The sequence below is a fragment of the Eptesicus fuscus genome, chromosome 5 (assembly GCF_027574615.1).
Source record: "Eptesicus fuscus isolate TK198812 chromosome 5, DD_ASM_mEF_20220401, whole genome shotgun sequence".
Lineage (NCBI taxonomy): Eukaryota > Metazoa > Chordata > Mammalia > Chiroptera > Vespertilionidae > Eptesicus > Eptesicus fuscus.
The window spans coordinates 45,620,060-45,690,573 of record NC_072477.1 but is presented as its reverse complement, the minus strand read 5'-3'; the positions used below and the strand labels follow the sequence as shown (position 1 = coordinate 45,690,573).

Genomic DNA, 70,514 nt, shown 5'->3' with positions numbered 1-70,514 from the left:
GAAAATTGTATTGTGGGAAAAGTCGACGAACATTTGGTGAAGCCGGAAAGCTTACAGGAAAGTTGGAGAGACATTGTTTACATGTATGAAACAAGTAGGAAGCAATTAGTGCAAAGTGTGTTGCTCGGCCTGCGAGTGGAGGAATCTAGAAGAATTGGGGTCAGCTTCTTTGCTAATAACAGACACAACTTAAATTCCCTCTTTTCAAGGTGGAAATGGAGCCCGAGGCACTAAAAAAAGATAAAACTGAAGGTTCTAAACGGCCCCAGCAAGAGGTTTAGGACATCTCTGTTCCCTCCCAGGGCGACGCCAAAGCTGCCTTCGGAACTGGGGGAGGTCTCAGAAGACATCCTCCCCCTTCGCTGGGCATCGACCTTGGACGCGGCTCAGGTGCTCCTTGTGCTTCAGTTTCTCACCTAAATGGTGAAGTTCTTCAGGACTCTTTCCTGCTCTCAAGGCTGTTTCGGTTTCCATGTGGCCGCTTTTACGCGGTCGAGCTACACAGGGGCAGGAGTCACTGAAGGGATGAAACCAAACGTCAGGGGAGAGAGACTGGTTTTCAGGACCCGGCAGCTGAGTCCTGGGACCGCGTTGGGTGCGGCCGGAGGAGGGAATGAGGATGGGCCTGTGGTTACCTCACAGGGTCTGGCCTCCATCCCCCGGGCCACCCCCTCCGTCAGGATCCCAGGATCCGGGGAGGAGAGGGCAGACTGGCTCTTGGAGGTGGCAAAGATTCGCGAGGCGCCCTGCCCCTTGGCTCCCTGGGCAGGAAATGCCTGGCGGAAGGCAAGGCCGTTAGAAGCACTAGAACCAAGAGGGGGCCAGGGGCAGAACATTCTTTCACCAACAGGAAAAACAAAGTAGTGGCTGTCACCAACTTCCCAGCCCCAGAGACTGGAAATGACTAGTAACCCCTTTCTGCTCCTCTGAGAATGCCCCACAGGCCTGTGAGCCCTTCGTCCTGCCCGTCCGGGCTGAGCGGGCTCCGTCCAGAGAGAGAACGAGCCCTCAGGTCTGCGTGCTCTGGCCCAGCACTACCTTCTCAGCACCTGCTTTCACCTCTGGAGAAAAACAACCCTTCCTTCCCACCCACTTTCACGGGCCAAAATCCCCATCAAAGCCTGGCTTCAGCCCCTTCTACCAGGAACTACACCCAAGTGGGAGTGTGGTCACCACTGGCTACCACACAGAGGGGAAGGGGCAAACCTAGGAAATGGGAAAGAGCACGGCCAGTGTGACTCAGAGCGTCGACCTATGAGCCCAGGAGGTCACGGTTCAGTTCCAGGTCACGGCACAGGCCCGGGTTGTGGGCTCGATCCCCAGTCTGGGGCGTGCAGGAGGCAGCTGAGCAATGATTCTCTCTCTTCATTGATGTTTCCATCTCTGTCTCCTTCTCCCTTTCTCTCTGAAATCAATAAAAATATATATCAAGAAAAGAAATGGGAAAGGGTTGTCAGGCATCTGAAGTTCCACAGGGATGGCGAGGAGGGAGGGAGAAAGGTCTGAGGAAGGCCGGCTGCAGGGAACCGAACTGAGAGGGGTGTGCGGTGGGAGCAGGGCAGCTGGGGAGCCCACAGCTTGCCAACGGCCCTGGGCTTTGTGCCCGGTCTCTGATCTGCCGCATTGTTCAGCTATTTCCTTCCCTGGAAGTCGTAAGCAGTAAGCGGGTGGAAAGGGGGGGGCGGAGGGGGGGCACGGCCAGGAGTAAATGGAACAGGGTGGAGCTTCCACGGGGAAGAGGGGGGGGACCGTGCATCCATTCCCATGACCAGCTGCCCTTCCGGCCACCCTGCGACCGCGTGGGAAAAGGCCTTGGGAGCGCTGGGACAGCGTGTGTGTGTTTTCATTGGTGTCTGACTGCCCGGCTTGGCCTCAGTCACAGGACAAAGCCCCTTGAGAAACAGTCACCAGGCTATGTTCCCACTGGGCTCTGCCCTGGGAGAGGCAGAGGAACCCGCCCAGCGCCCGAGAGAAGGGCTCTGGGGGCCGTAGGTCCAACTCCCTGGAGGAGTCTTGGCTTCCAGTGAATCTAGATTGGCTGACTTCCTGGACTCGTGAGGATGCTAAGCTCCCAGCTTCCTGGCAGCCCTCTGTTACTAGCTGGGTGTTGGGAAGCGGGTGAGAACCGGACACGAGGAGTGAAGTCAACCATTCCCACAGCGTCTCTTGAAGAAGCCCAGAATCCTCATAACCACACAGACCTTAGAGCCACGCGGCGTGCCAGAGATCATATCATGACCCAGTGTTCTGCCTTCAGGCAGAAGCCGTAAAGCAGAGATCACAAACTAGCAGCCCACAGGCCAAATGCATTCTGCAGATTTTAGAGAGAGAGGAAGGAGGAGGGAGAGAGAAAATCCACTGGTTGTCTCCTGCACGCCCCCTACTGGGGATCAAGCCTGCAACCCAGGCATGTGCCCTGACAGGGAATTGAACAGGGCCTCCTGGTGCATGGGTCGATGCTCAACCACTGAGCCACACCAGCAGGACCAGTTGCTGTTACTTATCACCCTTGCATGATTATTACATAGTTTTTCAGTGTCCTTATCACTATAAAGAATGATGGCATAAAAGAAAGAGGGCCACCTGCTTCTAGAGAGAATATTTCCACTCAGCCCGGCATATCTGTGAGCAAATGAAGATGGGGTTTAGTGTCCTCCACCACCTTTTCCACAGTTTCCTCCACCTTCCAGTGACATGGTGCTTAATGCCACCTTCTGACAACACTATGCCACAGACTCTGTGCCAAAATTACTTCCTATGCCTCCCGTCACCCCAAAATAACAATTGTCATTTTCTCAGTGAGCAAATCCCAGTTGCAAGGCATAAAGGAGTAATGTCTTGGAGCAATCCCCAGCCCCACGTTGCTAATGACCTTATAATAAAGCTGCAACTCCTTAGCTGGAGGAGTTCCCTCATGCAGAGGCCTGTGACCTGTGCATGTGGATACATGGAAACACATCTGATGGAGCTAACACTGAAAACCAAGGTCACATCTGGGGAGATAGGAGGGGACCAGAAATGGAAATGATGGTCCAAGCCTATCCATAAAGTTTTAAATTTTTATAAGGAGACTGTATCATGCATAACTTGCATAATTAAAATGAATACAAAGCAGAAATGCCTTAGCCTAGTAAATGTTAGTCTCACCCTAATTTACCTTTCCAGCTTATCTCAGATTACTCCCCGTCATAAACTAGTCCACTCACAGCTCCCTGAACATGCCCTATTTCTGCTTCCATACCTTTTCTCTCTTTCTCCTACCCAGAATGCCTTTCTCCTCCTCCTCTACCAAGCCAAACACAGTCCATCCCAAGACAGAAATCTTTCAGTAATTTAGCTCATGCACACCCTAAACAAAATTGTAAAATGATGTACCCCTCAATAAAGCTGGCTTTTAAAAACTATATTCTCTTGAAATGTTTAAATTAAAAAAATTTCCAACCATATTTAAACAGTTGCAATGGATGTGATTTCTAGTGTATAGGACTTAAAAAAAAAAACCATATTAAATGTATCCAATGGAATCACAGAGACTTGATAGCCATCATCAACCATTTATAAAATATATAAGCAAACTCATTTCCAACAGAGGAAAATTTACATTATTGCATTTTCTCCTTGAACTCATATATTCTTTCTACTTCCCCACATAATGTTATCCTACTGTAATATAAAGTTCATGCTTTGAAATGTCATCAAACCATATGTTTGGTCATCAAACCATATGTCTCTGTCATAAAAAATATATATAAATTAAAATATTTTAAATTATTTTTTGTATCCATAAGGATCTAGAGTTTAAGATTTTCTTCTGGATTGACTTATCATTACATTATTATAAGTTCACTGTGAAAACAACATAAACATATTATAAATGTTGATAGAGAATTAATAAACATTAGAAGTAAAATTATATAAGAAATACAACTCATATTTGGGTATGTACATGCTGGAATGAGACTGATCAGCATTAATTTTATTTCCATATTTAATTTCTATAGATGTTAATGCTGAGAAATCTGGCTCATATAAATAAGAAAAAGGGAATGGAAGAAGTCTGGAGAGTCACTCAGTACCACCTGCAGGTGACAACTGAATTTGTTTCACCTCCTTCAATTGCTAAAAGCAAAATATTGGGAAATCTTTCATTTGCAAAAGGAAGTATTAAATAGTCCTTTCATTCACTTTCTCAATATTGAAATCAGTATTTTATTTTAAATATATTTTTATTTATTTTATTAAGTATATATTTTTTTATTGATTTCAGAGAGGAAGGAAGAGGGAGAGAGAGATAGGAACATCCATGATGAGAGAGAATCGTGGATCGGCTGCCTCCTGCAAGTCCCCCACTGGGGATTGAGCCCACAATCCGGGCATGTGCCCTTGACCGGAATAAAACCTGGAACCTTTCAGTTCGCAGGCTGACGCTCCATCCACTGAGCCAAACTGGCTAGGGCTAAATACATTTTTATTGATTTCAGAGAGAAAGGAAGGGGGAGAGACAGAAACATCAATGATGAGAGAGAATCATTGATCAGCTGCCTCCTGCAACACCCCCCACTAGGGATGGAGCCTGAAACCCAGGCATGTGCCCAGACCGGGAATCGAACCATGACCTCCAAGTTCAACACTCAACCACTGCACCACACTGGCTAGGCTGAAATCACTATTTTATTTTTATATTTATTTTTTATTTATTTATTTATTTATTTTTAAATTTCTGGTGGATTTTTAAAAAAATATTTTATTGATTTTTTACAGAATGGAAGGGAGAGGGATATAGAGTTAGAAACATTGATGGGAGAGAAACATCAACCAGCTGCCTCTTGCACACCTCCCACTGGGGATGTGCCCGCAACTGAGGTACATGCCCTTGACCGGAATCGAACCTGGGACCTTTCAGTCCACAGGCCGATGCTCTATCCACTGAGCCAAACCAGTTAGGGCTGAAATCACTATTTTAAATTACTTATTCGGAGCCTCAGAGATTTTTACACACCAACACAGCAAAGTTAGATTTAGGATGGACAAGAGGTAAGTCCTTTGTATAGTATAGGCTAAATTATGCTGAACTAACAAGCAAACTCAGAATTTTAGTTGCTTAAACCAACCAAGGTTTTTTTGTGGGTTTTTTTTTCCCTCTCGCCCAACTCTTACCCCCAACTGAGTTGGAGGTTTGTTTTGTTTTTCTGATCCATGCCATCGTCACTCAGGGACCCAGATTTCACCATCTGAAATGTCATGTCGCCATGGCAGAGAGAAGGTAAGGAGAAACATACACTGGCTCTGAAATGCTTCCTTCGAGAAGGACACACTTTTGCTCATATTTCATTGGCCAGAGCAAGTCACATGGCCACACCTAACTTCTAAAAGGTGGGAAAGTACCTGAAAGGAAAATGGGTGGACAGCACCCATGAATACCACACCTTTCTTTTGTAGAACGGGAGACAGGAAATTTGAAAATGAAGAGAAGAGAGGCATCCGCAGGCACAGAAGAGCGCGGACTGCACATGTGTTCTGGAAGTGGGCTCCCTTCAGCATAACCCTGCCTGTTGTTTCTCTAGGGGTATCCATGCCCGTGTGAAGACCACCGCTGCCTGGGAGCCTTCACCGACCCTGTAGATTCAGGAACCGCGCCTGGGTCCTGCTGTCATGGTTACTTACTGGCCAATATCCATTTTGAAGCTACTGGGAGTTAGTTACCTATTTGTTTATTTATTAAATATATTTTTATTGACTTTAGAGAGAGGGAGAGGGAGAGAGAGATAGAAACATGAATGATGAGAGAGAATCATTGATCAGCTGCTTCCTGCATGTCCCCTACTGGGGATCAAGCCCACAACCAGGCCATGTGCCCTTGACCGGAATCGAACCCGGGACCCTTCAGTCTGCAGGCTGACGCTCTATCCACTGAGCCAAACCAGCCAGGGCGAGTTAGTTACCTTCTTATATATATGTATACTATTTTGTTAACAATCTGTGGTCTCTTTAAAGATGGGAACCATATCTGCACGTTTTTATACCCCTCACACTACAGTAGGTCCTCGGGTTACGTCGGAGATCCGTTCCCTCCGGCACGTAATGTGATTTTCGCCGTAAGTCGGAACCCACCTACATAAGCACCTACGTCACTCACATGCAGCACATGCACAGCAGTAATGAAGTGAAACAGTAAAAAGAATGTAAAAGGAAGATAACAATTCCTGACCTCTACTTGTGGTAAGTAAATAATAAAAAACATAAAGCACATATGTACATATGTTGAAGTGACGGAACTTTTTTTTAATATAAATAAATGGGAGATGGCGACGTAACCCGAGGACTGCCTGTATTTAGCACAGACGGTCAGAAAACACATGAGCTCTGCTTGATGGCTGAAATGCTTGCTTTTCTCTGTGTGTTTCAGCCTCCTCATCTATGGAGTTGGAATAACAAGGCTAGTCTGCCCATTGCAACTGAGACGACAGAGAGCTCTCCAGTCCCACTCTACTTTGTCTGCCAAGAATCAGTGTCTTGACACTGAACTTCTGAAAGCCTGTACGTGAGCCAAAACCGGTTTGGCTCAGTGGATAGAGCGTCGGCCTGAGGACTGAAGGGTCCCAGGTTCGATTCCGGTCAAGGGCATGTACATTGGTTGCGGGCGCATCCCCGGTAGGGGGTGTGCAGGAGGCAGCTGGTCGACGTTTCTCTCTCATCGATGTTTCTAGCTCTCTATCCCTCTCCCTTCCTCTCTGTAAAAAACCAATAAAAGAAAATAAAATTTAAAAAAATAAATAAATGAAAGCCTGTATGTGATGATGAGCCACTGAAGGCTCTTGAAAAAGACTGTGGACAGTGGGTTTAGGCAGAATCAGTGACTGCTGGGTGGCTGGGGGATATGGGAGATGTGTGTGTGTGTGTGTGTGTGTGTGTGAGGGCATGTGGGGGAGCTAAGGGCAGGAAGTCAAGGTAGAAAGTTGATCCTCTGATCCAGAGGTGAGGCAATAGCGCCCTCTGGGAGGCGAGGCAGGGAATAGCGAGCCTCACTGCACCCTCAGGGAATGACCCAGATGCCTCCCTGAACCCGCAAATCTGGATTCAAGATAGATCTGTAACCTTGGTAGAGAGAGGGAGATCACAAACAATCCTCACTCCTGCCAGCCAAAACCAATCGTTTCCTGCATCCAACTCTGCCCCCTGGTGGCTTCTGGAGGCATTGCCAGTACATTCTGGTTCCTCATGGGGAGATCATGGATTGATACGGGTGAAGAAAATATGGCTAAAGCTGTAGAAAAAGAAGGGAACAAAGGAGGGAGAGGACAGGGGCATATACATGGATTGGGGGTAGCTGAGAACTTGGGGTCAGTCTCTGTCCCCAGACTCACTGCAAAAAGTGAGAAACTAGGAGAAATCTTTAAGTTGCAAACCAACAGCACATGAGTGTGGTTTAGCCCATGCAATGGTATTTACATTTTTCTGGTTAGTAGTTAACATCCAATATCAGGAATTTTCATATTAAAATGTGAATGTCCAGTTTCTCTTGAAAAATCAAAACATCAAGCCCCACGGGCCCCCATCCTGTGAGCAGCAGCTGGCTGGGGCTGAGGACAAGCTGTTGCCCCTCTCAGTGGGGCATGAGGTCTCCTGCCATCCAGTCACCCAAGCTGCCCCCCGCACTCCCTGCCCCTGCACTAAGGCTGGCATTGAGCAAGGGCAAAAAGTATCAGGACGGGCCAACCAGTCACCCATGCTTGACCTGCCTCCAGATCATCCCCACTAACATCTGGAACATGCCAGAACTTCCAGCATCTACTTAAAGACCTTGGGGGACAAGAAAGTCATCGCCTACTAAGTAAGGCAGCACCTCTGGGTAGCTCTGACTGCTTCCACAAGGTGGGAACCTCCGTCGAGGTTGCATTCCCATGAGGACACCTGTCCAAAGAGGAGAAGAGACTTGTCTGCATTGTCTCGCAAACGTGAAGTAGGCAGTTAGCAGCCCCGGGTTAGGTACCACCAGGTCCCCTAGACATGCTGGTAAGTGATGATGGTGGGACCTGCACCCTACAGGAACCGCCAGTCTCGGCGGGCCCAGCAAGGTTTACACAGATGACATCAATGCCTGATATCGTGACACCTGGGACTAGTGCACTGAAAAGGAACAGCCCAGATTTGAGCTCCCAGGGAGCTGTATCCATGACATTCCGGTGGGTAGAGTCCTCGCCATGGAGGAAATTAGACCTGTAAACTCGGAAAATATCAACTGTGTTATTAAGCTCTGTGCCATGAGGAGTTTAATTTGCGAGACGGAAGGGCTTGCAGGTAATTGACTTGATCCTCTATGAAGCCACGAGTCAGGACACCTGAGTTTTATGTCAATTCTGCATATGAACTTGGGCACATGTCTTTGCCTCATAGGGCCAAGACTTCTTCATCTGTGAACAGGGGTTGAGTCAAACTTCTCGGGGCCTCATATTCACTTTTGTATCCCCAGTGCTGGCACAGGGACTGGCTTTCTAGAATATAAACTCCGTACAAATCCAGTAGGTGCTCCATAAATGTTTTTGATTGGCTGCCAACTCTGCCTCTGAGAGCATTTGCCAAAAACCAAATGGACCCTGGAGTAGCCCCAGCCAAGAGTTCGTCTTGGAAGAGGAAAAAAGAAAAAAAAATCCCTGCATAAGGCTTGTGACCATTTTTTTTGCCACAAGAGGGCGCCCCAGCCTCACTCCTCCCACCCGGACCTTGGGAAGAGAGTGCTCCATCAGAGGCCTCCGGTGTGGTGCTTGCTGTCTTAGGTGAGCAGAAACCTCACCATTAGCACCACTGGGCCAAGACAAGACACCTGAGATGTAAACACAGGTGAGCATAGGACCACGGAGCAATGGAGGATGAGGAGAGGCAGGACAGGGATGGGGCCAGAGAGAGGAAGTGTCTTGCTGGGGTCACAGAGCAGCCTAAGGAGCCGGTAGGAAGTGAGACCTGGGATGAGGTCACAGAGTCCCCGTTACCTTGAGGATGGAAGCGATGCTCAATTTCATAGAGAAAAACTCCCCCTGTGAGTATCTCGGAGCCTGCATAGTGGTCAGCAAACGCTTTGACGTGAATGCACAGGGAACAAGAGGCCAGAAAGCAGACTGGGGTGGGTCCTGAACGCCTGCCTGGATTGGCCATCAACCCACAGGCTCTAGAGGACCCTGAAAGAAAGTTCTTTGAAACTGAAGTTGTATTTTGTCACAACTCATCCGGCAGACATAGGAGAACTATGAATATATACACCCATGGAAAGTATATGCAAAGAAATATTTGGGAGTAGGGTCTCTGGGGAAAAGCCTAGTGGAGATGATTGCTCTGGAGGGAACCCAGTAGCTCACTCCTCCTTCCCCTTTTATGGAGCGTCTCCTTCCCTCTCTTCCCTGAGACCCGAGCTTGTTCCAGGAGGCACACTCCGTTGGCTCCAGGAATAAGAACCTGGGTCTGGCGAGAGAAGCAGGTGCAGCTGTTGTGGGAGATCCCACCAGCGGCTGGAGTCTGAGTGTCCTGCTTTGGAAGCTGAGGAGAGGCCTTGGGGTCAGAAACGGTGCATCTTCCTCTGCACCCACCTCCTCAGCCACCCACGTGGTGTCCTAAGAAGCCAAGCACAGACCCACAACACGGGCCCAGCTGGGTCTGGACTCTTGGGGTGGTGGAGGGCAGTAGGAAGGCATCCTGGGGGAGTGAGCCATTTGGAACCATTAACATCTAAAACTTCCCCTTCCCGGTTACTACCCACTTAAGTCGCTCCACAGCTCGGACCCCAGACCCAGGCTATGCCCTGGGAAGAGCAACTATATCTTAGTCTCCGCCTCGCACCCAACACAGGCTCCCGTAGAGAGCACTCAACAAGCGTTTGCCGACAGGAAGAATGACCGAAGAGAGAATGGCTGGGTAAGCGGGTGTGGTCCCTCCCCAGGGATGACGTGAACCCAGAGCTCAGGGCCTTGGCTTGGCTCCTCAAGGCCAAACAGGACTTGGGCCCCTCTCCAAACTTGAACTTCTTGTCCACGAAATGGAGATGGCCGTTCCCCAGACCACATCCGGGCAAAGGTAAAGATCAGAGACAGGAGTGCTTCGTGGTGGCGATCTGGGGCTCGGCTCGCTCCTTCTCCCCTAGCCCCACGATAAGTGATTGAAAACAACAAACTCAAGTAGTTCATCTTGATAAAAATGACTCATTCCGGCATGGTAAAGATGCAGCTGCTCGAAAACTCTGAGATAATCCAGCCCAGATAAAGGCAGTTAATACTGGCACCTGCAGAATCCTGCTCTGGCCAAAGTAGGAAACAAATCTATTTCAGAGACTTCTGGCCCTGGCCGGGTAGTTGGTTGGAGCATCATCCTGATGCTCTAAGGTTGCAGATTCAATCACCAGTCAGGGCATATACAAGAATCAACCAATAAAGGCATAAATAAGTGGAACAACATGTTTCTCTCTCTCTCAAATCAATAAAAATAGATCGATATTGAAAAAAGGCGAGATTTCTGAACTCAGATCACCCTGGTCCAGGTTTCCCCTCCCTCCCACACACTGCAATGGCTGTGGACCTGGATTTTTGTTGGTAGCCGGTTTTGTAACCAGAGAGGTTCCGTCACCATGGGCTCCTTTCTGACCAAGCTTCTACGGTCCCAGTGAGATTCTTCCCAGGAGCCCTGGCCTTTGTGGGACCCTGTGACCCAGAGTTCCAGAGGATCATTTCACTCTGGATGGGGACACCAGAAAACCTGGGTCTGGAGCCTTCTGCTTTCTGTAGCACTTTTTAAAAATATATATTTTTATTGATTCCATAGAGGAAGGGAGAGAGAGAGAAACATCAATGAGGAGAGAGAATCACTGATCAGCTGCCTCCCTGGGGGTCGAGACTGCAACCCCGGGCATGTGCCCTGACTGGGAATCGAACCGTGAGATCCTGGTTCATAGGTCAACGCTCAACCACTGAGTTACAGCGGCCTGGACCTTGGCACCTTTTTTTTTTTTTTTAAATAAATCTTTATTGTTCAGATTATTACAGGTGTTCCTTTTTGTTTTCCCCTTGGCACCTTTTTAACTTTGGTTTCCATCGCTACAAAAAGTGGATACTTTTCTTGCTTATCTCATAGGGCTTTGATGAGGATCACCAGATATGGCGCATGTGGACTTGTGAGTGTAAAGCAGTCTGTGAATGTGTTACTGCCGCTACTGTCAGAACTCTGAAATCCTAAATGATGCGATCAAAAGACGCCCAAGTGCCAAAAGCTAGCTCTGGGGCTTCTGCCTGCTCGCTCCTCCAACTCCCTTCCAGGTACGGCGAGGCGTTAAAACCCTTTGAGGACTATTGGTCCATTGGGAAAACGACCAAGGAGTGCATAGAACCAACTCAGTGACATCTGTTAAGGATAAACTATGAAAACGTGGGTTTTTTAAAGATAACAATAGCAAACATTTATTGCGCACCTGTTATGTATTCGGCACATTCCTATATTATCATGACCCTCACAATAAACAACCCTGTGAGAGAAGGGCACAGATTCATAAAGAAATATATACACATTTAGCCCTAGCCGATTTGGCACAGTGGATAGAGTGTCAGCCTGCAGACTGAAGGGTCCTGGGTTTGATTCCGGTCAAGGGCACATGCCCTGGTTGCGGGCTCGGTTCCCAGTAACCGAGGTGTGCAGAAAGCAGCCAATCAATGATTCTCATCATTGATGTTTATCTCTCTCTCCCTCTCCCTCCCTCTCTGAAATCAATAAAAATATGTTTAAATACACACACACACACACACACACACACACACGCACACACACACGCAGAGGAGAAAAGCTAGGTTTTCACAAAATGATATAACCATTCCTTAGTTCCTAGACGCCTCCTACCAAATAGTGTACAGGCAGAAATGGAGACACACTGTCTTGCATAAATGGAGGGGCCCTATAGGTCCTGCAGGTCCCGTGACCCTACCCCCTAGCAGAAAAGGCCAGAGACACTGCACAGGGCTGGGCTGGAGCGAGCAAGGTCCTGAGGGCCTGCCTTTGTCCCTTAGCCAGGGAGCAGCTCCGGCAGCTCTGGGAGACATCAGGCCAGAGTGTGGCCCGGCAGGAAACCTGAGCTGCAGCCCAGGCGTCTGAGCCCGTGGCAGTCCTGCGCCTGCTCTCGTCCGCGTCCCCTCTGCACGTGTGCTGACGGGTGTGCGGAGGTCCTGGAATGGCCAGGGGGTGCGGTGGAAGGAGCTACACTGGGGTCAGCAGAGGGGAGCACGCCTTGGCCACTGCCTTTCTGACTTAGAGCAAACCACGTTCCTTCTCTGTGCTTCCCTCCCTCCCCTGTGACGTGGGAGAGGGGACTGACTACGTATGCTCCCTGCTGACGTGGGGCCCTGCAGAGAACCAGGCAGGGACTTGCTCCAAGGCCATGAAGGCAATGGCCGAGGGGCACCTGGCCTGGCTCACTGACCTCCTTCCCAACGCCCCAGGGGCTCTCACTCACCCAACCCAACAGCAGCAGAGGGTGAGGGAGCCCTCGGGTGCTGTCCACACTGACCAGCGGGTGTGGGTGGGCTGAGTGATGGTCAAGGAGGCCCAGGGAACCAGCCCAGGCGTCCACGTCCCTTTCCTGTCAGCCCTGGAATATTCCCAGGGTAGGGGCCCACCCAGCCCCTGCCCTCACAGGCCTGGGCCTTCAGCTCTGCAGCTGCTCCTCTGCTCCTGAGGGAACACGTTGAGGAGTTCGGGGCGCAGGGCCTGCCGTCCTGGAGGTGCCCAGTGAGCAGGCCTTGCACGGGTGCAGAGGCGGGTGGGCTGCGGCTGCGGGGCTCCCTCCTCCTCCCCCATGGTTACCTTTCCCACCCAGGGTCCCTTCTGGCACATTCTCTGATCCTACTCTGAGGGATACTTAAATTCTGACAGAGGGCTGGAGTCACGACAGGCAGGGCGGGGACAAGGCGGGGGGACAAGTGAGCCTGGTCCCTCCTGAGACCTCCAGGCCCCCATGGAGCCAAGCCCTCACCTTGCACTGTTCCCAGGAGAGCTCGGGAGGCCGGGAAACCTGCTCGAGGTGAAGGCTCCAAGATGCAAGTCACGCCCCCAAAAGACTGGCCAGGCAGCAGCACTCACACTAACAGCCCAGTGTCCTCTCTGTCCCAGCAGGTGGGCCAGCTTCAGGCCAGCGCCTCAACAAGCAGCCACTCGGCCCCAGCCTCGTGCGTGCGTGTGTGTGCATGCACGTGTGTGTGTGTGTGTGTGTGTGTGTGTGTGTGTGTGTGTGTGAGTGAGGTGGGGGCTGTGCACCTGTGGAGAAGGTCTTCTGTGCTGCTGGGAAGAGACCTCTGAGCAAGAGCCTGGTCTTCCCTGGTGCCTGAAACCCTTCCAGGAAGAGAAGGGTCAGGACTCAACACGCCTGGAAAGTAACAAGGAGCTTTCTGGAAAGAGCAGGGACAGGGTGGGGAGCCGGGCCTGGCTGCTCCTGACCTGAGCCTCCCCGCGCCCGCGCTGGGAAGCCCTTGAACCATCTGAGGCTCGTCAACCCCACAGTTCAGTCCAAACATGACTGTCCACCAAGGCGCTTCTGTGGAGGCCTCATCCGGAAAAGGCCCCTTCAGCTGGAAAAACCCCTCTGGGGTGGCCTGGGGGCCTCCCTCCCCTTCCCGCTCCTCCTCTCAGCCCCAGGCCTGAGGCCTGCTCGGCAAAGCGTGAAGGTGGCCCCCCAGGGAAGCCGGGGGGGGGGGGAGCTTTAAATTATAGAGCAGCTCTCCCAGCCCCTCACAGCCCAGGCACCCAGCTAAATAATTCACCGCCTGGGAAGACCCAGTGGTTCCTGACAGCTAAAGTAGGTCAGTTACCGCCCTGCCCTGGGTGGGGGCTGTGGGCTCAGAGCAGCTTCCCCACCAGCACGAGGAGGGGCTGCGGGCTGGCAAGGCCTCGCCTGCTCGGCAAGTGCCCAGCTGATCCAGATGCAGCATCGAGTGAGGGTACAGACAGGAGAGCACCAACACTCCGCGTGCTGGCTGAACAAGGCCACCAGCTCTGCCCGCCCAGAGCCTCCCTCAGGGGCCAGGTAACCCACCACTTGACACCCAGTTACCAACGGGCCAGGCTCCTCCTCCCTCACGGCAGCCGAGTGCTGTGCCCTCTCCACGTGCAGGCACCAGCGGGGGCTGCAAACGTCTCCCTGGGCCTTTCACAGCAGAACACAGACCCACGTCGCCGTCAGGCCTGGGATTCAGAGGGTGATGTGGGGAGTGGGAGGGGCACCCAGGTCACACAAGGTGCAGGTGGGGAAGTGACAGGGCCTGCCCCAGGCGGGGCGGGGTGCTCGGGACCTCTCCTGCTCTCCCCCCGTCTCTAGGCACAGCGTCCGAGTTGAGCAGGGGAAGGCGTGGGAGGGCACACAGAGAGAAAAGGGAACCAAGGAAGCCACCAGGTCAGTGCCCGGACCCTCCAGGAGCTGGAAAGGGTTTCAGGCCACATCAGGGGAGGAAACTGAGGCACCAGTCACCAAGGGGAAGGCGCAGGGCCAGCTGGGGGCATCCTGACTGGGTCCGGGGCAGCCCAGGGTCGACCCCACACGGGTTCCCTGACCTTCACACGCATGTGCTCCGGCTCCAGCTGCACCTCTCAGCTCAGGAATCGGGAGCTGCAGCCGGCCCCAGCAGTGGGGGGGAGCTTAACCATTTCTGCGCCACACGCCCGGGTCCTCTCCCCTCGAACAGCCTCACAGACCTGCGCCAGGGCCGCTGCACCGCGGAGCCCAGCCTCCTCACCAGTCCTTCTCTCCAGGGGCCTGAGAGTTACCGGCCCCGAAGGGCCCGGCCGCCGGGCCCCCTGGGGAAAAGGAAGGCTCCCACTGCGGCCTCCTGTGGCGCGGACTCTCGGTTCTGTCCTCAGAACTCGGAACCTGAAGTGAATGAATCTAACACAGGTGGTGCCCGGCTGGCGTGGCTCCGCTGGCTGGGTGTCCTCCCACGCAACAAGAGGCCGCCGGTTCAATTCCCGGGCAGGGCACGTGCCGGGTTGCAGGCTCCATCCCCAGCAGGGGGTGTGCAGGAAGCAGCCAATGGATGATGTTTCTCTCTCATGATGTTTCTCTCTCTCTTCTTCTCCCTTCCTCTCTCTCTAAAATCACTAAAAACATATTTAAAAAAATATTTTTAACACAGGTGAGCTGACAGCCCCACCCCCAATCCGATGTATGGCCCGTGGCAAGCCACTTCCCCTCAGACTGCAGTCACACCAAAGAGGGAAGGGGGAGGGGCTCCAGAGCTCTCAGGCCGGGCCACTTCCCTTCCTCCCGCGGAACTCTCAACCTCTGCCCTGGAACTCTCAACCTCTGCCCTCGTGCTGCGCCCTCCCAACAGCCGGCTGCATCCCGCGGAAGCAAAGGTCAGAGAGCAGTGACTGTGGATGATTTTTTTATTTTGCATTTCATGTATCATCCAGTTTCACATTCTCACAGGATCAGCAATTACAACAGCCACCTCGTCTCCCAAGTCTGAAAATGGCAAGACAGCCACAGCTGCGGCCAAAGGCAAAGCACCGATGTGCTCACGAAACAAAAAAATTGCACAACTTTCCCTTCATTTTTCTTAAACTAACGCCCGACACAAAGGTTCACGGCTGGAGAATGGAAACCCTTTCTTCTTCATGCCTCAAACTAAACATTAAACTTATCTGACAGGGCGAACAAGGCCTCTTCAATAATTAATTGCACACACACATGAGAAATCCTTTATGATGCATAAATATTTTGTTGCACAGGGTACAAAAATACTTTCACTTTTTGGTTGGTTTCGTAGTTTGGAAAGAATGAGGAGCAGTGGCAGGGGTGGGGTGCGCTGCGGAGAGGTGAGCAGAGTGGGCGGAGGAGGGATGCTCTGAACAGCCGCTGGCCCGTCTGAGGGGGAAGCGGAGGACCCCGATGTGAAATGAAAAAGGAAACCCTCTGTCGGGGAGTCGCTGCTGTTCGGCCGGGAAGTGTGTGGGGCGGCGGAACGGGCGGCAGGGCGCGGCCCTCACCGAGGCAGGGTGGGTGTAGGGGAGGGGTGTGGAGAGAGGGACCAGGAATGATGAGCCATTAAAGGCCAGGACCTGTTGCTATGGTGACACAGTGTGAGAACAAACTGTACACTCACATATACACAAGTGTAAGTGTCTTAATTCATGCCAGAAAACATGCAAAACCAAACGCCTTGTTTCTCTGAGGTGAAGCTACAAAAGCAAGTTTGGACGGGAGGTCGGGCCTCGCTCGGCCCCAGGGAGGCCTCGGACCTGGGTCTGGGCGTCCCGGAACCCTCCCCTGAGGCCTTGGAGAAGGGCTCTGGGCAGGACAGGGCCGAGGGAGAGGAGAGAGGGGAACAGGAAGCAGTCCACTGAGTCAGGCTCAAAATTCACAGTCTTTGGAGGAAAGCAGCAGCTCTCCACAGGCCGCCTGGGGACAGTGGAAGCTGCGGGCAAGTGGGCAGCTTCCTCCCCAGCGGGGGGCGGGAGCGTCAAGCTGTGGTAACAAGACCTGGAGGGAGGGGAGAGAGGGGGCCATGAGCAGAGGTGTGGGACGGAGCGGAACCCAGGCCTTCCCATTGTGCCAAGCCTGCCAGACAGACGGGGCGGGGTGGGTGACAGGGCGGGAGGGGAAGGGGGAGAGCCAGCCAGAGTGCCCAGTGCACACGCTCAGGTGAAGGCCTCGCATCACCTGGCTCTCGGATGCAGCGAGGGGGGACCAGGGCCCTGCAGGAAGCCTGGGTCTGGGACATTCACCCCGGATCTCTGGGCCAGCACTTACTGAGAAACTAACAGAACTGACGGTATTTCCATCCTTGCTGGGTGGTATCAGAGGAAGGGTACCAGCGCACCTGCAAGAGAAGCCAACATCAGGAGTAGCCGTGCAGTCCCGTCCCCCGATGGGGAGCCCCGTAAGCACAGCCTTCTGTGCCCTCCGAGTCCTGGTCCTGTCACCACTGGCAGGTGTCGGGCCAGGCACTCACCTCTAGGCACCAGTGTCTTCATCCCGAAAATGGGAGAGTGCCCCTGACCTGCCTCCTCTGCCGGGTGAAGGTCAAATGAGAGAACGGTTATGGCGACTGACACTCCACTAGACCGGACTGCAATGTGCCAGGTTGACCAGGTGGAGTCTGCAGCAGGGGCCCAGGTGCTAACAACCTGCCCTTCGCCGGGAGGGCGCGGAATTCCCAACAGGAGACTGAACCCCAATACATTTTTGCTCGACATCTTTGAATCTGTGTCCTCATCCAGCCGTAGGCTAGAGATGCCTGTCACAGGCAGCCATGAGCATCAGGAGGACAGAACGGGAGGACTCCACACGAGAAAGCAAAGCTGGTGTGGCCTCCAGTCCTTGTGTGATCTGTGAGAAGCCAAGGACGAGACCCCACTGCTACAGCCTCCCCATTTCCACCTCTCCGTCCCTCCGTTATTACCCTCCTGAGTCTAGAGGTTTGTAACCTGCCAGCTGAGCCCTCGCGTGGGGCCTGGCAGCTACGGAAACCCTGGCACTTTCCAGGAGGCCCCACAGCACAGTAGCCCCGAAGCAGGATCCCCAGAGACCGGTCAGGAAATGATAGGCACCCCCTTCCCCATGGGCTGGTCGTCTGGATGGTAAGTTGTCTTAGGGGCCAAGCCAACACCGCAGGGAGGCCACCTGCCCCCGTTACAGGCAGCACGTCCGCCCCAGCCTGGCCCGTGGCTGCTGGGTGAGGATGGGGCGGGCATCCCGCCTGAGTGAGGGGGGAGGTTACCCAGACGGAGCCCAGGGTCCCCTAGGAAAGGAAGGGACGGCACAAGAGCCGATGCAGAGACAGGAGCAGCTGGGCTCATGGACAAGTCCCCGCAGCTGCAGCAGTCAGACCCAGTTACCCACTGGGCCCCTGGGATCCCCCAGGCCATTTGGGGCTGAAGAAGCTTCCCGAGAACGCGCTCCTGTGCCCCCTCCAATGCCAGGTGCTGCTTTGTACAGCGCAGGACTCTCCTCACCAGCACACAGCAGGAGGCCAGGGGCTGGTCACCCGACGATGCCAGGATGCTTGGCATACAGCACACAGCAGGGCAAAATCTTAGGTCACCTGACCAATGGGCTCCAAGCATGCGGCACGGCCGTCACCAGGACAGAGCTGACCCCAGGCTGCGAGAACGGCCTGGAGTAAGCCCCACACCACACAGAGAGGTCAGGAGCTCTTCTAGCCTTTGAGCTGTCCAGGCAGAGGCCCGGACCTTCTTTCCTGCCCTCTGAACATCTGGAAGCGGTTCCTGCCTCCTGGCTGACAGCTGAGTGGGAGGAAGCCTCTCCTCCCCTGTGCGGAGCCACGGATGCCCTCTCGGCGGGAGGCCCGCTGGACACCAGAGCTCAGTCCCCAAGGAGGACGAGGAGACCAGCTCCACTGCTGCTGGAGGGCCGGTGGCCCAGCTCAGGGAACCCTCATGGCCCCGGAGCAGCCCCCAGCAAGGAAGTGCCTGGAGCTGGGTGCCCTGCGGGGCTGGGGGCGGGGAGGACATCGGATGGGAGTGGGAGGGACTCTGGAGCCTCCCCCTCGCCCTCTGCACCACTGGGGAAGCCGAGGCCTCCTGCAGCTGCGTCAGGCTCCCTCAGAGAGCCCGCCTCATCCGGCCCCACACTCTCCGCAAGGGCTGGAATTCCTGCCTCTGAAGCAGCACTTTCCCCCTGGCCTGAGATGAGTCAGCCGCCTTCTTGGGGAGGAAGTAGAGGAAAGACCCCATTTCTGAGCTCCAGACAGCCGTTCCCCTGAAGTGGACAGAATGTTCTCAAGTGGCTGCATTTCCGCTTCCCTCAGACACACAGCGTGGGCCGGCGGGCCGGGTCCTCTAAGGAAGCACGGTCCAGCCCTGGCCGGGTGGCTCCGTTGGTTGGAACACTGTCCCATACACCAAAAGGTTACAGGTTCAATTCCTGGTCAGGGCACATACCTAGGTTGTGGATTTGATCCCTGGGCGGGGCAACTGATTGATGTCTCTCTCTCTCTCTCTCTCTCCTCTTTTCTCCCCCTTCCTCTCTCTCTAAAATCAATGAACATATCATCAGATGAGGAAAAAAAAAAAAAATCTCTAAAGCACAGTCCCTTCCTGTCCCAGCTCAGAATAAGACACCCCCCGTCCCCCGGGGCCAGCACATCAGGGAGTGAGTGGCTGGTCCCTTCTCAGGGCCTCTAGTTGCTCACAGGGGACTTGGGGTCCTGAGATACCCACCCGGACAGGCCCATGGTATCTTCGACGAACCAGGTCCCGAGAGGACCAGCAGCGAAACAAGAGGGGGCAGGGCCTCAGTCCCCTCTCACCGGGACTGCCTGAGAAGACGTGCCCAGAAGGGAAGGGGGGGAAGGAGCGAAGCCACAGGAGAAGCAATACGAACAGCAGACAAATACGGGGCCTCACTCACCCGACAGTCCGTCACAGTCACACCCGGGCCGACGGAACCCAGACTGGCCAGTCTACACGCTGGCCCGGGAACAGCTCCGGGAATTCACGGAAAGGAAACAGCAGGACAGGTGCCCAGAGAGGTGTGAGCAAGGGCGCCCCCTGCCGCACAGCCTACCAGCAGCAGAGAATTGTGCGAACAACCTACTACCACCCACCGGGAGCTGGGCACACGCCCCCCGTGGTGGGCTGGCAGGGCATCTGGAATGTAGGTCTACATTTACTGATGTGGAAGAATGTCCTCATAATTAGGTTTTAAAATGATTAAGTGTGTATACAGTAATTTTTGTAAAAGGTTCCTATCCGTGGCTTTACGTACACACTCGCACCCAACTACCCACCAAGTCGAAGGACTAAAGGCAGCGAAGTTGTAGGGAGCAGGATGATAAGCCAAAGGGAACAAAGAAAAGACCCTGCCTACCCTCCCCGCCCCCCACCCCCCGATAAAAGCAGAGCTCCAGTAGCTGATGCTTATGAAACCCTCAGCCTGTGCCAAGTGCTGCTCTGAGTGGTTTTCAGGTACTGGGTTCATTTAATCCTCATAAACACCCTCTGAAGGTGATGCCATCACCATCCCATTATACAGGTAAGGAAACAGAGGCAAGGAAGCTCATGGAACTCGGAGGTTGTCGGTAAGTGGCTGCGCCAGTTTAAGGATGGGGAGCCACAGTGAGAGACCCCCATTTCCTCAGGTGAAGTAAAAAAAGGCCAAGTCCAGTCTGGGAGGACTCTGGGACACAAGGGGACACGGAGAATCCCTGCTTCTCGGCTACTATCTTTAGGTACCAGACCCCAGTGGACCTCTGCCATCCACACCTCCTGCATGCCTCACCCTCTTGAAGGAGAAGATTCTATCAAGAGGCTCAGAAGGTTGAGCAAGATGGCCTTGTGCCAAGACAGAGTGGGATGAACCATCTCCCAGCACCTTTCTGCAGGTCCGGTCCCTGGGGCTCTGGCTGAGCTACTGGCAAAGGGCATGCATGTGGGGTGTGCCCATCTGGGTAAAGGAAGGACTGCTTTTCACCCCCTCTTGTCTCTTAGCTGCCACCTCCTTGCCCCCAGGCATAAAAAACTCAGTTTTGTTGGTCCCCTGGTTCAGAATAATTCTCTTCAGATCAACACTGTCCACCCCTTTATTTAGGCATTTTCTTTTTAAAAATATATATATACTAGAGGCCCGGTGCACAGATTCACACACCGGTGGAGTCCCTCAGCCTGGCCTGCAGGGATTGGGCTGAAACCAGCTCTCCGACAACCCCCAAGGGGTCCCGGATTGCGAGAGGCCAGTTCTCAGGTGACGCACCCCGGAACTGGGCTCCCTCCTCTCTGGTTCCGGATGCATCACCCAAAAACTGCAGCTGCCAAGTCACTGCAGCTCAGCAGCTCCTGCATTGAGCGTCTGCCTCCTGGTAGTCAGTGTGCATCATAGCTACCAGTCAGATGGTAACTTAGGCTTTTATATATATACTAGAGGCCCGGTGCACGAATTTGTGCATGGGTGGGGTCCAGCCGGCCCGCCAAGATCAGGGCCGATCAGGCTGGCTGGGGGGAGCGGCCGCAGGTGGTGGACTGACTGGCCCCGCCCCCTGATCAAACTCCTGGTCAAACTCCCGGTTGAGGGGACAATTTGCATATTAGCCTTTTATTATATAGGATATATAGGGCTAGTGACCTGGTGCATGGATATGAGCACATTGAAAGGAAATTAATTAGAAGGTGGCCGGCAGGGTGGGCCTGGGTGAGATGGGCCAGACATGCCCTGAAGCCAACCTCCCATGGTCCCCAGCGTCTGCAGAGTAAGCGAGGGTCCCTCCAGCAGGTGGGGCCCTTGGCCTGGCCTGCGGGGATCGGGCCGAAACCGGCTCTCCGACATCCCCCGAGGGGTCCCGGAGTGTGAGAGGGCACTTTGCAAAGTTGCTGTTGTACAGGGTGTGGAACACAAATGCAAGTGTGCAGTAAACCAGATTCAGGGCCGACAGTGTCCCAGCAACAACATAACCCATGGTAGAAGGTGGAATCACACTGCCCTGCAAGGAACTGGGCTACATCCTCTCTGGTTTTGGGGTGTGTCACCCAAGAACCGCCGCTGCCAAATCACTGCAGCTCGGCAACTCCTGCGTTGGGCATCTGCCCCCTGTTGGTCAGTGCACATCATAGCAACCGGTCGGACAGTCAAACACTTAGCATATTAGCCTTTTATATATATAGAAGATGTCATATATAAAGGCTAATATGCAAATAGACCAAACTGCGGAACAGAACAACCAGTTGCTATGACGTGTGCTGACCACAAGGGGGCACACAGGGAACATGGCAGGCGTCAGCAGCAGGCGGCAGAGTGCGGAACAAGGTGGGACGCCGGTCACTGTCATCAGGGCAAGCCTCTGTTACTGAAGATTCTCTGCTCCAGTGCGCTGAGGTCCTGCCGGACACTCGCACCTGCTGCTGGCGCCGGAGCCGCTGCTCACACCTGCTGCCAGTGTCTGGCGACGGCCCCGATTGCCCCTTAGGGCTTCTCCACCTCCCCCTGCTCCCGAAGGGCGATCAGGGCCGGCAGCCACCTCTTGCACCCACTGTTGGCGATGGCCCCGCTCGCACCCACTGCCGGCACCATAGCCGCTGCTCACACCACTGCCTGTGCTGGCCCCGATCGCTCGGTGCTGTCAGCGGGTGCGAGCAGCGGCTGCCGGCCCCGATCACCCGAGGGTTTCTACACCTCCCGGTGCCGCCCCGCTCACACCCGCTGCTGGCACTGGCCCCAATCGCTCCGCACCGTCAGCGTGTGGTAGCGGCAGTGGCAGGAGCGAGGCTTCTGGCAGACAGGGGATCGGGGTCCGCGGCAGGAGGGGCCAGGTGGGGGTGCAAAGGATGGGCTGAGACCCGCCCCTGTGCCCACCGCAGCCTCGTGGCCCACAGTTCCTTTCAATGATGAGAGAGAATCGATCGGCTGCCTCCTGCACGCCCCCTACTGGAGATAGAGACCACAACCCCGGGCATGTGCCCTTGACCAGAATCGCACCCTGGACCCTTCAGTCCACAGGCCGACCCTCTACCCACTGAACCAAAACCAGCGAGGGCTATTCAGGCATTTTCAACCTCCATTTGTGGGGCAGCCCTGCTGAAGGGGCGGGGAGGGGGCTCTTGAAACAAAAAGGAAAAAATGCTACTTGGAAAATGCTTTCATGCATTTGGTCCTAACGACATGTTTTACTGTTGAGACATGGCTTTCCAGAGAGCGAGGAGCAGGGACAGAATTAGTTACTGCCTGGGCCAACCTCTTGTTAGTCTCCCGCCCCAAAAATGCCACTACCCTTTGAAGCAGCCTTCATCCCCTTCCCTGGGAAGCCAGGAGACAGGAACTCAGGCATAATGAGGCCTCCAGCCTCAGAGAGGACCCAGGTGAGGAAACTAGACAACGGTGATATTAAATAACAGCCACGATACCTGGTAACTCTCTAGTCTTCCCTCTGTACAGCCGTATAAAGTAGGTATGATTATCATCATTCCAAAAAGAAACTGAGACACAGAGAAGTTAAGTAACTTGCCCAAGGTCACACAGGTGTTAAAAGAGCGAGCCAGGATTTGGACGAGGCAGCTGGATTAGAGTTGGACAACCACAAGGCAGGGAGGGTGGGAGGAAGCTGGAAAGGAAGACAACAGGAGGGCACAAATCCCTCGGAGCAGGTAGCAGCAAACCACTCCCAGCCAGCCAGGGGCCACCCCGAGAAGGGCAGAGGCCCTCTCCTGTCCCCGGCTCCCAACCTCTGCTTGGTCACGGGCACCGCCTAGCCTCTCAGAGCAGACGAGGCAGAACCTCTCGCCCGCTCATTGTACAGAGGAAGACACATAGGCCCAGAGGGGAAGCCACCTGCCGAAGACCAGGTCGCTAACTGGTGCAAGGTGGGGATCAGAGGTGAGGACCCCAGCAGTTAAACTCCCCACGTGGCCGGGATACCGTGCAACTGCCCGCCTTCCACACTGCGCCAGGTCAGAGACGACGGACAGCGTGCCCGGCTCACTACTCTATGCCCACCCAGAGCCTGGTAAACACCCAAACATCTCCCTCTAAGGAAGATCGTTACCACCTTCCTACCCCCGACCAGTGTTCCAGCTGTCTGTGCTGTGCAGCTGGGGACAGCGCCCAGTTTGCCCACACTTCTGCCCGTGGTACAATCTAAAGTTGCTGTGGCCAGGGAGAGTGCCCCTGCTGGGTTTGTTGGGGTACTAGCCCCAGAATCTGAACCTTCCGCCCTGGAACTGGGCAACCCAGAAGTCACTGAGCCCCCCAGAGGACCGAGACGACCAGGAACTTAGCCCTCGGCCAGCGCACCGACTCCTCCCACTGCAGCTTCCAGTTCCTGCGAACTCCGCCTTCCTGGCCTCTCACTTCCTTTTCCTCCTCATCCCCTTCTGCTGCCCTTGCGAGTCTGCAGCCTCTGCTCACTCCTGCTCCCAGCACAGCACGCCCAGCGAGGTCCCTCTTCCCACGGATGGGAGGCCGAGGTGGGCTCACCACTGCTCCTCCGCCCTCCTGTGCCACCTGGCAGTGCCGTCCACACAGCTGGCATTCCTGTCGCTGCCTCACAGGAATGGGCTGGTAGCTCACCCCCTGCCCGTCTGCCTCTCCAGCACCTGCCCGGCCCTCGCTGAGCAGAGAGCCCTCCCGGCCAGCTCTACCCTCCCCGCCTCTCCTGGAGGTGCTCGCATCCTCTCTCCTGCCCCAGCGCAGGTTCGGGAGGGAGAGCATCCAGGCTCCATGGAAACAGGAACCCTCGCTGAGCACTCGGGACGCTTGTCCCAAGTACAGTTCTAGCACCTCTCATGTACTGACATTTAATTCTCACCACAACCCTGAGGCACACAATAGTATTCTCCTTTTCCAGATAACTGGAAAAACCAAGGCACAGCCACCTTTAAGAGCTGTCTCAAGTTCCTAAAGACAGGAGGAGGCAGAGGCAGGCGGAGGGTTCCGGAGACCACACTCGGGTTGGGATTTGAATCGTGGTTCAGTCACCACAAACAGAGTGCAGTGTGGGGCCACGGGTGGTCAGGGGGCGGTGGAACCGCAGCTGGGTCTTCAGGACTCTGCCCTGAATCTTCAACGTGGCCTTACGGCTTGTCCTCTCCCTCCTCTCGGTCAGAGCCCATGTCCTAAAGGCATGTCATGGGAGACAGCGGCTCTGCTGAGCTCAGGAGACATGCGTGGTCCAGAGGCCAGGTAGGTACAAAGTCTGGCCAACTCCGAGCCTTCACTCTCCCCTGTCCTGCTTCTCCCCCTGGGGAGAGCTTACCTGAGCGTGCAGGGCGGCGGCGGCAGCAGCAGTGGCAGCTGGGTAGGTGAACGCAGCGTGTGAGATAGCCGGGGTCAGCTCTGTGGTGTACAGAGGGTAGGGGGCCCAGGCCTCTGGGGATGTGGGGATCAGAGCAGTCCCCATCAGGTCATCTACAAAGGGAGACAAGAGCCCCCATCGTCAGAACACTCCCCTTCTGCCACCTCATGCCAGACAGACAAGGGCACTCAGCACTATGGTTGAAGCACAAGCTCCTGTCAGGCCAGATACCCCTCAAGACCAGAGAAAGAAGCCATGTTAACTTGGCCGGGCAGGGCGAGCGTCTTGTCTGCTTTGAGAAGCTCTCAGAGGGGCCTCCGCCCATCTCAACCAAGAGAAACCAGAGAAGGCTTCAGGGAAGTCTGATGGCTCCGCCGGCCTGAGGCCCAACACAGGCTGCAGGGAGGACGGAAGTGAGGAACCCACACGGAGGCGGCTGTGGATGCAAGCAGCCTCCTGGAAAAGGGGGCATGCAGGCAGACAGCCCCCCAGAGAGAATCCCAATGCCTGCTCTCTGTACAAACCCCCGGGGGCCCCGAGCCCAGGCCCAGGGCAGGGCAGCAGGCTGCAGCTGAGCGCCACTCACTCACAGGGGTCCCGTGCGATGAAGTGTGCTCCTAGGGCGGGGTGAGCGCTGGTGGGGTTTGGTGTAGCCATTAGCTTGTTCTTGGCCATCTTGGTATTGGCTTTGGCAAACTCTAGCCTCAGGGTCTGCGGGTTCTCGGGATCAAAGCGAATACCCTACACCGGAAGGAGAGGAAGGGAAAGACTTTACTCTGTAGAACCCAGACTGTCCGCTGCAGTGGGTACAGAAGGGCCCCAGAAATGATCTTGCCCGAAAGACTTGCCCGCCTGGGGCCAAGACCGAGGACATGCTGCTCCAGCCTTGTGAGTAGGGACGTCTGGCCGAGACAGCACAGCCCAGGACCCTGCCCAGGGCGGCTGGGAAATAAGCTGTGGGCCCGCTCCTTGGGCGTGGGGTGGGGGGAGGTTTGCAGAAGACAGGACACGGACACCCCATGCCCAGGGGACTGTGGGTCAGAGAAAGACCTCCTCCATCTACTCACATTCAATGCATTCTTGGCTGCTTCTGCTCCTGCCCGGCTGTCAAAGATCACAAAACCAACAGGCTAACAGGAAAAAGAGAGAACACACTTGCATCTCTCCCAACATTCCATCTCCCCCGCAAAAACAAGACAAAACAACAAAAACCCCAAAATAATAAAAAGCAACTCTTGCCCTAAGCTCAGTTTGGAACAATAGAAGACTCTTGTGCACCAAAAGTCTCCAACCCAGGTGCCACATTGTGGGAAAAGATGCCAACAGAGCTTTATCCCACAGCACTAAGCATCACCCTTCCAATAAGTCTTTCTTTTTTTTTTAATGTATCTTTTACTGATTTTTTACAGAGAGGAAGGGAGAGGGATAGAGTTAGAAACATCGATCAGCTGCCTCCTGCACACCCCGCCCTGGGGATGTGCCCGCAACCAAGGTACATGCCCTTGACTGGAATCGAACCTGGGACCCCTCAGTCCGCAGGCCGACACTCTATCCACTGAGCCAAACCGGTCAGGGCAAGTCTTTCTTTTTCTTTTAATGCATGCAGGTAATTAAGAGTAAGTGCTAGCCCAGCCAGCGTGGCTCAGTGGTTGAGCGTTGACCTATAAGCAGGAGGTCACAGTTCAATTCCCTGTCAGGGCACATGCCCAGGCTGTAGGTTCAATCCCCAGTGTGGGGCGTGCAGGAGGCAGCTGATCATTGATTCTCTCTCATCACTGATGTTTCTATCTCTCTTTCCCTCTCCCTTACCCTCTGAAATCAATAATACACACACACACACACACACACACACACACACACACACACACACACATATATATATATATATGTGTGTGTATGTATATAAGTTCTAATGTTTTCCCAGGAAGGGGACTCCAATATATCAAGTGCCTGAGGAAGTTCCAGATTCGATCAAGGGGAACAGTTTGAAATTTCTCCAACTTCATCTTGCCAAGGTTCAGTCCAGACCCCAAATGGCCCTCAGCCTCGAGCCAGGCTGTGGCTTCTCAAGAGTCAGAGAGGGAGGACCAGGAGCTGACTGGTAAGAAGAGGGGGCCTGTGGAGGCCACTGGTTCATCAGCCCAGCACAGAACCAGGATAAAGGGAGAGGTCTCAGCTCCCTCAAGACTGAGTAAAAGGCACAGACTTCATTCCGAGCTCAGCAGTTGGGATGGGCTGGGAGGAAGAAAAACCTTGCAGAGAAATTACCTGTCTCGATGTGAGCTTGATCAGGGACCCTTCGTACCCCTGCAGAGAGAGGCAGTCATTAACAGGGAAGGTCAGAGCCCCTGCTGTGCCGTCCCAGCCACCCACTCCGCCCTCCACCACTGCTGGGCGCCCTCCATTCTGCATCCTGCACCACACGGAGTAGCACGTGGGTGGGCATGGTGGCAGACGCCATCGTTTCACTCATAAATTCCCATTTGCCCCACTAGCTTGTAATCCAGACGCACAGATCTTACCTTTTTAAGTTTTCTCCTCTGCAAATCGAAAAGGCTACACTGAATCTCAAAGATTACTTATACAGCAAAATCTGTGGACATTCTCCATGTCCCCACTTTACAGATGAGGAAACAGAGGCTGGGAAGGGCTAAGTGATCAACAGAAAGCAACGTGTGGATTGACAGGTCTGTGATCACAGTTTCTGATACTCTGTCCTACCTCTTCCTGCTGCCCAGCCCAGGTCAGAGACTCACTCCTGACGCTTCGCCTCTGTCCCAGGCTCTGCCCGTGGGTGGCTGGGCCCAGACTCACCTTGAACGGCCTGAAGAGCAGGTAGAGTTCTCTGGGTTTAATGTCCACAGGGAGGCCACTGACGAACAGTGTCCGGACCTGGAGACAAAAGGACAGCAATGACGGCCCTTCCTTCTGGAAGGAACTGGAATCCTCCCAGAGTTTAGGGAGGAATTTGGTATTTCCTGGGCCTCCTTTGGAGGCTGAGACAAATGAATACTCAGAGGCTTATAGCATTTAACTTTTTTGTTGTTGTTAATCCTCACCCAAGAATATTTTTTCCCATCGATTTTTAGATTTTTATTTATTTATTTAAAATTTTTTATTTTTTTTAAATGTATTTTTAGTGACTTCAGAGAGGAAGGAAGAGGGAGAGATAGAAACATCAATGATGAGAGAGAATCATTGATTGGCTGCCTCCTGCTCGCTCCCCCACTGGGCATGATTGGAATCGAACCTGGGACCCTTCAGTCTGCAGGCCGATGCTCTATCCACTGAGCCAAACCGGCTAGGGCTGATTTTTAGAGAGAGTGGAAGGGAGTGGGGGAAGAGCGGGGGGAAGGGGAAAGGAGAGAAAGAGAAAGAGAGATGTGAGAGACACATCAACTGGTTGCCTCCTGCACATAGCCTGACTGGGGCCAGGTATCACACCTACAATCCAGGTATGAGCCCTTGACCAGGAATCAAACCCGAGACCCTTCAGTGTACGAGCAGATGCTCTAACCACTGCAACAAGCATGTGAACTAGGCCAGGGCACAAGCATTTAACTTTTCAAAGTCCTTCCTGTGCACTCTCCTTTCTCCAGGTTCATCCTGCAGGTGTCACTCAACGAGCACCTGCTGAGCACCTCTGTGCAAGCCTGACAGCTGTGGAACAGCTGCAAGGAGAGAGCCCTATTTAATCAGCACACAGATCACGGATCCCTCTTCAGGTCAAGGACCCCTCTGACCTCCTCAGCAAACTTGGTGTCTGACCCCCCACAAATGCACAAGTTAAAATGTATATAATTAGTAGCAGATACCCACAGACCCAGGTTGGGAGGTTCCGTCTGGTCCAGGGGAGAGGCAAGGATGTAAATGGAACCTAAGTCCTATGCTGCACCTGGGACGACTTCCACAGGGGGCCCACCCTGTCACACCCATCTCCTGGGCACTGCTTCTGACGCTAGCTGTAAGCTCTTCGATGGCCTCTATGTCCAGCTCCTACTATGGAGCTGGTACTAAATGTTTACTGAATCAGAGACCTGGGTAAGGAGTCAGGGATGGGACAATTATGCTGGGTTTTGAAGAATGAGTAGGATCTTGCCAGCTCCAAATGAGGCAGAAGATGCTGTGAGTTACAAGGCCTGCCCTCACCATGGTGACAAGTTGGTGGTGAAGCCAGGTCTAGACACCAGATTTCCATCCTGTGACTCCAGCCAAACCTGACTTCCTGAACTGCATGATAGCCTGTGGGACCCAGCCAACAGCCTTTTTGTAGACAATGGATTGAATCAGGAACCCGGGGCAGCCAGGCAAAGTTACACCCAACACACACACACACACACACACACACACACACGCACGCACGCACGCACGCACGCACGCACGCACATCCTCAGCAACAGAGCCAGGAGTGACTGCGGAAACCAGCATGGACAGCTGCTGGTAGCCAGGGTCACCATCCTCAGCCCATGCCTGATAGCAAATGGGTAAGGACAAGTTTCTTCACTCACATGAGTTTTCTGCCAAGAAGCATACCCTTGCCATTTAGGGCACATGGTTCCTTCCAGTCATGCCTTTCCCTAACCAGACATGCCTCTGCTCCCAGGCCCGGGGGGGGGGGGGGGGGAAGGTTCCGTACACGTCACAGCCCGCAGCTGTGTCCGTCCACACAGCGCTCAAGTGCTGCCCTGCTCCCAGGAGCTCCTGGGACAAACTGGACAGCGAGGCTCCGGGTGGGCTCAACCGAGCCCCCGACTCCAGAGGGCGCCCTCCTCCATACCCTGCCCTTTGACGGGCGGGCCTTTAACCTCCCTGTAATCCCCCCAAAGGACAGGGACCTGCTTGGGTCACCCGGCTTTCCTTTAAAGGCAGCAGACCCGGGACCCATCTGGGCAGGTAGAGGTGATACTTGCTTCTGGGTGCCAGGACTTGAGCACCCAGCCAGGGCCCTGCTTCTCCCTCCTCCCTGGGACGGCGGGTCTCGGTTTGGGTCAAAGACGCAGAACCGGAGCCACCCCACAGAAACCTCTGCCTCCGTTCTCCCCAGGGGCCACCCATTTCACCCCGGCTAATTTTAAACCCTTCCTCAAATGGCTCCTTTCTGGCCAGACCTCCCCAGAGGCCCCCTTAAATAGCAAGTTCTCAGCACAAAGTTTCCTGCTGGGTGGGGGAGGGGAGGGTGGGGGATCTTCCCCTCCTTCCCAGCTCAGATCCTGGTTTCCAGTCTTCCCTCTGGGCCGGATGTCTCCAGCCCTTTTCTTCTGGTTTCCATCATTTAGGCTCTGGAGTGTTCACAAGGCCACAGTATCGCTCCCGTCCTGTCCCTGGCCACCTCTCAGAAACTAAAGCAGGCCAAGGCCGTTACAGACGAGGTGGCGGGTCCGTCTGCCAGGTCACAGACCCTTCGCTGGGATAACAACGTCTGGGAGGTTAGGTCACAGGAAACCTGGCCTAACTATTCCCTCAGGTTCTCACTTGATCTCAGTCACCCCAGCAGATGACGGGATCCCTGACTATCCTCTGTGCAGACAGGGAAACTGAGGCCCAAAGGGGCTCACGCAGCTTAGCTCACCCAGGCGCCCTGACTCAGTCTTCGGTGCCACCAGCAATCCGTCCAGCTGTGGGGACAGACGGAGTGGCACGTGGGTGGCCTTGTTAGCCTCATGGGTAGGTAAAGTATTGTCACCCGTCCGTTCGGAAGCCCTTCCTTGGGGACTCGTTTAGGATGACAGCAAAGCTGGAACAGTAGGGCAGAACAAGAAGAAACTGGCGAAGCAAGGTCGAGGGGAGCAAGAGCTCAGCCCCACGCTGAGAGGAGACGAGGTTTCAGAGCCCACGCCTCTGCCTTTCGGCTTCAGCTCCCTCTGGTCCTGCCACAGCCCATCTCCTCCGGGTCCCCGGCAAGCTCCATGCGCACCAAAGGCAGCTGCCCGTGTTGCCTCTCGGGCCACCCCTCCTCCCTGGCTCCTTAACTGAAGGGCACCCACCCCTCACATCCCTCTACTTCCTCACTCCCCCTTCCTTCCTCTGAAGTCCTACGGGGCCCTCAGAACCCCCTGCCTCACATCGTTTCCACCGTCTGAGTTTATCCTGGACTCTAAAACCCCAGAGAAGGGAGCCACGTCTCAAAACTTTCCTACCCTCCAGAGTTCCCAGAGCCAGGCCTCAGCACCTGCACGGTCCCCCTGCACCTCAGTCCTTCCAAAGAAACTCCCAGGCCGAGGCCGATGTGGCCCAGCGTGGCAGAGTAATGCCATAAATGGCAAAGACAACAGGCTTCAGTTAGGCCGCCGCCTGCACCCCAGCTTCAGGCTTGGCTAGGGCCGTGGTCGGCAAACCGCGGCTCGCGAGCCACATGCGGCTCTTTGGCCCCTTGAGTGTGGCTCTTCCACAAAATACCACGGCCTGGGCGAGTCTATTTTGAAGAAGTGGCGTTAGAAGAAGTTTAAGTTTAAAAAATTTGGCTCTCAAAAGAAATTTCAATCGTTGTACTGCTGATATTTGGCTCTGTGGACTAATGAGTTTGCCGACCACTGGGGAAGATGCTTCCTGCCTCCGAAGCGGCCTATCTGTGCAACATGGATACCATCTACCTCCAGGATGAACAGTTCGCCTCACTCCACGCCTGGCACTTGGGAGGCGCAACAAAATGCACGTTCACGTAGGGCTCCTGTAATCACAGTGGTTACCTGCACGGACACCTCACCTGTCAGGTACCCCAAGCCTTTTACTTATAAGTGCCTAGTGAGGCGGGGTCGGGTCCGGGTCAGTCTGGAACTGGCAACATGGGTGAGACGATCTTAGGAGGTCACAGGCTCCTTTTCCTCCTTCCCAGGGAGGTAATATTTGAGGTGAAGGCACAATGGAGATGAACTACAACACCCTCATTTTATAGATGAGGAAACGGAGGCTCAGAAGAGGCAGGTAACAAAGCAAGGTGACTGTATAGTCAGGACCCTCTAGGGACGGCTGGGACAGAGACATGCAGTTACTTCTCCAAGGCCTGGCCGACGAGCCCCGTGTCCCAGGCCGGCCTTGGAGACCACTCCCATGCCACTTGCTGGTGCCAGCCTCACAGGGCCTGTCGTTCATGAGATGGGTGCAGACACCAACAGTTGGTTGATGCCAAGATGAAAAGACCAATCAGAGAACCCATGTCCTGCCTATTCCACCAATTTATTATAAGAATTCAACACAAAACTGCTTTCAGTATTTGAAGGAGCAGAAGGGGGGGTTCCCACAATCCCAGGTCCTAGAAGTCACCACACTCGTTTACCTGGCCCTTCTCCTCTGGACCTCAGCCCTTCTCCGGAAGTGCCCACACAACCACAATCCTGAAACACGGAAAGCAACCACAGCCCTGTTAAAATGGCCATCTTCGCCGGGCCACTGTGGCCCGGTGGTTGAGAGTCGATCTATAAACCAGGAGGTCACCGTTCAAATTCCGCTCAGGGCACATGCCCGGGGTTGTGGGCTCGATCCCCAGATGGGGGGGCTGCAGAAGGCAGCCAATCAATGATTCTCTCTCATCATTGATGTATCTATCTCTCTCTCCCTCTTCTTTTCTCTCTGAAATCAATAAAAATATGTTAAAAAAATAAAATGGCCGTCTTCAATGGCAGGTACGAGCAGATAGTGCCAGACCACAGCCATATCCTAAGCACAACTGGGGATAAGCTAGGAATGGGGTAGAGCGAGGACTGGGGGAGAAGTGGAGAATCCTTAGAAGTCAGTGAAAGGAGGAACTTGCTGAGGAACAGCTGTTCAGATGGAACCCACTGGAAGCACCACATTTCACATGGACAAAGAACTTGGCCAGAGAGGTGGCCCAAGACACAGGACATCGCAGACATGGCTGTGTGGCCCTCGTGGCAGTCGGAAGCAGACTCAACCTTGCTGGAGGTCCCAGCCAGCACCAGGCCCACTGAGGGGAGCCAACTGGCCTTTTGGCACAACTGGGCCCTTGTCCAGCAAGGCTTTGGGGGCTCCGGAGGCAGCGCTTTCCTTCTGCAAGTCCTGCTGCCCACCTTCCTCTGAAGGTGCTGGGAGTGAGGGGGCAGGGCAGTCCAGCCCCTTGGGTAAGCCCACAGGCTATCCCTGGTTAGCAGACTTCCTGGGGCTGTTAGGTCTCAGCTGTGGGTTCCTGGGCTCTTTCCCTCCAGCTGGCGCTGGATCTAGGGTGCCTAAGGGTTCCCCTCTTGACCACTCCTCACCTCCTCTACCGGTGGCCTCTGAATCTCACTCCCAGTGTTTCAGGGAGGGGCAAAAGGGCATTACCTGAGAGGCACAGGAACGGGTGGTCCCCCATCCTCAGCCTCGTTCTTGAGGCCCCTGGGATGGGGATGTCCCCTCCCATAAGGAGCCTCTCAACTGCTCTTTCTAAGCCCAGCAAGACAGAGGACCCAGGCTCCCGGGGCGGCCCAGTCCTTTCCTTGGTGACAGGAAGGGGACTGCAGGTCATCATCTAGGATTTCCTCTCCTCTCGGCAGCCCTCTCCAGCCCAGAGGCAAAGCTTAATGTTGTACAGGGAGAAGGGAAGTAGGAAGGAGGAGCTCTGCTAAACTCGTTCCTATCTATGTGTCAGTGGTGTTCTTCCATCAGACAAACTGAAATCTGTTTAAAGATCTTCAGGTAAAAAGGAAATGAAACAAAAGCCGTCAGGAGCAAGGTGATAACACACCCCAGGCCTCGGCCTCAGAGCACAGCCAAGCTTCTGTGGGCAACACTTCAGACAGGACTTCGATCAATCTCGCTCTGCCCAGGGGGACAGCTCTCTTGCCTCTGCACACTCTGATGGGCAGCCCTGTCATTCAGGTGTCCCCAGGCCAGGCCAGCTTCCTCGACAGTGGCTGCTCAGGTCTCGGGCCAAGCTCAGAGGGGACCCTGCAGGAATTAAGGGAAGGGGCTGGCAGGGGAGCAGGAGGAGGTGGGGGTTCTACACAGCAAAGCCCCTGTGTGGGACGGGACTGGGGTACGGGGTTCGTAGGGGCCACAGAGCCCTCCCACTCAGCCAGAGGCCAGGCTGGCCACTCTGCTCTTACCAGATGTGTGCCCTCCTCTGCAAGGGGAAGGACATGCCTGATGCTGAGGGCTCAGTAGCTCTAACGCGTCCCAACCTCTGGACACAAAAGACCTCCTTCATACTCGGCATTAAACACTCAACTTCCCGGTGAAGGGCGGCAGTAGGGTATTGTGGCCCAGAGGCTCCCCAAGTTCCAGCTTTGATTAGCGATGGGAAGGTTAGACACGGCTTTCAAAACCAGTGGTATGCCCCTGGACAAGAGACCCTCTTATCTTTTGACTCTGAAGGACACCACAGCCTTCTTCCTACCTCGGCCTGGTCATCTCTCCCAGATTGCAGCCTGGACTTCAGGTCCACCTGCCCGGAGGGCAAACCTTTCTCCACAAAGGCTGCTGCGGCAGGAAAACATCAGGGCCACTCCCCACGCTGCCCCCACCCCACTCCCAAATAAATGCCACGGGCCCACCAGGAGCGCCCTCCCCTGGGAGACAGACTCCTGCCTTCCAGGCAAATCCCTGCCGCACAGGCTGGGATTCAGGGAAAGACACACTCGGGAAACTTGACTCCGGCAATAGAAACATTCTACCAAAGAGGTAAAGACCATGTTTGAAAATTGATTCTTTGCAGCAATCCCTTAGCACCTCTGAACGTTAGAATTCCTCCCGGAAAGGAAAAACTGTTCTGTCCACTCCATTAAAATGTTCAAGTAATGCGCTCGCTTCGAATCCCCGCCCACCGGCTGCTTAGGCGCTCTCCCAGTGCCATCTGGATGGAAAACACCACTTAGGGAAGGGGGGCGGAATCCAAAAAGGGAAAAACAAGCCTCTCATAAGCCCCTCCCACATCCTTCCCCAGCTCCCAGCCCTCAGCAGCGACTGAAATGCTGAATATCTGAGCTGGAAGAAACCTCATTTTTAGATGAGGAAACCGAGGCCCTGGGGTCCAGCGAGCTGCTCACGGTCACCGAGCACATCAGAAGCAGACCCAACGTCCCCAGGTGCTCACCAGTCAAAGCTCTTCTGCACACGAGGATTTCACACCGCCAACCCACTCAGACCCCAGTGGGGTCGGCCTTGGGCACCCAGGAATAGCTAGATGGCCTTCAGCTTCTGAGTTAAGAGGGCAGAAACAGCTCCTCGCAGAAGGCTGATTGGGGGTCCCGCTGGATGATCCCACGGTTAATGCAAACAGAGTGAATTAGAGGGAGGTCAAGGGGAAAACTGCCGGACTGCCAACTCCCAGCCACTGAGCGTAGCCCTGTGCCCCATTCACTGGGGGAGGTGGGGATGGGAAGCCCCTCGAACACAGGACAGGACAGCTGGGCTCTTGCAGCTCCAGGAAGCCTCAACCAGGCCACCCCGCCCCCGCCAGCCAGTTCACAGGGTTTATGAGCTGCAGCCTGCATTGTATACAGATGACAGCTTTCCTGATATAAAGATAGTGAAGATCCTTTTTGAACTTGTACTAGCCATCATCACACCCAGCTCTGGCTTCTCCAAGGGAAAGAGACTCCACTGAGAACCAAGACAGGGGACTCAGGTTCAGCCTCCTGCTCAGCAAACGACTGCTGACCAGACATGCACACAAAAGAAAAACAGCCTCAAACCAACTGTCAGGGAGCCTGGGTTGGAGTCCCAGCCAGTCAGGTGGCTTCCTGGCCTTCCTCGCGGCCTGGGCAACACAGGAGAGGGGGGGGACTACCCTTAGGGTCCTTCACACCCCACTTTCTAAGGTACCAGGGAAGCAGGTGTCCTCCATTTGCTCAGAGTTTAAACACTTTCCTTCTTAGGGAGAGGTGGGGGAGTTATGAAATCAAACGGACTTGTATGCATGCATATAAGCATAAACAATGGACGCAAAACTCTGAGGGGTGAGGGCATGTATGGGTGTGGGGTGGGGGGGGGTAATGGTAATCTATGTACACATATAATACCTCAATAAAAAAATAAATAAAAATAAAAAATAATAATAATAATAAATCCAAAAAAAAAACAAACCACTTTCCTTCTGTCCACAGGGAAACAAAGAAAGTGGTGAGGAAGGGGCTAGCGGAGAGGTTAGGAGCGCAGCAGTCAGAAGCCAGGCCCTGGCCAAGCTGAGCCTGGGGGTTTGAGAGGGGTCTCTGCTGGAGCAATATTGGGGTTGCCTAACAGAAAGCTCAGAGCAGTCACACCCTCCCAGGCAGAGATCGCGTGGCCAGGACTTTCCTTCTGTGTCTGTGTGTAGGGGGTAGGGTGGGGGCTGGGTTCTGCCTGGGTTCCATGCTTAAGCTTGGCACCGGCAGGTCGCTCTTACCCCTCCCGGGGGAAAGAAGTCCCTCTGCGCGAGGCCACTTGACGAGAGGTGGATGGAATGTGGCGACATGGCCCGCAGATCCAGGACTTATAAGGGCTGAACAACAGCATAGGACTAAAGAGCCAGCAGATACAGCCAGACAGTGAATGGGAACCTAGACGCACACACTCCCAGAGCCCCAGTGCTCCCTCGTTTCCTCCAAGGAGCTCTGGGCCAGGACGCCGACAATGCCATCGGACAGCCAGATCTGGCGAGAAGTCCCAGGCTCAGGGCCTGTCCCAGTGCTGCTTGCCCCTGCTAATTCCAGCCCAAATCACTTATTATCAGGGCCCCATGTGGGCAGCACTTCATGGTTTCTAGTTCTTTCACGCTCACCATTGGCACGTGAGCCTGGCAGTCCTTCCATGTGATAGGCAGCGCGATTCTGGCCCATTTCATAGATGGGGAAACCAGCTCAGGGATTAGGTGCCTGCCCAGCCAGTGGCAGAGCTAGGGATCAAGTCCAAGTTGCCTGGGAAGTTGGGGCTCTTCCCCTATAGCCTGCAATGTGTCCAGGACCGTGTGTGTGTGTGTGTGTGTGTGTGTGTGTGTGTGTGTGTGTGTGTGTGTGTGTGTGTGTTGGAGTGGGGAACCAAGCTGGGATGATAAGAAGTTCTCTAAAGGGAGGACATGTTTATATTTTGTTGTTGTTGGGCTGGCTTGTATAAAGTGTTCAATAAGAAGACTTCAGACCTCACACCCTAAGCTAATTCTAGCTCCAGGAACAGGCTTACCGTCTTAGAAGCACACCTGTCAAAGCCTGTAGTGAGCACCAGCCTACACTTCATCTAGGGAACCAGACCAAACAGTGTGAACTGCGCCGTGCAGACGGCCCGGTGCTATGTCCAGGCGCCTGCTTTCCACTAGGTTCCAGACAGAGCCGGGGTCCAAGGCTCTCCGAGCGGCAGACTCACAGGGCTTCCAGCACGGAGGGCCCCCAGGTGAGGCTCCCTCCCCTTCTGCACCGTACACCTGCCATCCTTCCTGGTGCTGTGTGGTTGGCCAATGCAGACCTACTGCTTGTCCCCTGTACTTGGCACCGCTGTCACACACCACCCCGCAGATTCAAAGCTTTGGCCTAAGGAATCTTACACCCACGCCCACCCCCAGCTCCAAAATCAGTACCTCTAACCCTCAAACCATGTGATGTTATTTCAGCGTGAACAGGCCGTACTGGGAACACAGCACTAAGCCCAACACACTGCCCATCATCTGACTGAGGCAGATGATGCCTGACAAGAGATGTTTCCTAACGTAATGCTCCTGTTGAGAGAGGGTCTCCATTCAGGGATTCTGGTGGGAGCTCCCCTGTCACAAACACATCAGGATCCCTCCATTCCCAGCTGTGCCTGGATATGACAACTATCCATCGAGGACAGGGGCCAGTCTGGGCAGTTCTTCTCAGCCTTCACAGCGACAAGGGTTCTCAAAAATGGTTTGAGGCGCTATTCCAGTAACCTCTTCTGACTCCCCACCCCCATCCCAGTAAAAGCCCAGACCCATTTCAGCCAGGGGTGGGGTGGGGGAGGGTTGGCTCTTCCCAAGAAGAGCTAGATACTGCAGACACATATCCCATGCCTGGTCCAGGTCAGGCCCTACCCTTCCTCCCTGGGAGTCCAATATGCAGGTGGCCTTGATGACTTGTGACAGCCACCAGCTTCTGTTCAGTCAGCCATAAATGACTAAAGGCCATGGCAGATGGGCCTCAGCAGACCCTCCCACTACACCCCCCCCCCCTGTTATACTCCAGAGGCCCCCAGCACAGATGGATCCACCAGTGGACTGTCTTCAGGAAGGGAGGACCCACCTGTCTAGCCTCGGCACATCTTGGAGACAACCTTATTCTTTCCATCCAAGGACAGAAGAGAGGAAGAAGCAGAAAGCCGAGGAGCCTGTGCTGGTCCCTGGGCAGACAGACAGGGTTCTGGCACATGAAGCCTCTTGTCTACAGTTCCCACCTCACGGCAGCAGGGTTCCGGAAGTACGGCGGACGGGCCCTGCGGCCGCCGCATGGCTTTGCCAGGGGCGCGAGGACCCTTCTGAGGCAGCCATGGTCAGGGGGTGGCGGGGGAACTCCAGCACTCTCCTTCAGCTCTGAGTAACGAGAGGTGGGTGGCCCTTGACCAGGCGCTCAGTGGTCAGGGCAGGCAGGACGGCTCCTCCTCCTCTCCACCTCTCAGGACTGCCTGGAGGTGCAGGGCGGAGCATGAGAGCCAAAGGCTCAGCACCCTGCAGGTCCACGCTGCCTCTGTTTACAGTGGCCACCAGCTGCCCACGGAAGATGGGGATGAGAAGTCAGATGTGCAAACACTGAATGAGGTTTAGAAGCCGGTTCTTACCGGGGCAGCCTAGGCAGGCTGGCTGTGTTTAGGGAAGGAGAAGATAAGGAGAACCAAGAGAGTACCCCCCCCCCCCCCACCACCACCAACTGACAGGTAGTCACTTCAGAGCAAGCATGGTTGCTTTAGTTCAGATGCCTAAAGCCACAGAGTACCAAGGGTGTACGAAGGCAGTCAGCCCTGGTACAGGCAACAGGGGAGCATACTGTCTGCAGAGAACTGAAAACTAAAAGTGACTTGGCCTGGTTTTTATTACCGTGAGATGGCAATTCTAAACAATATCTGTGATAAAACACTCCTTCTGCAGGGGCCAACAGCTCCCCTCACCCAACCCTGGGATGCCACGAGACCAAAGGGAACGAGCCTGGGGCCAGTCTCTGAGCTTCTACTGAGACCCTGGCATCACCCAAAGCTCAGGCTTCAAAAACTCTAGTTGCAAGACTTTTTCTCCCCCTGCCCCCCAAGTCTCACCAAAAACCCTAATAACAGAACCGCAGGTATAGTGTGGTGAAGAGAAACTCTGGGTTCAAATCCCAGCTCACCCACTGACTGGCTGCGTGCGCGTTATCTAACCTCTGTGTCTACTCCTCGTTTATGAAACGGCGATGATGATGTAAGTAATTCACAGGGCTGTGGTAAGAGTTGAGGGAGTTCAAATGGTAAAGTGCTCAGAGCAATGCCTGGCACAACAAACACTACGTACGGGCTCACTGTTATTAGAACAGCCTCTCCCATAGGTTACTTGAGCAGAGGCGGCACATCCACAGCACCCAGGAAGAAGAGCCCGGTCTCCTGGAATCTGCCTGAATCCACTTCCCTGGGCCCTGTTTCCAGGTAGAAGCCCAGACGCATGGATGCCTCCCTTCCCTTAAATCAATAAAAGCCTGCAGACAGAGCACCAAGAAGTCCCAGATTCTGTCAAATCTTTTGATGGCAGAGAAAAATAAAAAATAAAAATAGGGAGGTGCCCAAGTTGCACGCTGGACCCAGAATTCCTGCCCACTCACCTAAAGTGCTAACTCTGGACGTCCTGCCAGGGGCTAGGGATGTGGCTGGCTCTTAAGAGGCCCCTGGAGGACACATGATGGACCCAGGGGTACCAGGCCTGGACCCAGCTACAGTGAACACAATGGACAAGATGGGGGTGAGAGGACAGCAAGAGACCAAGGCCCTCAAGTCAAACTGTCACCCCCTTAGCTGCCATTAATCGGTCTTTCTGTAGTTTACCATTAGGCTAACATAAAAACGTCTTTAAGAAAACAACAGCAACAAAGTCTTTAATTTTTGGAAACTCAAACCGCCCCCAACCCAAAATTCCAAATTCTACCCTTCCCTTAGGGGGCCCCCAATGACTAATTACTGTAACTTAGTATTACCTTGTGTTATGAAAGTAAAGTCTCCATCTTCAAAACAGAATGTTTACAAGCCACACACACCGCTCCCCAGAAGCACTGTACTACCTGGCCATCCCTCAGGAATCCCTAAAACGGGACGTGTTTGGGTCTGAGGTTGAGCAGCGTTGCAGTGCAAGCCAGTCCTGAGCAGGCTTCATGTACTGTGTTCCCGCACCTTCTAGAGCTTGGGCACCAGGCATGATCTGCCTGGGGGAGAGTATTGAGACTGACACTTAGTTCTTCCCCTTCAGACCCTCCCCTTAATTCCTCCTGCTCTCCTGGGCTTTCCAAGGGTACCAATGCTTCTAACACATCTCCTTCCCTAGAGGCAGAAAAATGCCAATGTCCCCTGAAGCTTGCATGAGCACTATGTGCCCCCCAATAATGCTGCAACATGCAAACTTCTGGTGGTCACCCAAGCAAGCCATGTGGTTCCACAATCAACCTCCACTTTCATTCATGCTACTAGAGGCCCAGTGCATGAATTCGTGCATGGGTGGGGGTCCCTCAGGGTGGCCTGCGGAGATCGGGCCCCAGCTCGCGTCCCCAGCCTCGCAGCCCTGCCTGGCACCCCACCTTGGCCTGGCACCACCCCCTCACCTGCTCCACCATCCCGCCTGTGGGGCAATCGCCTGTGGGCAATTGATTGGGGCTGGGCCCTCCGCTCCCCACCCCCCACCGCCGCCACTGCTGGTTGCAGTCTGCGGGGCTATCTATGGCAACCCCTCCTCCCCCCCTCCCCCCCACACTGGGCTCCCTCAGCACCTGGGAGCTGGGCAGCGGCTCCGCCCCTCACCACTGGTTGCTGTCTGTGGGGCAATCAGCAGGGCGATCGGCCCCGCTTGCACCTGCCTTGGCTTGGCACCGCCCATTCTCCTGCTCCACCATCCCACCACGATCCTGGTTCTGCTCTCCTCCGATGCTGGTTGTGCTCTCCTTGGGGCCCATCAAGGCCGGCAGCGCCTCCACTGCTGCCCGCTACCAGCACCGCCCGCCATGTTTCTGCACCGCCCCCTGGTGGTCAACGCACGTCATAGCGAGCAGTTGAACTACTGGTCAGTCCACTGCCCAAGGGGACAATTTGTATATTAGGCTTTTATTATATAGGATTCTCTCTTCTTGGAATGCCTTTCCCACCCTCACTGGCCTAACAACCTCCTACTCAGCCACATCTCAGGGAGGGCAGACCTCGGAACTTCTCAGGGGCACCACCCTATCACTGGCTGATATCCTCTTATTTTATCTGCCATTGTATTCAACATTCCCTCACTTGCTGGCAAACCCTCCTGACCCCCCAGTCTGTGATCTTTCACCTATATTCCTGACCCTCGTCCAGAAAAGGAACCTAATGTTTATGATATGGACGAAGCGCCCATGGGTAAGGGGGGCGGCCAGGGAGAGCCCAGGCTATAAAGACGAAGCAGTTGTCCAAGACTCAAGGCTACACAGAGATGAGCAGCCCCACGGAAACCCCATCCTGGAACCGTGAAAATGCACCCTTCTCCAGTGATTGAGGTCTTCTGTGGGCCAAGGAGGATCCCTTGGTTTTCTAGGGTCGCTTTAGTTAACCTCCATAGTCAGCTGGGGAAGAGCCAGCCTAGGTTAGCTATGAGAGTAAACCCTGCTGCTAATGCAGATTCCCCAGGGGGTGGCTCTTAGGGGTAGCAGAACTAACCACCCAGGGGGCAATCTAAGCTAAAGGGAAGGAGTCCAGTTCCAGCTCAACCCACCATTCTAAGAGGGAACCCCAGCAAGAAAGCTCTTGGCCCCTTCACTGTTCAGAAGGCGAACCAGGGGAGGGGGCCAAGCCTTGTGCTTCCCTGACCAGGCAGACACTGGGCTGCAGGAGATCCCCAGAGCCCTTAGTTTTAGATCTTTAGACTAAATGACCAATACCAGCCGCACTGACTCCCTGAACCCTGACGGTGCTGCGGCCACCCCCACCCCCAAGGAGCAGCAAGGATTCCACTTCTTGAGGATTCTGCCCTCTCTCTCAGAAAAGGCACTTAGAAAAAGTGACCAATACCTGAAATGTTTTCTCCAAGACTAGCCTGGCCACATGGTTCACCCTTCCCACTTCAAAGGGGGTAGGTCTGAGGGTGAGCCCAGCCTCTGGGGCAGTGTGAGGTCCCTGCTTAAGTCAACCCTCTAGCAGAAGTGACATGCTGGGTCCTCGTCCAGCTTTGTAGGAGACAGCTTCTCTCCCTCAATTTCAGCCCACCCCAAGGCCAAGCAGAGGCCCCACACACCAGCAACCCTGACACCCTCCCCCAACTCGAAGGGGGAGATTCTGAACAACCAGGTAGAATCAGGATGGGGTTAAGGTCCAAAACGCCAAGACCTGTGGGCATCCAAGATCCAAGGAGGACAAGACCTTCAGGAGCCCAAACAACTCCACCACCCCAGAGCCCACACCACACTAGTGGACAGATGTCAGGCGCTCCCCTGCCACACTCAGAGCGAAGAGTTGTGTATCCTGCTTCCCCCGTCCCTGCCCCAAAAAAGCAGAATTTAGACCCAGATTCTCAAGATGTCATGCCATTGGCGGACCGGGGCTGGCAGCAGGCTCTGAACTGCTAAGAGTGAGAGCTGGCAGTGTGACCCTCCCACCACCCCTCCCACTTGGAGGAGCCCAGCCCAGCAGTGGGGCTGTGGCCGCCATTCTGCACCAAACCTATAGCACGGCCAGGCCGGCGGCAACATCCCTGGAATGGAGGGGGGCGGGGGGTAGCAACACCGGCCCCCACCGAGGGGCTCTGCGGTTTCTCCCCCAGACCAAGGGGAAGGGAGCTCAGGATGGATAACTGGTCCTTGGTTTCCTGGGCAAGAGCATGGCAGGGTGGGGCAGGAAGGGTCCCTCAGCCCCGGCGTGACACAGCAGAGGCCGAGGCCCTTCAAGGGAGCGGCAACCCCTGTCCCCTGTCCACACCAGTTTTTGTCTTCGCGGCCCAGCTCCTGGTCTCCATCCACTGATAGCCATATCCACCACCTCACCCCCCACACACACACCCTCCCTGATTTCACGATCCCATTAACCACCCAGCTGCTGGAGATTCCACGAAGCCACCTCATACTCCCAAGTCTTAGCACATGGTTGGTGGACCAGATATCGGCGCCTCCACTTTCGGGATCCACCCCGGCCAGCTGCGGGGTCCCAGCTCGGCTGCCTGGGCGAAACCGAAGGGAGGAGAACTGGGAAGGGTCTTTCGGCATCTCCTTCCCAACTCCAATTAACTGCCGGCTGGCCTCTTCGCCGAAGCCCAGGTTCTGGGGCTGCGAGGGAAGCCGGTCCACCCGCCACCACTACGGCTCTGGTGAACCAAGGCGCCGGGGCTGCCCCAGGCCTCCAAGGTCACGGGGAGGGTCAGGGTGGAGAGGGCGCGGGACGGTGCCGCCCGCCCGCCCGCCGTGCTAATCCCTCTCAGTTCCCTCCAGCCGAGGCGGGAGTCCCGGCCACGCGGGAGAGGCGCCGGGAAGAGAGCAGCGAGACGGGCCGAGAGGGGAGAACGAGGGACGCGCGGGCAGGAGGCACGGGGCGGCGTGGGGCGGCCGTGGTGCCGCTCGCCCACCGCGGGACGCACGGCCCGCCCCAAGCCCGGGAGGGCGGGGAGACAATGCCCGCCCGGCGGGGCAGTCCAGGCCGTGCGCCCCCGCCCGCCGGACACGGGCTGCTCCTCCCCGGTCGAAGGGCAGCGGCGGGAAGGCTCCGGGAGCGATGGCCGGACCGGCCCGGCGCGCCCTCTCCCCCGCCCACCTCCGCGTGCACTTCACCCGACCAGTCCCGGGGCGCAGACCCACCTCCTCCTCCAGGGTGCCGCCGGAGCCCGAGCCCGTGCCGGTGCTGGTGCTGTGCTCGTCGTCCGGCTTCAGGTTGCTCATGGTGCGGGGGGGCGGGAGGGGTGACGAGAGGAAGGGAACGCGGAGGGCGAGCGCGGCGCCGGCCCCGGCGAGGAGGTGGGAGGGGGCGCGGTGAGCGGTGCGCTCCGGGGGTGCGGGGCGGGGTGGCGGTGGGGGGCGCGCGGGGCGGTGAGAGGGGCGGCCGCCGCGTCGGGCTGGGGTCACATCAAGTTTGGCGGGTGCGGGAGGCGTGGAGGGGGTGCGGCGGGGGAGGCACTGCGAACCGGAGCCGAGCCGGAGTGGCCGCCGCCTCCGCCTTTTCACTGCGACCGCCGAGTGCGCCCGCGGCGGCGGCGGCGGCGGGGGGCGGGCGCCGGGGGAGGGGGGCGGGCGCCGGGGGAGGGGGCGGGCGCCGGGCGGCGGCGGGGGGCGGGGGCCGGAACCGGCCTCAGCTGGGGCCGGGCCAGCCCCCCGCCCTCCTCGCGGTCTCCGGGGGAACGCGCAGCCAATCCCCGCCGCCCGCTGAGGACTCGCCCCGGCCGGGCCGCGGCGCGCTCGCCCTCGGCGGGGCTTTCCCCCTCGCTCTCGCCGTCTCTCCCGCTCTCATCTTCCCCCTTTTCCTTTCTCCACAAGTTGTTCAACTTCGACGAACTTGCCCAGCGAACTTTCTTAAAGGGGCCGCGCTGTCCCAGCCTGCGGGCTGTGGAGCTGGGTGCCGGGCACCCGGCGCCCCTTCGTCCCTCGCCATCCCCGCCCCTGCGACCCCACGTGGGGGGCTCCCCCAGCTGGCCTCCTGAGTCGTCGGCTCCAGGAAGTAGGCTCCGCTTGCACCCTGATCCGGGATTACAGGGCCCGGTGCACCCATTTCACCCCAAAACTCAGCGCCCAGACCTGGTCCGCGCTCTCCTCTCTCCCGAGAGCTCCGGGCGTTGGGGGCCAGGTTCAGGGGAAGATGGCGGGGGCGTGGGATGGGCGCGGACACCTGGGCTCTGGCCCCGGCTGGGCGCAGTTTGGCTGCGTGACCTTGAGGAAATCACTTCCCCTCTCTGGCCTCAGGCTTCCAGCCCCGAGGGTGGGACTTAGCTCTCCAGCTCCCTTCCCCGTCCCGGTCACCGATGGGACGGGCGGGGGAACGAGTCTTTGGGATCCAAATGGTTATAAGCTCCAGCAGGGGTACCTCCGTGGCTGAGGAGGTTCCGTGCGCCTCTCCTTCCCTCTGCCCACCCTCCAGCTTTTGGGTCCTCTCTTACCACGGCTTCAATGCCCCCCCCCCACTCCCCCAACACACCTTCCCCCTCCAGTTCGGAGCCCGAGGGCGCCGGGAAGGGAGAGCCACCTGCGGCTGGGGCGCGGCGGCGGTGACTCCCCTCCTCGGGTCTCAAGGGCGCGGCCTGGGAGGGGTTTTCCTCTGACTTTTGAAAACCCGCTGGGACTGAGGCCGGCCCCTGCCGCCACCTTGTAAAAACCGGTCCCCCCCACCTCGGTTTGCTCTTCAAGCGCGGCAGCCCCGAGACCCGTGGAGCTGCCCCCGGCCTGGACCTCCCCGGCGCCCCTGGCTCTGAACTCGAGCTGCGACCCCGGGAATTCCGGCCAGAGGCTCCGGGGGGACGGAAGAGACCAGCGGGACCTGGCCCGGACCAGGCGTTGCCAGGCGTGATGTGCCTCCCTGCACCTCGTTTCTGTTCCCTTTCCCGGGCAAACCTGGTCGCCGCACCTGAGTTAGAACGTGGGACGCGACGCACAGCGTCGGTGGAGTGAAGCTGGGTGGGCAGACACCAACCCGTTAGGATCCCAGCCCCTAGACCAGTGACCCAGCCCTTCAGAGCCTCGATATGCCGACCTGCTAAGTAAGGCTAGCGCTACCACGGGGGAGCATCTAGTGGGATGGCTACGACGTTCCTGACTTAGTCTCCGCAACAAATTTAAAAAATATATATATATTTATTGATTTCAGAGAGGAGAGGAGAGGAAGAGAGTGTTAGAAACATCAATGAGGAGAGAGAATCATTGATCGGTTGCCTCCTGCACACCCTTTCTGGGGATCAAGCCCACAACCCAGGCATGTGCCCTTGACTGGAATGGAACCCGGGATCCTTCAGTCCACAGGCTGACGCTCTATCCACTGAGCCAAACCAGCTAGGGCTCCGCAACAAATCTTAATCTCCCTAGCCTGCCACTTCACAGTTAGGTAAATTGAGGCCTAGAAATAGGCAATTTCTTTCCCAAAGACATATTCTTCCAGTAAGTCATTGTTAGCACCTACTATGTGCTTGCTGGTGGGTAGGCCAGAAGCACCCTGGCTCCCCCCCCCCCCCCCCCCCCCCTTTGTGACCATTAGGTTCAGGCTCTAATGTGAGAGAAACTGCCTCCTATAGAAGCAGGCACTGCCATTCCATGAGAAGTGCTTCACTTCACCCAAAGGTTTTAGGTACTTCCAGCCTCTGGCACCTCCAGATGGAGCCAACTTTGGGAGCCTGTAGGTATCCTGACCATCCTTCATAAGCCTCAGTCCGCCTAGCATTATCTCCCCCAGCCCTGCCCTACATCTTCCCAGCAGGCGTACCACCAGCTTTGTCCCATCGAGATTATTCCTCCTCTCCCTCCTCCTCCCTTTTTCTTTCCGCTCTGCTTTTCCAGCCTTATCAATCCAAATCCTCACTTCCCTCAAATTCCTGCTTCAGTTCAGCTCCATTTTTTGCCAGGAGGAGAAGCCTAGCCAGTTTCCTAAACTCAGGTATCCTAAGTTAGTTTGGAATTTTTCAAAGAGGAAGGGCATCTCATCTTGCCCTTCAGGTTTCCATTTTATAGAGGCGGAAGCTGAGGCCCAAAGAAGTGACAAATGACACAGGGTCCACAATTGCCCCTCATTGCTGTATTTTTCCATGACATGAAGCTGGTGATTATTTTTAAATATTTATTAATTTTCTGATGATAAGAGCAATATATGCACATTGTTGGATAGTTGTAAGCTATAAAATAGTTTAGGAAACAATCTGCCATCTAGAGAGCAATTTATTAATATTTCCTTCTAATCTTTTTGTCCGTGCATAAATTTGCGATCTGTGCTGAACATAGTTTCAGAATCCTTTTTTTCTTAAATTTGTCATGAGCATTTTTTAAAATTGTTCACTCATAATTGTTTATTATTGTTAATCCCCATGAGATGTGCCATAATTTTTTTAATATATATATTTTTTATTGATTTCAGAGAGAAAGGGAGAGAGAGAGAGAAACATCAATGATGAGAGAGAATCATCGATCGGCTGCCTCCTGCATGCCCTTTACTGGGGACTGAGCCCGAAACCCGGGCATGAGCCCTTGACTGGAATCAAACCCGGGACCCTTCAGTCCACAGACTGACGCTCTTTCCACTGAGCCAAACCAGCTAGGGCGATGTGCCATAATTTGACATCTTCTGTTATTAGACATTTGCATTATTTCCCGTTTTATTCTCTTTTGCCTTCACGAGAAACACCTTGTACGAGGATTCATTCTAGTTGCTTCAGAAAGCTTCCTAGGTGTGTGGCCAGCCTTTAAGCATATTGGAGGCAGCCACTGTCTTATTCCTCCTTGTATCCCCCACAGCCCCTGAAATGGAAGAATCTCTGATTCCAGAGGGATTTGGAGATTATATAAATGCAAAGGTCCCACCCACCCTGGTGTGAGTATTCAGTTGATGCAAATGGAGCTAGAGAGAAGAGAGTTCAGGGTATGCAACTCTGGCCAGCTGCCCGGTGGGTGAGAACTTTTAACTCAGTCTCCTCCAACTCTGACCTGGTAGCCCAGCCTCTAGCAACCTCTTCAGTGCCCCCTGCTCTCCTGGTGCCAGGCTTCCCGTGACCTCTGAGCTTCTCACATTTCTGTTCCCTTTGCCTGAGGCCACCTCCCACCTCTTCCCCAGCTTCCTGGTCTTTCCACACCCACTCCCCTTCCCAAATGCTCTCATAGGGCCTCTGTGTCCTCTGGAGCCTGGGAATACCTTGTCTTGCAGTCTCACCTACCAGGTGTGAAGATCTCTGACTCTGAGAAGTATCCACAAACCCTGCTAAGTGAATACCGCCTCACCTTTCCATTTCTGCAGAGAGCTTGATGAGTGATGGGTATTTGCAGTGGTAGATGTTCAATAACCCTTTGCTGAAATGATACTGGACCATTCCTGGGGCCTCTCGGTTATCTGGGGTATATGGCCCTTTCTCTTTGATTTACTGTACATGCATTATCCTTTGGTGTTTTATTCTTAGGGGATGGGAAAGATTCAGATGGCCTCACTCCTGAGAAATGCTGCCCTGGGACCCACCCAGCACCCTGAGGGTATGTATTCCTTGCTACTTTCTAACCTCAGCTTCCCCACCATCAGGAAAGCCTGGGCAAGGAGAAGGCAGGTAGAGAGGGTGACCTTGAAGCCCAAAGGCTGGGCTGTAGCTAAGGTGTATTTTCTTGGCATTTACAGGTTTAAGCTCCACTTGGTGTGAGAGGTCTCAGGAAGGGAAGGGGGCTGGATGCTGGCATTTATACAGTACCTATTCCTTCCTGCCCCAGGCAGTTAATGTGCAGTCTGACTTAATCTTCCCATTCTTCCTGCTATTCCTAATTAAAGGTTAGAAAACGGAGTCCCAGAAATATTTGGGAACTTGCCTAGCTCCTAGTGGATGACATGGACGATGGGGAAAATGTGACATAGCCCTGCGACAGGATTCTGAGTCTGTAACCTTGGGCAACCTACCAGCTGAGTAGCAACGGGTTCATCTGTAAAATGGGAATACCAGTGCACAACTTCAAGGATGTGTTATACAAGTTAAGTAAGAGCTCATGGTAAGCTCTTGTTGATTGTGATTAACACCCTTGATCCTACTGCTAGTTTGAAGGTCAAGGTCAGCGTGGCGCAGGTCAAGACCAAAAACTGGGTCTTTCCAACCCCAAGTTCCTGAGCTCTCTCTCCTCCTCCTCTTGCCTCCTTTACTCTGGGCCACACAGTTACCTAGATCCCAAGTTCAAATCCAAAGCAAACAGTATTTCTAAAAAACAAAACAAAACTGTGTCAGAAGGCCCGGGTTTGAGTTTACGTGACCACAGGCAGGTAGTTTGATCTCCCTGTGGCTTTGTTTTCTCATAGGCTCTCCTGAGTGTTATCCAGGCTTTCCTGAGTGTTAAATGAGATCCTAACTCTGGAAGTTCTGTGCGGGCCTCAAAGCTTTAGGGCAACAAGAGGAGTGATTATAAAATCGGCAAAGGAACAGAACCAAGAGCTTCGCTTCGAACCCAGTCTTCCCAAGAGGCAGTGTCTCTGCCCTCCCTGCACACAATGTTATTTTTTTCTGTTTTCACGTGGCTGAAAATTAGGGGAGGACCCTGAGGACAGGGGTGGTATCTTTTTCTGATCTTTGAATTCTCAGTGCCCAGCTCAGGTCCTGGTGGAGAGGGTTCAGTAATGAATACTGAATGAATGAAAGGCTTGAGTTGCCATGGGAAGAATCCCTGAGAGGGGTATTTTTATACTAACATGTCAATAACTGCTTTTTCTTCCCTCTCCCAAAGTGGGAGAGAGAGTGGGATGCCAGGAACCTGAAAAGTACTCAAACGATGAAAAAACAACAATCAGAAACCCAAAAGGGGTGTCTGGGCAGGTCAAAGGTTCCTGGCCTAGACTCTGGGTTCCCAACTTACACCTCCCTCTCTGCAGCCAGAGCCCCTGCCCCACTGCCAGTTCCTATCCAGCCACTGGGCCAGTGGTCTTTGCAAATGGGGAAACTGAGTTTCAGCCGCTGAAATCAACATCTGAGGTTACACAGCCAGGCACTGAGTTCATTTTTTATTTTCTATTTAATTTCAAAGGCAGATAGCTTGGAAGAATTCTTTCTAAGAAAAAACAACAACACAAAACACAAATTAATCACAGATATTTTCATATGGAGCCCTCAAATGATCTTTTATCCTCCAGAAAGTATGTGTTTAAAAAAAAAAAAAAAAAGGTTCTGGCAACGATTAAATGGCACTTGCTAAACTTTTACTGTTTTCGAGTCCTTCCCAGGGAACCAAAGGTCACTGAGAATGCCACTCTGGCCTGCTTCCCTGCCGGAGTCGCAGGTCTCTCAGAGCCTGAGAGAGGGCCCCCCACGCCAGACAAATTGCAGAATTGCCTGGCATGCCAGGAAGCTGGCCCCACTAGACAGTTTCCGAGAAAGACCTAGGGACTGAAAGTAGAAATAGTTGTACTTGACCCAGGGTCCAGTGGGGCAAATGACAATCTTCTGGGGACTGGCTCTGCACAGAGTGGGGTGGGGAGGGGCACGGAGGGAGGATGAGCTGGCTCCCCCTTCCCCGCCGAAGGTGCCAGTGAGCCTCCTTTTACAGTCTTCTTTGCCTTCCGAAAAGCCTCTTATTCGTAAGGGAAAAGGGAGTGCTGCACTCACTCACTCTCTCTTAGACTTCAGGGGTGGAAGGAGGCAGGATGCTTCCCCTGAGGTGGGCATTGCAGATCATGGAATCTGTATTAGAAGGGGCCCTAGTGGTCATTCAAGTCAGTGGACCTCACACTTGGCTGCAGACCAGATTGCCTTTTGAGGAAGACAGATTCCTGTGGCCCATCGCAAACAACTACATCCAAATCTCTAGGGGCAGATCTTAGGAATCTCCTGGTACCCTAGCAACTAGAACCCTGGGACCTGAATCCAACTGCCTGCAGCAAACACTCGAATCTCCACCAAAGACTAATGCAGCCTTGGCCTGAACTTGGGGAAAAGCAACTTCACCCACCCCAAATGGCTCATTCCACGGCTATACCTCCAGCTCTACTTACAGCGATATTGTTATCAGATAATGATTAGTGATAATTAACAGATGTCAAGCACTTGGCCATTGACGTCTTAGCACAGAAGCTGAGCTTCCAAGTTCTAGACTGAGACAGGCCTAGGTTCAAACCTTGGTCCACTTTATATTTGTTTCTGTGACTTTGTGCAAAGTGACTAAGGACTCTGAGCCTCAATTTCTTCATCTGTGAAATGGGGATAGTTTGTGTAGAATTATACAACAGTGCTTGGCATTATGTCCTGTCACTTAAAAATTTAAGGTGTGCCTCTGGTTAAACCCAAATCTGTCTCCCTATTCCTTTAGGCCAGTGGTCGACAAACTGCACGCGGCTCGCAAGCCACATGCGGCTCTTTGGCCCCTTGAGTGTGGCTCTTCCACAAAATACCACGTGCGGGCGCGCACGTACAGTGCGATAGAAACTTCGTGGCCCATGCGCAGAAGTCGGTTTTCAACCTGGGCGAGTCTATTTTGAAGAAGTGGCGTGAGAACACTCAAGGGGCCAAAGAGCCGCATGTGGCTCACGAGCCTCGGTTTGCCAACCACTGCTTTAGGCAACTCCTCCATATATGTGGCCCTGAGCTTTATAGCTCCATAGAGCAAACCCATGCTCCCTGTCACAGGGTAGCCCTTGGCAGACAGCGGGCCCCATTGCCAGCCCTGACTCTAGTTCTTGTCCCCTCACACCCTGCTTGGCCTCTCTTCTGGACTGGCACTAGGGGTGGTGAAATATTATGGGAGGGGGACTCTGTTCAGCAGGGCCAGGCCTGCAGGAATTCTTTGAGCATGTGGGGAATCAGGGAAGCTGATATGAAAACGGCTGCAGAGCACAGATCTCAGGTTAGAAGAGAGTAGCTTCCAAACCCTGCCTGCATAAGGCTGCTAACCTGGGCTGCCAGCGGTGTGCCAGGCTCAGAGCTAGGCATAAGATGTCTCAGAACTCATTCAGCTCTCATAGCTGGCTGGATAGGTGATTTTTCTGTATTTTACATTTGTGATGCAAAGAGGTTAAGTAACCTATATAGTGATGCACAGCTACAACTGACAGGACTGGGATTTGAACTCAGGTCTCCCTATACTCCACCGCTGGAACTACAATGAAACAAAGGAATTGGAGTGTAAGTCCAAAATGCAGTTTTCTTCCAGGAATCCTCTAGCTAAGAATTTGCTAATTTTGTATCTAGCAATAATCCCTTGTGTTTATACAGTAAGCTTTCTTTTTAAATAAATGTATACCTTCATTTTATTTTATTTTTTTTCTTTTTGTTTCTAGAAAAGCTAATATTTGTCATGGTGCTTATAGTATAAGATTCACAAGGTACAAAAGAATATTAAAATCAGTTTCAGTCCTTCAGAAAGTTAAACATAGAATTACCAGATGACCCAACAATTCCACTCCTACATCTGTACCCGAAGGAACTGAATACAGGTATTTAAACAAAGACCTGTACATGAGTGTTCAGAGTAGTGCTATTCCCAATAGCCAAAAGGTGGACACTACCCAAATGTCCATCAATGAATAAACAAAATGTGTTATAGTCATACATACAATGGAATATAAAAATCCACGAAAAGGATCAATGTGGATGAACCTCAAACATACTAAGTGAAAAAAGCCAGACACAAAAGGTCACATACTATATGATGCTATTCATATGAAATATGTAGAATCATCAGCAATTCTGTAGAAACAGAAAGCAGATTTGTGGTTGCCAGGGGCTAGGAGAGGAGAAATAGGGAGTAACTGCTAATGGAGGCAATGGTGTTTGGGGTTTTTTGGTGGTTTTTTTTTTGTGTGTGTGTGTAATGAAAATATTGGGGCTACATTGAGGTGATGGTTAAACAACACTGAGTGTACTGAATTGTACACTTTAAAATGGTTAAAGTGGCCTGGCCAGTGTGGCTCAGTGGTTGAGCATTGATCTATAAACCAGGAGGTCACGGTTCAATTTCCTGTCAGAGCACGTGCCCAGGTTGCAAGTGCAATCTCCAGTGTGAGGCATGCAGGAGGCAGCCAATCAATGATTCTCATTATTGATGTTTCTATCTCTCCCTCTCCCTTCCTCTCTGAAGTCAATAAAATGTATTTTAAAAAATAAATAAAATGGTTAAAATGATTCATGTTATGTGAGTTTTAACTCCATTTTATAAAAATACTAGAGGCCCGGTGCACGAAATTCGTACACGGGGGGGGGGGAGGGGTGTCCCTCAGCCTAGCCTGCACCCTCTCCAATCTGGGACTCCTCGAGGGATGTCCGACTGACCTTTTAGGCCCGATCCCAACTGCTCGCCTGCCTGCCTTCCTGATTGCCCCTAACCGCTTCTGCCTGACAGCCTGATCACCCCCTAACCACTCCCCTGCCCACCTGATTGATGCCTAACTGCTCCCCTGCCAGCCTGGTCACCCCTAACCTCCCTCCCCTGCAAGCCTGGTCACCCCCAACTGCTCTCCCCTGCAGGCCTGGGTCCCCCCCAACTGCCCTCCCCTGCAGGCCTGGTCCCCCACAACTGCTCTCCCCTGCAGGCCTGGGTCCCTCCCAACTGCCCTTCCCTGCAGACCTGGTTGCCCCCAACTTCTCTCCTCTGCCGGCTTGGTCACCCCTAACTGCCCTCCCCTGCAGGCTTGATCGCCCCAACTGCCCTCCCTTGCAGGCCTGGTCCCTCCCAACTGCCCTCCCCTGCTGGCCATCTTGTGGTGGCCATCTTGTGTCCACGTGGGGCAGGATCTTTGACCACATGGGGGCAGCCATCTTGTGTGTTGGAGTGATGGTCAATCTGCATATTACTCTTTTATTAGATAGGATAGAGGCCTGGGGCACGGGTGGGGGCCGGCTGGTTTGCTTAAAGGGTGTCCCGGATCAGGGTGGGTGTTCCCTTGGGGCGTGGAGCGGCCTGAGCAAGGGGCCTGTGGTGGTTTGCAAGCCGGCCACGCCCCCTGGTGACCCAAGCGGAGGCCCTGGTATCTGGGGTTTATTTATCTTCTACAATTGAAACTTTGTAGCTTGGAGCGGAGCCAAACCTTCTGCTTGCTCCGTGGCAGCAGCCATTTCTGTTGGGACTTATGTATCTTCTATAATTGAAACTTTGTAGTCTTAAGCGGAGGCCAAGGCAGGCCAGGGTGTGCGGAAAGCTTGGCTTCCTCCATTGCCAGGGGCAACCCTAGCCTCCTGCTCTTTCCAGCTCTGTGGCTGCCGACATTTCTGTTTGGATTTATGTATCTTCTATCATTGAAACTTTGTAGCCTTGAGTGGAGGCCTAGGCCGGCAAAGGCAGGCGGAAAGCTTGGCTTCCTCCATTGCCGGGGAAACCCAAGCCTCTCTCCTGCTCTCTGTGGCCATAGCCATCTTGGCTGGGTTTATTTGCATATTCACTCCTGATTGGCTGGTGGGCATGGCCGGTGGGTGTAGCAGAGTGATGGTTAATTTGCATATTACTCTTTTATTAGATAGGACTAGAGGCCCAGCGTATGAAATTCTTGCATGGGTAGGGTTCTGAGGCCTGGCCTGCGTTCAGGGGCAATCTTTCCCAGCTGCCGGCAGCCGGCTCTGCCCCCCACCTTCAATGCTGGTTGCCCTCTGTCTGGGGCGACTGGTGGGGCGATTGGCCCACTCTCACCTGCCTTGGCCTGGTGCCGCCCACATCCACCACCACCCACCCCGTTCCCTGTTCCCCATCAGGCAATCAGAGCCTGCTGGCCAGGGGGAGGGACCAAGAAGTTGCCCAGCAGGCCCTGATTGGGCAATCGGGGCCTGTGGGCTGGAGGCAGCTCCTGTGTTGAATGTCTGCCCCCTGGTGGTCAGTGCGCATCATAGCGACCAGTCATTCTGCCATCTGGTTGATTTGCATATTGCACTTCTATATATATAGATTGAACATTAAGGCTCCCCTCAACCCCATCCCCTGGCAACTGGTACAAGTTCCAGGGATATTCTGAGTATTTAGAAATGTGTGTGTATAGCTTTTCATATAAATGGTAGACACCCTGTATACGCTGCTCTGTGCCTTCTTTCTTTTACTTAACAGAGATCTTGGAGATTATCTACATCAGCACTTAACAGACTGTCTATGTTATTTTTAACATCTCTATAATGTTCCATTTTGTGGATTTGCCCTGGTTTATCTAGCTTGCCCCCCTCTTTTTTTTTTTTTTTTTTTTTAGCTTGCCCCTTTTGGTGGACATTTAGATTGTTTCCAGTCTTGCAGTTTCAAACAAGCCTGCTGTACATAGCCTTGACATGGTCATTTCACACAAACTTCTCTACCTGTGGGGAAATTCCTAGAATTGGAATTGCTGGGTCAAAGGGCATGTGCATTTTAATTTTTTCAGTTGCAAAACTAATGCATACTGCCCTAGCCAGGCAGCTCGGTTGGAGGGTTGGAGTGTCATCTTTTGTTATTATTGTTGTTGTTAATCCTCACCCCATGATATTTTTCCATTGATTTTTAGAGAGAGTGAAAAAGGAAGGGGAGAGACAGAGAGAGAAACATTGATGTGAGAGCAACATATCAGTTGTTTGCCTCCTGCCCACGCCCTGACCTAGACTGGGTACCAAGATACGTGCCCTTGATCAGAATCAAACCTGGGACCCTTCAGTCCAAGGGCTAATGCTCTATTCACTGAGCCAAACCGGCTAGGGCAGAGTGTCATCTTGATATGCCAAAGTATCAGGTGTGACCTCTGGTCAGGGAACATACAGGAATCAACCAATGAATGCTTGAGTGAGTGGAACAGCAAATTGATGTTTTTCTCTCTCTCTCTAAAATAAAATTTTAAAAACACACACAAATATACAGGTCTTATAACATGGAAACCCACACCTGACACCTACATGATCATGTCAACCAATGTCACCCCAATAAATTTAATAACACACACACACACGCACACACAAAAATTAATGCATACTTGTAATACAAATTTCAAACAACTCTGAAGCTCAAAGGCATGCCTCTGAGGCGGGGTTGCTCCCACTTCTTGTCTGCCTCCCTTTTCTGACACTTCCTTCCTGGCCCTGGGCCTGCAGCTCTCAGAGCCTTCCCTGCCTGCCTGATACTGGGTGTCCCTTCCTCCTACTCCCTCACCTCTTCCTTCCTTCATCCCTCAGTAGAGATGTTGCCATCTGTCCCCAGGGCCTGGGCTGGGACTGAGGCTCATAGTCAAATATAATCTGTTATCTCCAAACCTACCAATGTCAGGCCCCGGACAGTGCTTTCATGTCATAGAATGTTCAAACCAAAAGGCTAGGAGCTTCTCATCTAACCCTCATAGTCCACCTTACATAGGAGGCAACCGAGGCTCAGAGAGGGAAATGTGGCTCAGTGAGTGGGTTTAAAGAGCCAGGCAGAGAAGATACACTCTGTCCAAGAACCATTTCATTCACTTAATAAACAGTTATTGAGTAACATATGAAAACCCACTGTTAGCACTGGGCTCCAGCAGTGAATGAGACAGAAACTTCACATTACGTTCAGGGAGACCAACAAAAAAAATAACAAGTAGACAAAATACTTTGCTTACAAGTGCCATGTAAGCATAAAGAGTGATTTGGCCCCAGAAGAGAGTGGTGATATCTGAGCTGGGACCTGAGTGACAAAAAAGCCAGTTAAATCAGCATATGCAAAGGTCCTGAGGTAGGAAGGAAATTTGTGCATTTGACAGACAAGAGAAAGGCCAATGTGACTGGAGCAAATGAGGTATCAAAGGTATAGAGGTCTAATCACTTTGGACCTTGGAGGCAGTGAGGTCATTTTGCAGAGCCATCAAGTCAGCTTCGCCCTACTCACTCCTCCGTCCCCAATAGCTCATCCTGGAGGACACAGCAGGTTTGTAATAGAATCCTTGAGCCTGGCCAGTATAGCTCAGGGTTGAGCATCGACCCATGAACCAGGAGGTCGAGGTTCAATTCCTGGTCAGGGCACATGCTCGGGTTGTGGGCTCGATCCCCAGTAGAAGGCATGCAGGAGGCAGCCGATCAATGATTCTCATCATTGATGTTTCTCTTTCTCTCTCTCTGAAATCAATAAAAATATATTTTAAAATAAATAAATAAATACCCCCAGATCACTAGTTATGTAGCTTGAGGCCCACTGTTGTTTATCTGTATCACCACCATCATAATGGCAACCAACCCTTGGAGGACTCCGTGAGCCATACAGTTACATCTGTGTTGCAACTACTCTATAGCCATAGTGGGAAAGCAGCCACAGACCTTACAAAAACATGTGCGTGGCTGTGTTCAAATAAAGCTTTACTGCCCTGGCCGGTTTGGCTCAGTGGATAGAGCATCGGCCTGCGGGCTGAAAGGTCCCGGGTTCGATTCCGGTCAAGGGCACATGCCCAGCCAAAACCGGTTTGGCTCAGTGGATAGAGCATCGGCCTGCGGACTGAAAGGTCCCAGGTTCGATTCCGGTCAAGGGCATGTACATTGGTTGCGGGCACATCCCCAGTAGGGGGTGTGCGGGAGGCAGCTGGTCGATGTTTCTCTCTCATCGATGTTTCTAGCTCTCTATCCCTCTCCCTTCCTCTCTGTAAAAAACATCAATAAAATATATTTAAACATCAAAACAAGTTATATAAAAAAAAAATTAAAAAAAGGGCACATGCCCAGGTTTCGGCCTCGATCCCCAGTCGGGGGCGTGCAGGAGGCAGCCGATCAATGATTCTCTCATCATTGATGTTTCTATCTCTTTCTCCCTCTCCCTCTCTGATTAAAAATATAATTAAAAAAATTATTTTTAAAGTTATCTATAAAAACAAAACAAAACACCTAAAAAACCGTTTACTTACAAAACCAGGCTGTGAGCCAACTCAGGTATAGTAATAGGAACCTTACATGTATTAACACCTTTATAACGAGAGGCCAGACGGAGAACTGTTCTGTATCTCATTTGGGTCTTGCCCTCCCCTCAACTCCCCCTTGAGACTCAGGTGGCATCTCTGGATGCTGGCTCCAGAAATCCATAGACATACAGAGTTGTGCACACAGCGTGGGAGGTCAGTGCCCTGTGAAGCCTTTGTGGGCCCCCTGGATGGATAATTCCTAAGGCCCCTTCTGCCTCAGACAGTGAGGTGGTGGTGGTAGTAATTGCGGAATGCCAGCAGGAAGACAGAAACAGAGTAGGAACCGTGGACTTTCGGAATGGATAGTGCAGTCTGGGACCCCAAAGGGCCAGCTGACAAGAGGATTCCACTCAACCTCTTTGCCGGAGTCTATATGGTGAGCTCGAGACAGTAGTCTTCCCAGAGAAAGGTGGCTCACTTGGCCCCTGGGGGACTTCCTTTCCAAAGTGAATGGCAGAAAAAGCCTGGCTTACATAGGAGCCCTACGGAGGCCCCCCTCGGTCACTTCTGTGCCTCCACTGTACAATGCAGTGGGATTAGACTCATTCTTTCCAACTACGGGTGTTTATGAGCACCTCCTATACATCAAAGACTGCACTGGACCCCACCAGTGATGAAGCAGCCTTCAGGCAGGCCAGCTGGGAAGGCACGCGGGAGGTCGCGGCACTGGAGCCCGAACCTGAAGGGGGGTAGCTGGGGGCATTCTAGGCAGAGGGAAGGGCATGGGTGTGGGGAAACTCAGGGTGTGAGGGCCTGGTCTGGCTGGAGTGTCAGGTAAAAAGACAAGGAGAATTGGGTCCATGTAGGGCCCTGGTGTGAGCTAGACCAAGGGTCATCAGGAGGTGGGGAGAAGGACGAGCACTGGGCCTCACAGAGCTTTGTAGGAGCGGGTAGGGAGGGACAGGGAATCCGGGGGCTGGGCGGAGGGCAGCAGGACTGGATGGAGAGGAAAGCTGGATTTGATAGGAAATGTGTCTCAGGAGGTTGGAAATGGGAGGCTGGAGCTAAGAGCTTAGGAAACAGATTGCCCAAGGTGAATGAATAGCAGGCAGTGCGCGCCTTCTCAGGGGAGATGTCGGTAGGTGAGGCAGGGAGTAAACTTGGGAGGCCCCATTCTCCCCTCCCCTCCCAAAAGCTCTGGGAGGTCCACAATGTGCATTAGCATGTGAAAGGCTTAGAAGGAAGAGGGATGTTGCAGAAGAGATCGATTTAGCTGCTGAGTGGGGGTTGTCTCACTGTGGCTCACTAGACTTCCTGGAGGAACAACCCCGACAGGTAAACTTAGCAGGCATTAAAAGATGTAACCACCTGATAAGGTTGAGTCTATTTTTCAAATGGTTTGAAGTAAACTAGCCTCAGAGGGATGGATGGAGTAAGTGTGATGGGGGCAGGTAACCTGAGCCTTGTCTATTGCTAGAAGAATCCATCTCCCCTCACAAGATTTCTAACCCAAAAGGTTAAATCCCTTTTCCACGTGGCTCAGAGAGGTTTAGAAGCTGCCCCAAGATCACAGAGCAGGAATGTAGGGAAGTCAGGACAGGACTGGAAGCCGAGTATGTTTTACCTCAAACCCCTTGCTTTTAACCTTCAGGCAATTTACCTCTTAATAGGTTGGGATTAAAAGTAGCAATGCCCTGGCTAGTGTGGCTGAGTTGGTTGAGTGCCGTCCCATGCACCAAGAGGTCACTAGTTCGATTCCGATCGGGGCCCCAGTCTCGAGCTTGATCCCCAGTAGGGAGTGTGCAGGAGGTAGCTGATCAATGTTTCTATCTCTCCTTCTCCGTCCTCTCTCTCTAAAATCAATTAAAAATATATATTTTTAAAAGTTGGGATTAAAAAGTTAATAGTGTCCTAGTTGGTTTGGCTCAGTGGATAGAGCGTTGGCCTGTGGACTGAAGGGTCCCAGGTTCGATTCTGGTCAGGAGCATATGCCCAGGTTGTGGGCTCCATCCCCAGTGGGGGGGCGTGTGGGAGGCAGCTGATCAATGATTCTCTTTTACCATTGATGTTTCTACCTCCCTCTCCCTTCCTCTCTGAAATAAATAAAAATATATTTTAAAAAATTAAAAAAGTTAGTAGCAACATTAAATCCATGGAGGTAGATGAAGCAGTCAGGTCCTCCCTCCCTCCCCCCACCTCCGTGCGGATTGCCTGCCTGGCCCCCTCCCCACGCCTCCAGCCCTATTGCTGGTTGTCCTGGTCCACTGAAGCTGGAAGAAATGGCAGGGGTTCAGGCCTGGGGCTTGGTGGTGCTGCTGGTAGAAACCAGAAGGTTGAGAGGAGGAAACGATTTTTAGGATGATCATAGTTCACTTGTCATCAGACAGAGAGATCTACCACTCATCAGTATGTGACTTGGGACAATAAACTGAACCTCAGTTTCCCTGAACTGTAGGATGGTACTACAGTGGAAACTCAGTTCTTGAACTTAATTCATTTGGAAGGCTGTTCCAGAAAGGAAATGTTTGAAAATGGAATCATTCCCACCTCCCCCACTTAGAAATAATGTAAATTGAGTTCATCTGTTCCAGATCCCCAAAAGCAACACACACACACACATACACACACACACACACACACACATTCAGAGCACAATTTCCTGAGATGTTAAGTACTTGAAGTTTAGCAGTAAACTGACTCACACTCACACATTTTCTCTTTGTTTGTTGCCTGAGAGACGTGTGACTGATCCTGCAGGTATCAGCAAGGTTGTTGGGTCAAGAACCGAAGTTTTGTTCGACAACCAAGACATTTTTCCGTGAACAACTTGGTTGAGAACCAAATTGTTCGAGATGGGAGATGTTCAAGAACTGACTTTTTTTTTTAACATCTCCCATCTCAAACTTCCTTGAACATCTCCTCCTTTTCTTTTTTTTAATCCTTACCAGATGATATTTTTTCCACTGATTTTAAGAGAGAGTGGAAGGGAGTGAAGAGGGGGAGAGAGATCAATGTGAGAGAGACACATCAATTGGTTGCCTCACACGCACCCCAACTGTGGCTGGATTGAACATGCAACTCAGGTAAGTGCCCTTGACCAGGAATCAAACCCGAGATCTGGTCCGAGGGCTGGTGCTCTAACTGCTGAGCAGCACCAGTCAGGGCAAACATCTCCTTTGTCATTGATTTCTAATTTCATCCCATGTTGTCTCACATTTTTATTTTTAAAATATCTTTTTTATTGATGTTTTAGAGAGAGGGGAAGGAAGGGGGAGATACATAGAAACATCAATGATGAGAGAGAATCATCGATTGGCTGCCTCCTGCACGCCCCCTACTGGGGGTTGAGCCCACAACCCGGGCATGTGCCCTGACGGGGAATCAAACCCTGACCTCCTCCTGGTTCATAGGTTGATGCTCAACCACTGAGCCACAATGGCTGGGTGGTATACTTTCTCTTTTTTTTTGGCTGGGTACAGTGTACTTTATTGATGGTATATGCTAAGCCCCTCACCATCTTCAGGAAGTCTGGGGTGGAAATTGTGTCAAAGATGAGAAATTCTCAGTGTATTGAGAGATTTAGTTGGGGGCAAGATCTCCCCAGAAGTTAATGGCCTCTCTTTTCCTCTTGTGTTCTGGGTATGGCTGGGAGTCCAGGTCACTCTTCCTTCTTGGAGGCCATAAGGTCCATCACCCAGGTGCTGGAGTCAGATTCATTGTCAGACCAGGAAATGAGCTTGACAAAGTGGTCGTTGAGAGCAATGTAAGGCCCACCCCCCAAAAAAAGAGATGTAAGCCCCAGCATTGAAGGTGGATAGTGGGTGTGACTGTTAACGCCACAGGAGACAACCTAGTCTTCAGTGTAGCCCAGGATGCCATCTGGGGGCCCTCTAATGCCTCCTTCCCCAGCTTCCCAGTGTCATCATATTCGGAATCTTTCTCCAAATGGTAGGTCAGATCCATAATCAATACATTAGGAGGTAGGGACATGGAAGGCCATGCCAGTGAGTTTCTTATTCAGCTCAGGATGACCTTGCCCACAGCCTTGGCAGCACCAGTAGGAGCCGAGATGATGTTCAGCCCCTCAGCCATCACACCACAGCTTCCCAGAGGGACCACCCACAGTCTTCTGGGTGGCAGTGACGGCATAGACTATGGTCGTGAGTCCCTCACAATGCCAGACTTGTCACGGATGGCCATGGCCCGTGGTGGGCCAAGCAGTTGGTGGTGCGGGAGGCATTGCTGACAATCCTGAGGGAATTGTCATACTTCTCATGTTTCACACCCATCACAAACTTGGGCTTTCTATTGATGACAAGCTACCTGTTCTCAGCCTTGGCTGGGCCATTGAACTTGCCATGGGTGGAATAAGACTGGAACATGTACCATGAAGTTAAGTTCAATGAGGAGGTCATTGATGACAACAATATCCATGTTGCTAGAGTTAAAAGTAGCCCTGGTGACGAGGCACTCCATGTGGCCAAATCTATTTGCTCAGTCCTTAACCATTCCCTGCTGGCACCGCCTGTGGAACGGGGAGGATCAGAGCTTGGTATAGTTTCTTTATGTTTATTGTGCTTGGGGTTTATTAAGTATTTTACGTCTGTAGATTTGTAGTTTTCATCAATTTTGGAAATGTTTCAGTTTATTTTTCTTCAAATAACCTTTTCTGTCCTTCTCCCTCCTTTGGAGATTCCAATTACACATAGATATTAGGTCACTTGAAGTTGTCTCGGCTCACTGATGTTATTATACTTTTTTAAGCTTTTTCTCTCTGTTTTATTTTAGATAGTTTTCATTACTATGTTTAAGTTCACTAATTTTCTGCCATGTCTAATGTTCCATTAATCCATGTAGTGTATTTTTTACCTTAGACATTATAGTTTTCATCTCTAGAATTTCAATTTGTCTTTTTTTTCTTCTTCAATTTAAGTCTTTTAAAAAACATCTTCTAGCCCTAGCTGGGTTGGCTCAGTGGATAGAGCGTTGGCCTGTGGACTGAGGGTTCCGGGTTCGATTTTGGCCAAGGGCACATGCCCAGGTTGCAGGCTCAATCCCCAGTAGAGGGCGTGCATGAGGCAGCCAATCAACGACTCCCTCTCATCATTGATGTTTCTATCTCTCTCTCCCTCTTCCTTCCTCTCTGAAATCAATAAAATATATTTAAAAAAATATCTTCTATATCTCTACTTAACACAGCACTCTCTCCTTTATCTTCTTGCACCTATGGAATCGAGTTTTATTTATTTTTATTTTTAAAAAAATATATTTTATTGATTTTTGACAGAGAGGAATTGAGAGGTATAGAGAGTTAGAAACATTGATGAGGGAGAAACATCGATCAGCTGCCTCCTGCACACCTCCCACTGGGGATGTGCCCGCAACCAAGGTACATGCCCTTGACCGGAATCGAACCTGGGACCCTTCAGTCCACAAGCTGACGCTCTATCCACTGAGCCAAACCGGTTTCGGCTGGAATCAAGTTTTAATAACTGTTTTAATGTCTGTGTCTCCTAATTCTTTCATCTGTGAAATTTCTGGGTAGGTTTCAATTGATTGGTTTTTCTTTCCATCATGGGCCATATTTTCCTGTTTCTTTATATACATGCTAATTTTTACTGGTTGCCAGACACTGTGAATTTTATTTTGCCGGGAGCTATTTTTGTATTTGTATAAATATTCTTGAGCTTTGTTCTGGGGTACAAAAGTCATTTGAAAATAGTTTGGCCCTTTCAGATCTTGTTTTTGTTAGGTGGGGCCAGAACAGCATTTAGTTTGACCTACTTTTGAGCCAAAAATTCTTCTGCGTGCTCCACTCAATGCCCCATTAATTGTGAGGTTTCCACTCTGGTTGTGGGAACCAGCACTGCTCCCAGCCCTGTGTCAGCTCCCAGGGTTGTGCTAATTCCTTTGCGTGGTTCCTACCGGCTTCCAGTGGATTCCTCACGTGGAGGCACTGCGCTGCGTTACTGAAGAGGGGCCCTCTGAGGAGCTCCCGCGTTCTCTGTGCGGCTCTTGCCCTTTTCGTTCTCTGCCTTGTGCCCCCAGGCCCCTGGCTTCAGCTTTCCAGTGCCTATCCCAGTGGTCGGCAAACCCATTAGTCAACAGAGCCAAATATCAACAGTACAACGATTGAAATTCCTTTTGAGAGCCAAATTTTTTAAACTTCAACTTCTTCTAACGCCACTTCTTCAAAATAGACTCGCCCAGGCCGTGGTATTTTGTGGAAGAGCCACACTCAAGGGGCCAAAGAGCCTCATGTGGCTCGAGAGCCGCAGTTTGCTGACCACGGGCCTAGACCACCAGGCTCCACCTGCCTGCCCTGGTCTGGAAGCTTCGGGCAGTAAAGTGGGGCTCATCACATTTGTTTTCTGACTCACAGGAGTCACTACGGGGCGTCCCCCCAAAACGTATCGACACGTATCGACACTGTAGAGGGGGATAGCTCAGTTTTGAGAAAGAAATGTATTTTTTAAAATCTTTACTGTTGACAGTATTACATAGGTCCTCCTTTGTCCCCCATTAACCTCTTCCAGCCTGCTCCCGTCCGCACCCCCCAAAAATGAAGTGTATTTTAATAAACACTGCCTTTATAACGATTCAAAGTGTGCGTACATTTGGGGGAGAGACCCTATATTTTTCATCGTCTGGCATTCAATGTCTTCAGAGCCATTGTGCCATATATTTTGTTGGGCATTTCCGTTGTTTTAGGTGGGAATGTCAATCCAGTCCCTGTTGCTCCACCTTGGCTGGAAGCAGGAATCCTTATGATCGCTTGTTAATTTGTTCAGCTGGCACTTACTGAGGGCGAGCCTGCTGTGTGCCCACCTCACACTGGTCCGGTGGCTCTCAACTATGCCACACGCTCCCTATCCCAGGGTCTCCCGTGGGCCCTTTCCTCTCTCTGGAATGCTTTTCCCAGCTATACATCCTCTCTCGGCTCAAAGGCCTTCTCTGTTTTCCGCGTGTAAAGCGAATTGCTCTCTTGTATTTCCCATCACACGTAGCTTTCCTTTACAGCTTACTTTACTAGAGTAAATAGGAATGTCTGTCTGACTCCCTGCAGCCTTCTCAGGGCCAGGCACACTGTAGGTGTTCAATAAATATTTATGAATAGCGAGGTCTTTGCATATTTCACAGAGCCTGTCATATAGCAGCTCAGTCAAGCTGGGGATGCTTGGCCGATGGGAACACAGCTCCCTGCCCTAAGGTTGCTAGCAGGGAAGGGAATCGGGGCCCCTGGCCCGAAGCCACACTCTCCTTAGTGATAACCAAAGGCCAGCGAGCCGGCCACGGAGGGCTGACAGGTGGGGTTGATGAGTTCCAGACCCAGGCCTCTGGGCCGCGCTTAGCCCGGCAGAACCGGACGCTGGGCAGGAGCCAGAGCCAAGCTTCCATGACGTCGTCTTCAAGGGCCAAGCCCCGCCCTGGGCCCTGGGTGGGGCTTCAGGTCTCACCCACCCCCCTCTGAACCCTCTGCTGAAACCGTCCAGGGGGAGGCAGGCCATCCTCCTGGTTCCCGTCCCAGGTCTAGTTGTGTGACTGTTGCAACTATTACAACATGCACAGGACTATAGGTTGGCTATAAAGTGAAAAATACTTTGTAAACAGAAAACCTTTTACAAGTACTGAATTGGAAAAAGCCTTAGGAAGCTTCTGTTCCAAACCCCTATTTTTGACTGAGGAAGAGACTGAGGTTTCAATGAGGTAATGTATACAGACTGCTCAGCAGCAGGCTTGGGCCTTTGTGTTTTATTCTAGCCTCTCACCAGCTGCCCATCTCTGGCTAAGCAACCTGTGCCTTGGTGCCTCCCTGCTTCTCGACAGCCCTCAGCTGGGGGCCTTGATCCATCAATAAGGCTTACCGCTAGCATATTCTGAGCATATATGAGGTACCAAGCCATGAGCTAAGCACTTTGCATGCATCATCTACTTCTTATCTAAGAGGTAGTCTTGTCCCCACGTTACTGATGAGGATACTGAGGCTGGGAGACATTAGGTAACCTGCCCAAGGCCCTACAAGTGGTTGAAGCAGTGTTCAGACCCCAGAGTGGGTGGTCTCTAAGCTTCTAGGTCTGGCTTCTCTAGCAGTTTCTTCTAATAACATGTATTTTCTACCAGCTACCACTTCCTGGGTCTTTGGGGAAGCTTTCTTTCTTTTTTCTCTCTTTTTATTTATTTATTTTTATTGATTGATTCTAGAGAAAGAGAGGAAGGGAGGGAGAGAAACATCCATTTGTTGTTCCACTTATGTATGCATTCATTGGTTGCTTCTTGTGTGTGTCCTGACTGGGGATTGACCTGCAACCTCGGTGTAGTGGGATGATGCTCTGACCCTGGGAAGCTTTCTGAGTCTTTTTGATTTCGTGAATCATCTGAACAGGGCAACACAGGGTCTAAAACCTCCAGTTAAGAGTCTGCCTTGAGGCCCAACTATGAGCTTTTTTTGAAGTTGGTGCTGAGGATGTCTCTGAAGGTCAAAGAAAATCTGTGTCAAAAACACAGCCCAGGGGGAAGGTAGGGGAGTGAGCTGCAGCCCACAGGCCAGCCTTTCCCTCAGCCAGTGCCTTGCCAGCTGGCTCTCTAGGAGCCCCCCATATATATTGCCCACAGGATGGTGGGAGCTGCAGGTGCAGGCAGGCGAGTGGAGCCCAGCCCTGTGGGAGCTCCACGTGGGTGAGGTCGCCTCTGATGGGGCCCCAGACGGTGGCCTCTCTAGGAGGTAGTGGGACTTGGCCGGCCTTAGAGGATCTCACCTGGTAGCTAGTGCATGTCAGTTCCTACTGACATGAATGCAGGAGAGTGAGGGTGGGAGGGGCAGCCTTTCCAGCACAGAGAGCCAGGAGAGCCGGGTAGTGTGTCCACAACACAGTCCCCCAATTGAGGGGTTGTTAGTGCCCTCGGCACATGAGGAACTGAGTCCAGGGTCTGACTGCAGGGGAGATGTGCTGACTGCCCGGTGATGAGGTGGCTTACTCTGAGGGAGGCCACTGGGCACCATGGGAGGTTCCCAAGCCTCAGGAGGTTACCTGAGCGATGTGTGTGGGGGGTAATCAGAGAGGAAGAGAACGGAGGAGGCCAGCTGAGGCTGTCGGAGCAATCTTGGGGAGCTCTGAGGTGGCCTGGGCCAGAGCAGGAGCCTAGAAAAGAGGCCTGGGGGAGTAGGGCTGGGCTGATGGGATGGCACCTCATCTATCATCTACCCAACCCATCTGTTTTACACAAGGAAACTGAGGCCCAAATAGGAAAAGGGGCTTGCCCAAGGGCACACAATGGGTTAATGGTAGCACCAAGCTAGAAAGACCCTGGGAAGCTCAGGGATACCCCCATTGAACAAGGAGCTGAATCTCCTCCTATAATAGACCCTCCTCCCCCCAGGGATCAAGTCCACACCAGCTTGGCTTCTGTCTCATCGTGGGACCCCTGTCCTCCCTTCCCCTTCCCTGGGCCACAGTTTGCTCATCCGTGAGAGGAGGCCACTGGACCAGCTGACCCATATGGCCCTTTCTGCGCTCAGTGCTCGGAGGAAGAAGGGGCTAGGCCTTCTTCCTCACTCTGTCCCCCGACCCCGAGTCCAGCCTCGGCCTGACACTGATGCGGGGCGGGGAGAGGGGGGCACAGCCTGCTGCGGCTCACATGCCTGAGGAATGAGTGCCTGGTCCCGAGGAGGCAACATGATCTGCAAAGGATCCCTGACCCTCTCCCTCTGAACCCTGGAGAGGGCGGCTCAGTCATGTGAGGACCACAGGGGGATTAGTGGGGCTGAGACGGGAGGCTGGGGAGGCGGCCACCTGGAGAAAGACTGGGAAGAGGGGAGAGAAGGCATCAGGAGAGGAGGGCCTCAAAGAGAAAGAACTGAGCTGCTGGGAAGGGCTCTGCTGGGTCCTGCAGAGGGAAGGTGGGGGTGGGGGTGGTGTGGCAGGAACCCAGGAAGAGGGGAAGAAGTGTGGTGGGCCTGCAGAAAAGAGGAGGGAGGCAGAAGGAAGGAGTCGGGCCCCCCTGAGAGGTGAAACAGGCGGAGGAAGAGTATGTGCAGGGGGCTTTGAGTGATGCCTGGTGCCTGACAAGAGTCACTATCAGGTGTCCCATATAGACCCTTCCATTCACTAGCTGTGTGGCCTTGGGCAGGTCTCTTGGCTTCTCTGAGCCTCAGATTCTAAAACCAAAGAGCAGTTGCGTTTCATCCTTCACACTGGGCAGGCTGTGAGATCAGATGTCCGTCCTACCCCAGATCCTCCCTCTCCCCTCACTGGCCACCCTGGTGGCACCACTTCTTCACCCAAGCATACGCCCCTCACCCCCAGGGCCTTGGGGGCTAGCATTATTCCCCATCCTCCCACCCCCAGGTTGTGAGGGGCTGTCTCAGCCCCTCTAAGAGGTTCTAGCCAATCCAGGGCCTAAGAAGTGAGGGGACCAAAAGGGGAGGGGCTGGGGTGGGGGCAAGGACTTTCCCAAGCTCACGGTGGGAGGAGGGAGCCATGCCTCTGGCCCCCGTACCTCCCCTTCCCCCTCCAGCCTCTGATGGGATCTTGGGGCTCTCCTCCTCTTTCCCAAAGCCCTGCTTGTCTTCTGCACAACAAGGAGAGAATGTTATTTAAAAGGAGATCAGGAGATTTGCCTTAAATAGGCATGGAGTGCTGTGCCAGGGCCCAGGGTGAAGGGCGGAGGAGGGGGAGGGCGGGAGGGGAGGAGGCCACCCTGCGTGATGGCGAGAAAGGAGTGGAGCTGAAACCCCCCTCCCCCTCCGCCAGGGGTGTGCACAGCCCTTCACAGTTTACCAAGCACAGTCCCAGGATCCACCCCGATAGCAGATGGTCGCGCTGGGCTTATTCCCACCCGACCTCCATTCTGAGGATGAGGGCACTGAGGCCCAGGTCAGGGAGCTGACACGCACTGGCTGCCAGGTGGCATCTGATGCTGGATGCCGTGGTCTTTCCACTGCAGCCCCCAGAGCTGGGAGGTGTTCAGGAAGGCGAAGAGCCCAGAAGATAGGGCTTCCTGTAGAGGGAATGGGGGCGTCTGCGGGGTGGGGGTGTCGTGGAGCCTCTTAGACACCTGCCTCCACCCTCAGTTCCCGGGTCTTTGGCTCCTGCCCCCAGGTTGCCCTTGCCAGCCCTCCCAGCCCCAGCTTGTAACTGGATGCCCTCCTCACTCTGCACCTTCCCAGGTGAGCTGGGGCTCTGCTTACCCCATACAAGCCGGGGGAGGGAGGTGAGGGGCAGCCTGGGAGAAGTATCTGCCGGGAGACTGTGAGGCTAAAGGAGGGAGCTGGAGCCGGGGGCGAGAGGCATGGTCACTGCCCTCCCTGCAGGGCTTGTCTGGTACCTGGGATTCACTCACTTCCCTATTCAGTGTCTCCTCCCAAGCCTCTCCCCTTCCCTCATGGCCCCTCCCAGCCGTTTATGGCTCAGCGGGCGATGCTCTTGGAATCCTAAAGAAATGGAGTCTTGAGTGTGGAATTTCTGGGACAAAGCTAGGGGCCAGGAGGCACCCCATGCTTGCTCCTTTTTGCAAAGGCCCTGAACACTGTGGTGAAGCCTCAGACACCTGGGTGTCCACCCTGGCCTCACCATCCGCCTTGAGCTGCCCTCCTGTGAGTGTCTGTCTCCTCCTCTGTAAACTAGATCTAAAGATGGCCCTCATGCATGCTCAGTAAGAAGAGGGACAGAGCTCTAGCCGGTTTGGCTCAGTGGATAGAGTCACAGCCCTCGGACTGAAGGGTCGCGGGTTCAATTCCTGTCAAGGACACGTACCTCGATTGCAGGCTCGATCCCCGGCCCAGTCATAGGAGGCAACCAATTGATGTGTCTCTCTCACGTCGATGTTTCTCTCTGTTTCTCCCCTTCCGTTCCACTCTCTCTAAAAATCAATGGAAAAAAATATCCTCCGGTGAGGACTAACAAAACAAAGAAGAAGAAGAAGAAGAAGAAGAAGAAGAAGAAGAAGAAGAAGAGGAAGAAGAGAAGAAGGAGGAGGAGGAAGAGGGACAAAGGAAAAAAGAGGAGCAGTTGTGACAAATGCACTCACAGACCAGGGCTGAGACCTCACGTTTGTTGGGAGACAGAGAGGGGGAAACCTCACTCTCCCCTTCCTCTTAGTGGGTGGGCACAGCGTGTCTTCTGGAAGACTGAAAGAAAGCAGCACTTAATCTGGGCTCCGGTTAATTCTCTTTTGTTATTCTCCAGGCCACTCAGGAGGCAGGGAAAAGGTAGGGATGGGGAGGAGGGGTGCAGGATGGCCACTTTAGGAAAGTAATGGAGGCCAAAGAGGGCTAACCAGGAGGGTTTACCTCATGCCCAGCCCCATCCAGCTCCTGCCCTCACTTCATTGATCAGCTGTTAGCCCCATTTCACTAATGATGAAACTAGGGCTGAGGATGTAAGCAGCATGTCCAAGGTCACATGGGAAGTGGGAAGCCAGTACCTGACTTCAAGGCCTTCTGCTAAAAACCCCAGGATCCTGGGACTTGGGTTCCAGACCCAGCTTGCAGTGTAGCCTTGGCCAAGTCACCTAATCTCTCAAGAGATTGCTTAGTTTTCTCTCCCGGTAAGGTGGGGATAATGTCCCCCGGTCTTCTCGGGGTTACTGTGAAAAAACAAGAGGGCTAATGACCACAAACCAGAAGGTACTCAACTGATACCAGGCGCAAGCTCCTCAACAAAGGAACCTCCTCCTCTCTGCTCTTACTGGGCTCCCAGCTCCGAGGTAGCCATGTGCTCCATCGAGGCACACAGACAAAGGATCTTCCAGGTCTCTGGGAAGGGACTGACCGACCACTTGGCACCACCTAGTGGTCGGTGGTGTGTGGTGCTTGGCCAGGTTGCTCTGAGATTGAGGGTTTGAGCATGACCCTTGGCCCTACGGGGGTGGGCAAAATATGCCAGCCCCTCAGCAAGGATGAGGTCATGCCTGGCTAAGCCCTCCCCTGGCCACTCCCCTGAGGATACATCACGGTGGCCACTCCACCAGCCCACCTTGTCAGCCCACATCTCACCCCCAAGGGGAGGCCAAGGGTTCTCCAGCTCTGCCACTGCCTCACTCCCAGGACTGAGCCACCTCCCCTGCAGAACTGGAGTAAACATCCCTGCCTCTCAGGGAACCTGGAACTGCGGTGCGTTCTTTCATTTATCAGACATTTTATGAAGTGTCTCCTTTCTAAAGTCATCATGCTGAGAGCCGTGGGGATACAAGGACTGCTAAGCCAAGTTTCTTGCTACCAAGGGACCTGCCTTATTCTAGGGGAAGACGGAC

At 53.4% G+C, this 70,514-nt stretch overlaps 1 protein-coding gene and 1 pseudogene across 1 annotated transcript; both read right to left on the bottom strand.

Moving 5' to 3' along the window:
- Window positions 1-15,381: 15,381 nt before the first annotated feature.
- On the bottom strand, window positions 15,382-43,823 carry RBPMS2 (RNA binding protein, mRNA processing factor 2). Its single transcript, XM_054716141.1, has 8 exons — window positions 43,640-43,823; window positions 27,570-27,647; window positions 27,024-27,062; window positions 25,823-25,885; window positions 25,346-25,496; window positions 24,717-24,868; window positions 16,766-16,835; window positions 15,382-16,495 (listed from the first exon to the last, which is right to left on the bottom strand). The coding sequence occupies exons 1-7, from the start codon at window positions 43,718-43,720 to the stop codon at window positions 16,773-16,775; spliced, it is 627 nt and encodes a 208-aa protein (XP_054572116.1). The 5' UTR covers window positions 43,721-43,823; the 3' UTR covers window positions 15,382-16,495; window positions 16,766-16,772.
- Window positions 43,824-61,113: 17,290 nt separating this feature from the next.
- LOC129148945 (glyceraldehyde-3-phosphate dehydrogenase-like) lies at window positions 61,114-61,739 on the bottom strand (annotated as a pseudogene).
- Between the last annotated feature and the right edge of the window lie 8,775 nt (window positions 61,740-70,514).

Coding starts and splice junctions, on each gene's coding strand:
- RBPMS2 (XM_054716141.1), bottom strand. CDS start 43,720: ATGAGCAACCTGAAGCCGGACGACGAGCACAGCACCAGCACCGGCACG. Junction 27,063..27,569: donor TGCTCTTCAGGCCGTTCAAG/GTGAGTCTGGGC, acceptor CTCTCTCTGCAG/GGGTACGAAGGGTCCCTGAT. Junction 25,497..25,822: donor CAGCCAAGAATGCATTGAAT/GTGAGTAGATGG, acceptor CTTCCGGTGTAG/GGTATTCGCTTTGATCCCGA.